General features: G+C 43.7%; 1 protein-coding gene across 1 annotated transcript; it reads right to left on the bottom strand.

The window, feature by feature from the left end:
• Positions 1–27,824: 27,824 nt before the first annotated feature.
• LOC141076847 (peptide methionine sulfoxide reductase MsrA-like) lies at positions 27,825–64,776 on the bottom strand. Its single transcript, XM_073564139.1, has 6 exons — positions 64,643–64,776; positions 64,418–64,486; positions 63,203–63,322; positions 35,103–35,207; positions 29,938–30,044; positions 27,825–28,050 (listed from the first exon to the last, which is right to left on the bottom strand). The coding sequence occupies exons 1-6, from the start codon at positions 64,713–64,715 to the stop codon at positions 27,898–27,900; spliced, it is 627 nt and encodes a 208-aa protein (XP_073420240.1). The 5' UTR covers positions 64,716–64,776; the 3' UTR covers positions 27,825–27,897.
• Between the last annotated feature and the right edge of the window lie 7,313 nt (positions 64,777–72,089).

Genomic DNA, 72,089 nt, shown 5'->3' with positions numbered 1-72,089 from the left:
AACTAGAAAGGATAGGAAAGGAAAGACACTGTCTGCAATCTGCCCAAAAAACCCTACAAAAATAATGTCCAACACTTCTGATAGCAAAATGAACCCTGAAGTCACTAGACTTCTCCCACTATATCAGCACTCTGAAATATTCTGAGACAGAGCAAAAAGAGGCCAATCTAATAAGGGACAAAAAGCAAATTGGCAAATACAGGTAAATAAGAGTGGAAATTCAGCACAGCCCCAGCCGGGGCTGGCTGACCACACAAAAAATAGACCAACAAAATCAAGTGTGAACATTAGCAGAAAGACTTAGCTTTAGATGACTGGAACAGAGCTGAAAACCAAGACCTGACAAGCCAGAAGGAATCACCAGAACCAGAATAGGGAGTCGGCTGTCTTAAATCCAGTCTGAGATTCCTGAGGTCCAATAGTCATCCTCATTATCAGGTGGCAGATTTCTACTGATTAAATCAGCTTCACTACCTCCTGTTACCACCAGAGGGAGCCTGACAGGAGAACTCACAACTGGTGGACCAGAAAATGAACTCACAACAGGTCTCCCTCTTACCAAACTCTCTCCTCTCCAATCTGTCTTGAATGCTGCAGCCAGGATCATATTCCTCACCAATCGTTACACCGATGCCTCTACCTTGTGTCAGTCATTACACTGGCTACCCATCCACTCCAGAATTCAGTATAAACTTATTACCCTCACCTACAAAGCCCTCCATGGCTTAGCACCACCCTACATCTCCTCCCTTGTTTCAGTATACCACCCTACCCATGCCCTCCGTTCTGCTGATGACCTGAGGTTAGCATCCTCAATAATCAGAACCTCCCACTCCCGTCTCCAAGACTTTACACGTGCTGCGCCAATTTTTTGGAATGCACTTCCCAGGTCGATACGATTAGTCCCCAATCCCCACAATTTTAAGCGTACCCTGAAAACGCATTTATTCAGACTGGCCTATCACCTCAAAACATTAACCTAATCTATCCCTGTGTGGCACAGCCAAAGGTTTTACCATAATCATGTTCCCACATGCTTTACACATCCATTAGCCCTCTGGGTCTGTACTGTTACACACTTAACATTATGGCTGGTCCATACAATCAGGGCAACTGTTACCACCCACCTTTCGTGTCTACCTCTTTCCTCATAGACTGTAAGCTTACGAGCAGGGCCCTCATTCCTCTTGGTATCTGTTATGATCTATGTGATTATTGTTATGCTGTAATAACTACTGTCTGTACAAATCCCCTCTGAAATGTAAAAAGCTGCGGAATTTGTCGGCACTATAGAAATAAAATGTATTATTATTATATTATTATAGTCAGTAATGAGCGGTCATAGAGGAGCGCTTAGGAAGCAACCCAGGGGCAGACTAGGATATCAGGTCTCCACCGCAGCTCCAGCCAAAAACCTCCGATGGAGGATAGGAGCAATGAGAATGTGGAAAACGGTCTTAGGAGTGCAGGATCCTGCGCTCCTAAGACCGTTTTCCACATTCTCATCGTTCAGACATCTATGTCTCACGTAGTGTTCTTTTCGTATTTCTCATGGGTAGAGCATGTGACCATCATAATCTATGCTGCCATTTACATGATCATATCTTTTCACTGACCGTGTGTCAGTGCAAAAATCAAAAAGTCTTTTTTTTTCACAGCAGCATAGATGAAAAGTGCCAACAAAAGTGCCAATCAGTCTGTGAAAAAAACGCGGACAGTACACGGATGGCTCCCAGGTGCTGTCCATGTTTTACATCGCAGAGGCTAGGAGAAGCTTTGTAATACGTTATTTATTCATATGTGAAAAACACTGATGACACATAGATCCAAAACACCTATGATACTGGTGCTGTTTTTTTGCTTACGTGAAAAATGAGGCCTAACATGGATAAGTGCTTGAATTTATTTCTCTGCTTTCCCATTAACTCAAGTGTTTTTTTTGTCTTATGATTTTACTTTCACATATCAGTTTTTTTACCATCAGTCACAATCCGTCGTTTTGTCAAAAAAACGGATCCAGCAACTGATGCCGCTGGATCCGTTTTTTTCTCATGGACTTGTATTTGTCATGGATTGCAACAGATGGGAGACAAACTGAGAAACAAAAATCCAGAAAATCACATTGTCTGTTTTTTTTTTCATTTTATTTGCATATTATGGTGGAAAATAAGTATTTGGTCAGAAACAAAATTTCATCTCAATACTTTGTGATATATCCTTTGTTGGCAATGACAGAGGTCAAACGTTTTCTGTAAGTCTTCACAAGGTTGCCACACACTGTTGTTGGTATGTTGGCCCATTCCTCCATGCAGATCTCCTCTAGAGCAGTGATGTTTTTGGCTTTTCGCTTGGCAACACAGACTTTCAACTCCCTCCAAAGGTTTTCTATAGGGTTGAGATCTGGAGACTGGCTAGGCCACTCCAGGACCTTGAAATGCTTCTTACGAAGCCACTCCTTCGTTGCCCTGGCGGTGTGCTTTGGATCATTGTCATGTTGAAAGACCCAGCCACGTTTCATCTTCAATGCCCTTGCTGATGGAAGGAGGTTTGCACTCAAAATCTCACGATACATGGCTCCATTCATTCTTTCATGTACCCGGATCAGTCGTCCTGGCCCCTTTGCAGAGAAACAGCCCCAAAGCATGATGTTTCCACCACCATGCTTTACAGTAGGTATGGTGTTTGATGGATGCAACTCAGTATTCTTTTTCCTCCAAACACGACAAGTTGTGTTTCTACCAAACAGTTCCAGTTTGGTTTCATCAGACCATAGGACATTCTCCCAAAACTCCTCTGGATCATCCAAATGCTCTCTAGCAAACTTCAGATGGGCCCGGACATGTACAGGCTTAAGCAGTGGGACACGTCTGGCACTGCAGGATCTGAGTCCATGGTGGCGTAGTGTGTTACTTATGGTAGGCCTTGTTACATTGGTCCCAGCTCTCTGCAGTTCATTCACTAGGTCCCCCCCGCGTGGTTCTGGGATTTTTGCTCACCGTTCTTGTGATCATTCTGACCCCACGGGGTGGGATTTTGCGTGGAGCACCAGATCGAGGGAGATTATCAGTGGTCTTGTATGTCTTCCATTTTCTAATTATTGCTCCCACAGTTGATTTCTTCACTCCAAGCTGGTTGGCTATTGCAGATTCAGTCTTCCCAGCCTGGTGCAGGGCTACAATTTTGTTTCTGGTGTCCTTTGACAGCTCTTTGGTCTTCACCATAGTGGAGTTTGGAGTCAGACTGTTTGAGGGTGTGCACAGGTGTCTTTTTATACTGATAACAAGTTTAAACAGGTGCTATTACTACAGGTAATGAGTGGAGGAAAGAGGAGACTCTTAACCCCTTACCTACAATTGACGTAATATTCCGTCCATGTGACCATGGACCTAATTACCATGGACGGAATATTACGTCATCGCGATCAGCGGCGCCCACGTGGTGAGCGCCGCTGATCGCGGCCGAGTGTCAGCTAATTAGCATAGCTGACACCCGGCACAATGTGTCAGGGGCGGTCACGGACCGCCCCCGACACGTTAACCCCTTGCACACCGCGATCAAACGCGATCGCGGTGTACCGGGGGTTAAAGGGAAGCATCGGCCGGGAGGGGGCTCCCTCCGTGCTTCCCTGAGCCCCCCACGGCAGCGCAATGTGCAGCGCTGCTGCGGGGGGCTCTTTCCCTACAGGCCCCCGGATCCAAGATGGCGACGGGGGCCTGCAGGGAGCTGACTTCCTCACTGCCTGCAAAGCGCAGGCATGAGGAAGTCTGCAGCAGTGCCTGTGACAGATCGCTGATCTGTCACAGTGATCTGTGATGTGACAGATCAGCGATCTGTCACAGGACAGTGATGTCCCACCTGGGACAAGGTAATAAAGTAAAAAAAAAAAAAAAAAGTGTTAAAAATAATTAAAAAAAAATCGCTAAATAAATTAGTAAAAAAAAAAAAATATATTCCCCAATAAATCCATTTTTTCAAAATAAAAAAAAACAAAAACAATAAAAGTACACATATTTGGTATCACCGCGTCCGTAATGACCTGCCCTATAAAACTGTCCCATTAGTTAACCCCTTTAGCGAACCCCTTAAAAAATAAAAATAAAAAACGAAGCAAAAAATAATGATTTATTATCATACCACCGAACAAAAAGTGCAATAACGCGCGATCAAAAAGATGCATATAAATATTCATGGTACCGTTGAAAACGTCATCTTGTCCCGCAAAAAACGAGCTGCCATACAGCATCATCCGCAAAAAAATAAAAAAGTTATAGCTCGCAGAATAAAGCGATACAAAAATAATTATTTTTTATATAAAATTGTTTTCATTGCAAAAAACCGACAAAACATAAAAAAACGACCTAAGTGAGGTATTGCTGTAACCGTACTGACCCGAAGAATAAAAACGCGTTATCAATTTTACCGCACGCGGAACGGTGTAAACGCACCCCCCAAAAGAAATTCATGAAACGCTGGTTTTTGTTCATTCTGCGTCCCAAAAATCGGAATAAAAAGCGATCAAAAAATGTCACGTGCCCGAAAATGGTACCAATAAAAACGTCAACTCGTCCCACAAAAAATAAGACCTCACATGACTCGGTGGGTCAAAATACGGAAAAATTATAGCTCACAATATGTGGTGATGCAAAAACTATTTTTACAATAAAAAGCGTCTTTTAGCGTGCGACAGCCGCCAAACATAAAAACCGCCATAAATCGTAAATCAAACCCCCGTTATCACCCCCTTAGTTAGGGAAAAATAATAAAACTAAAAGAAAATGTATTTATTTCCATTTTCCCGCTAGGGTTAGGGTAGGGTTAGGGTTAGGGCTAGGGTTAGGGTTAGGGCTAGGGTTAGGGCTAGGGTTAGGGTTAGGGCTAGGGTTAGGGCTAGGGCTCAGATTAGGGTTAGGGGTGTGCTGAGGTTAGGGTTGGAGTTATAATTGGGGGTTTCCACTGTTTGGGCACATCAGGTGCTCTCCAAAGGCAACATGGCGTCTGATCTCAATTCCAGCCAATTCTGCGTTGAAAAAGTCAAATGGTGCTCCTTCCCTTCCAAGCTCTGCCATGTGCCCAAACAGTGTTTTACCCCCACATGTAGGGTATCAGCCTACTCAGGACAAACTACAAAACAACTTTTGGGGTCCAATTTCTCCTGTTACCCTTAGGAAAATAAAAAATTGGGGGCAAAAATATAATTTTGCGGAAAAAAATGTTTTTTTTATTTTCACGCCCAGGCGTTATAAACTTCTGTGAAGCACTTGGGGGTTCAAAGTGCTCTCCACACATCTAGATAAGCTCCGTGGGGGGTCTAGTTTACAAAATGGGGTCACTTTTGGGGAGTTTCAATAGTTTAGGTACATCAGGGGCTCTCCAAACGCACATGACACCCGCATACCAATCCATCAAAGTCTGCATTCCAAAACGTCACTACTTCCCTTCCGAGCCCCGACGTGTGCCCATACAGTAGTTTTCTCCCACATATGAGGTATCAGCGTACTCAGGACAAATTGGACAACAACTTTTGGGGTCCAATTTCTCCTGTTACCCTTGGGAAAATAAAAAAAAATGGGGACTAAAAGATGATGTTTGTTGAAAAAATACGATATTTTTATTTTCACGCCCGGTCGTTATAAACTTCTGTGAAGCACTGGGGGGTTCAAAGTGCTCACCACACATCTAGATAAGTTCATTAGGGGGTCTAGTTTTCAAAATGGGGTCACTTGTGGGGGGTTTCCACTGTTTAGGTACATCAGGGGCTCTCCAAACGCACATGACACCCGCAGACCAATCCATCAAAGTCTGCATTCCAAAACGTCACTACTTCCCTTCTGAGCCCCGACGTGTGCCCATACAGTAGTTTTCTCCCACATATGAGGTATCAGCGTACTCAGGACAAATTGGACAACAACTTTTGGGGTCCAATTTCTCCTGTTACCCTTGGGAAAATAAAAAAAATGGGGACTAAAAGATGATGTTTGTTGAAAAAATACGATATCTTTATTTTCACGCCCGGTCGTTATAAACTTCTGTGAAGCACTGGGGGGTTCAAAGTGCTCACCACACATCTAGATAAGTTCATTAGGGGATCTATTTTCCAAAATGGGGTCACTTGTGGGGGGTTTCCACTGTTTAGGTACATCAGGGGCTCTCCAAATGCAACATGACACCCGCAGACCATTCCATCAAAGTCTGCATTCCAAAACGTCACTACTTCCCTTCCGAGCCCCGACGTGTGCCCATACAGTAGTTTTCTCCCACATATGAGGTATCCGCGTACTCAGGACAAATTGGACAACAACTTTTGGGGTCCAATTTCTCCTGTTACCCTTGGGAAAATAAAAAAATGGGGACTAAAAGATCATGTTTGTGGAAAAAATACGATTTTTTTACTTTCACGCCCGGACGTTATAAACTTCAGTGAAGCACTGGGGGGTTCAAAGTGCTCACCACACATCTAGATAAGTTCCTTGGGGGGTCTAGTTTCCAAAATGGTGTCATTTGTGGGGGGTTTCTACTGTTTTGGTACATCAGGGGCTTTCCTAACGCGACATGGTGTCCGATCTCAATTCCAGCCAAAAACGTCAAATGGCGCTGCTTCCCTTCCGAGCTCTGCCATACGCCCAAATAGTGGTTTACACCCACATGTGGGGTATCAGCGTACTCAGGATAAATTGCACAATATCTTTTAGTGTCCTGTTACTTTTGGAAAAATAAGAATTGAGGGTGAAAAGATCATTTTTGTGGAAAAAATATGATTTTTTAATTGTACTGCTGTACGTTATAAACTTCTGTGAAGCCCTTGGGGGTTCAAAGTTCTCACCACACATCTAGATAAGTTCCTTGGGGGGTCTAGATTCCAAAATGGTGTCATTTGTGGGGGGTTTCCACTGTTTTGGTACATCAGGGGTTTTCCAATCGCGACATGGTGTCCGATCTCAATTCTAGCCAAAAATGTCAAATGGCGCTGCTTCCCTTCCGAGCTCTGCTATGCGCCCAAATAGTCATTTACACCCACATATGGGGTATCAGCATACTCAGGACAAATTGCACAATAACTTTTAGGGTCCTGTTACCCTTGGAAAAATAAAAATTGGGGGTGAAAAGATCATTTTTGTGGAAAAAATATGATTTTTTAATTGTACCGCTGTACGTTATAAACTTCTGTGAAGCCCTTGTGGGTTCAAAGTTCTCACCACATATCTAGATAAGTTCCTTGGGGGGTCTAGTTTCCAAAATGGGGTCACTTGGGGGGGTTTCCACTGTTTAGGTACATCAGGGGCTCGCCAAACGTGACATGGCGTCCGATCTGAATTCCAGCCAATTTTGCATTGAAAAAGTCAAACGGCGCTCCTTCCATTCTGAGCTCTGCCATGCGCCGAAACAGTGGTTCCCCCCCACATATCAGGTATCAGCGTACTCAGGACAAATTGCACAATAACTTTTGCAGTCCAATTTCTCCTGTTACCCTTGGTAAAATAAAGAAAATTGAACCTGAAGTATTTTTTTTGTGAAAAAAAGTTAAATGTTCATTTTTTTTTAATATTCAAAAAATTCCTGTGACGCAACTAAAGGGTTAATAAACTTCTTGAATGTGGTTTTAAGCACCTTAAGGGGTGCAGTTTTTAGAATGGTGTCACTTTTGGGTATTTTCTATCATATAGACCCCTCAAAGTGGCTTCAAATGTGAAGTGGTCCCTAAAAATAAAATGGTGTTGCAAAAATGAGAAATCGCTGGTCAATTTTTAACCCTTATAACTTCCTAACAAAAAAAAATTTTGGTTCCAAAATTGTGCTGATGTAAAGTAAACATGTGGGAAATGTTATGTATTAAGTTTTTTGTGTGCCGTATCGCTGTGATTTAAGGGCATAAAAATTCAAAGTTGGAAAATTGCGAAATTTTCAAAATTTTCGCCAACTTTCCGTTTTTTTCACAAATAAATGCAAGTTATTTGAATGCAATTTTACCACTAACATGAAGTACAATATGTCATGAGAAAACAATGTCAGAATCACCGGGATCCATGAAAGCGTTCCAGAGTTATGACCTCATAAAGGTACAGTGGTCAGAATTGTAAAAATTGGCCCGGGAGTTAACGTGCAAACCACCCTTGGTAGTGAAGGGGTTAAAGAAGAAGTTACAGGTCTGTGAGAGCCAGAAATCTTGATTGCTTGTTTCTGACCAAATACTTATTTTCCACCATAATATGCAAATAAAATGAAAAAAAAACAGACAATGTGATTTTCTGGATTTTTTTTTTTCTCAGTTTGTCTCCCATAGTTGAGGTCTACCTATGATGTAAATTACAGACGCCTCTCATCTTTTTAAGTGGTGGAACTTGCACTATTGCTGACTGACTAAATACTTTTTTTCCCCACTGTATATAATAGAACTGAACAGATAAAACAAATGAAAATTACATAAATGGAATTAACCACTGACTAGTCATCTAAATTCTGTATGAAATACTCATACAGTATTTATCCTTTGATTTCCTGACCTAATGCTTCATCCTGATCTTACTATATTTTCGTTATGCATGGAGACAATTAGGCATGATTCTACTACAAGCAACAATATTTTTCTCCTTGATATGAACATGAGCTTCTTATGTGTCCAGTTTTAGCTCAATAGGAAAAAAAAAAAGGAGAGAAAGCACCACTGCAAAAAAGCGCACACTGCACCAATTATAATTAAGACTGAAATAAGTAATTTTTATTGATACAAAAGAGTTATACACAATAAAAACATGATAAAATCACAAAACTATTGCATCCATAGCACCCATAATACATATCAACACATAAATATCATACATATAAGCACATATAATGTGAGCATATGATCCAGCAACACTGTGGCACTATAGCAGTATCCCTCCCTATTCCTAGGCTCATGAGGACTATATAACCCTAGACAAAGCCCAGCCCATAGATGAATTGGAGCAACCACACACAAAAATCCATGTTATATAATTTTCATACCAGGACCCTAATAAGCCCAGATAGCAAGAAAGGGGGGGAAAGTTAAACCCTCCACATATCGGTGGTGGCAAAACACATAGCATCAATAACTGCCATAAAAACGATCAATAGCCGCAATGAAAATACAGATACACGGATGCCATACCCAGGACCATTACCCCACACGTATCGCCGTAACCTGTACGGCTTCGACAGGGGAAGCCATAAAGGTTACGGCGATACGCGTGGGTAATGGTCCTGGGTATTGCATCCGTGTATCTGTATTTTCATTGCGGCTATTGATCGTTTTTATGGCAGTTTTTGATGCTATGTGTTTTGCCACCACCGATATGTGGAGGGTTTAACTTTTCCCCCCTTTCTTGCTATCTGGGCTTATTTGGGTCCTGGTATGAAAATTATATAACATGGATTTTTGTGTGTGGTTGCTCCAATTCATCTATGGGCTGGGCTTTGTCTAGGGTTACATAGTCCTCATGAGCCTAGGAATAGGGAGGGATACTGCTATAGTGCCACAGTGTTGCTGGATCATATGCTCACATTATATGTGCTTATATGTATGATATTTATGTGTTGATATGTATTATGGGTACTATGGATGCAATAGTTTTGTGATTTTATCATGTTTTTATTGTGTATAACTCTTTTGCATCAATAACAATTACTTATTTCAGTCTTAATTATAATTGGTGCAGTGTGCACTTTTTTTTCAATGGTGCTTTCTCTCCTTTTTTTTTTTCCAATTGTTATTATTCCACTGCTGCGGCACCTGGCCATATCATTGATGTTGCTATTGTGCACAGCTGAGTGCGCCCATAATTACACCTTGCACAGTTTTAGCTCAATACTCATTTTAATGGATTTTAAATTAAGTACAGATTGTGACACTGGCTTTGTGGAGGAAGGGAGGTATGTGTCACTGCACATGCAGCAGTCAGTGATGTGAAACCGGAATGTTTTTGTGTTTCCAGCACACTAGGTGCTGCGAGGTTGGTACAGAGTTTAATGGTCCACAGTGGGAGGGTGCTCATCATACCCCTTTTCTCTGGAGGACCTGCAGGTGCATGAAGACCTGCAGTTATGTCATGATCACATGACTTGTACATGTGATTTAGACCTGGACCTGTAGTTCAGTCTGGGTGTGTACTGGGAGAGAAGTGGAACTCCCATGGGGCTCCAACAGGAGCTAAGGATACTGTGTGCGTTACCTGCAGTGAAGCCTGCAGGACAAGGACTCTTTGTTTGTTTTTCCAGAACCCTGCAAAGGTTTATGCTGTCTAAAATAAACCAGCAGGTGAATTTCTACTAGGACTGTTTCCTGAGTGTACTATTGTGAAGCAGTGGAGCGAGTCAACCCCTCACAAGATCTAAAGCTCAGTTCACACACATACAGTGCTCTCTGCCGAGTACTACTTTTGTAATTTAAAAAAAAACAGGATTCAGACAAAAACCCTGACAGAGTCCTAACAAAGCCATTAACTTCAATGAAGCCAACTATGTCACTGTATACACTGTGTATCCTTTGTCGTGAAATCAACCAGAAAACAAATGCTAAAATATCACCATCTCAGGTAAACAGGAATACTCCGAATATTTAAATCAACACCACAAGAAAGAGTACAAAAACCTGTATATAATACTAAAAATGCCAAATTTTATTAATATTACATCATAGAAAATGTTTAGGACAATACATAGTTCAGAAATTACACATAATTCAAAAAATTAAAATTAAGAAGGGCATGAACAGTAACAATGTGGTATAGATAGTTCATATAAGGACAGGGTATACAAATCCGAATTAGATTGTCTATAAAAATAACACAAACTTTTATCACACTACATATATGGCCACTAATAATAGGAGACTAAGGCTGGTTTCACATTAGCGCTTTTTAAGCGCACACACGGCCGGGGGTAGCTCCGCCCCCGAGCCGGCTCTCTGCCCGGCGTGCCCGCCCCTTGCTTGTAGCGCCGCCTCCTAGCGGACAGCGGTGCCTGCGATCGGCAAACCCTATCTTTAGCATAGGGTGCGCAGATCGTGCGCAGGCCGTTCGATTTTGGCGCGCACGGCGCACCGTCAAAAGTGCGCAGCGCAGGTCAAAGCGCAACTAGCGCACGGCCTGCGCACGATCTGCGCACCCTATGCTAAAGATAGGGTGCGCCGGTCGCAGGCGCCGCTGTCCGCTAGGAGGCGGCGCTACAAGCAAGGGGCGGGCACGCCGGGCAGAGAGCCGGCTCGGGGGCGGAGCTACCCCCGGCCGTGCGTGCGCTTAAAAAGCGCTAATGTGAAACCAGCCTAACCTATATAAATATGTGCATAATTAGTAATCACCTATAAAAAGAGTTATAAGCTCCAAATTATTCAAGTGCTATACTATAATCACAAACAGGACTTCTTACCCAATATGTCCAGATATACCACACGTAGAGCAGCCCCAACGCACGTTACGCATGGGCTTCCTCAGGGGGCTGTTATATACAGGTTTCTATCCTTTGTCCTGGCAGCGTTCTTTTTAAGACATGCACAAAAACGTGGTCTGCTAGAGAGCGTCCAAATTGACTTCATTGGCTTCACTGAAGTGAACAGCTGTGTTGAGGTTTCCATTTGGAATCCTGTTTTTCAGGCATTACGATGGAAACCTTGAAGCATGTGTTCAGCGAGAAGCAATGTATTTATCTGAACTCTGAACCTAGCAGAAAAGATCTATGTAACAATGCCAGGAGTTTGTGTGGGAAGAAGGGCCCCCGCCGAGTGTCCGGGCCGGAACCAAGGGGACCGTCACCTAGGTTGCGAGGGAAACTGTTCCCGGGGGCAGAGTTAAGGGACAGACCGTTGAGATCGACAGATGGGCTGGGGGAGGAGCCAGTATAAAAGGGGCGGGGAACGCGAGTCACGGTGAGTCAGCAGACCAGGACAGAAGCAGCAGGAGACCGTGGGAGCGACTGAGAGACAAAACGACATACCAGAGCCAGGAGAGACGTTCACCTAGGACATCAGAGGGATGGCGCCCAGACGACCATCCGAGAGCCGCTGCCCCGCTTCAACCCGCGGCCGCTGCCTCCTCACACCAGCCCACAGCTGCGGCCTGCCCGCGGTCGCCAGCGGCCGTTGCCGCCTTGCTCCAGCCCGCGGCTGCGGCCTACCCGCGGCCACTCGCGGCCTTTGCCACCTCGCTGCCGGACCCCACTGACCAGTTGAAGGTGCAGCCCGGTACAAACCCTACAGACTGCTGTATCCTCGACCCAGGAGAAAGGTCGAGCCATCCTGGAAAGAATGCGGGCCGAACTTTCCGGCCTTGCGCCAGCCCAACTTCCCCAGGTAGAGGCACTTCTCGGACAATATTACAGTGTCTTCGCCAGTCATGAGGATGACTTTGGGTGTACCATGGCCATCACGCATGGGATCCCCATGGCAGGAGCGGCCCCCATCCGGGAGCGATATCGGCAAATACCACCACAGCTATACTAGGAAGTGTAAACCCTATTAGCTCAAATGCTTCGGAAGGGGGTCATATGAGAAAGCCAGAGCCCCTGGGTGGCCCCCATTGCACTGGTTCGCAAAAAAGATGGTACTCTGCGATTTTGTGTGGATTACCGAAAGTTGAACGCCTGCACCATCAAGGACTCGTATCCACTGCCCCGCTTAGAAGAGTCTCTGTCGGCCATGGGGAACGCCACGTACTTCTCGACTCTAGACCTGGCCAGTGGGTACTGGCAGGTGCCGATGTCAGAGGAAGACAGAGCCAAGACGGCATTTATCCTTTCCATGGGACTGTTCTAGTTTAATCGGATGCCGTTCGGGCTGGCCAACGCCCCAGGAACCTTCCAGCGGTTGATGGAACGGTGTCTGGGAGACCTCAACTTTGAAGCCACGTTGATATACCAGGACAATATCATCATCTATTCCTCCACGTTCGAGGACCACCTGCGGCGGTTGGGGCAGGTGCTCGGCTGGCTGCAGAAGTACGGGTTGAAGGTAAAGCCCCAGAAATGCCACCTGTTCCGCAGCCAGATCGAATATCTGGGGCATACCGTCTCGGCGGAGGGTGTCGGACCATCCCTGGAAAAGGTTGCTGCCATCCAGGGGTGGCCTACCCCCAAGACGGTGAAAGACTTGCGGGCCTTCCTGGGGTTGGCCGGCTACTACCGTCGGTTCTTGAAGAATTTTGCACGCCGAACCCGAGCCCTGCAGGACCTGCTGAAGGGGACTCCAGCCGAGGCGAAAGGATGGAAGGTCCAGTGGCAACAACCGCAAGAGGATGCGTTTCAAGATCTCAAAGCTGCACTCTCGGCCACCCGCAGCCGGCCTGCTCTCACCCGTGGCCGCGGCAAGTCCAGTGCCGTCGGCGGCCACCACTGTCCTGCTCCGGTCTGCGGCAAGGGTGGGGCCGTTGCTCGCCGCGGATTCCCCGTCGCAGCTGTTAGCTGCACAGGTGGCCTGCCAATCGCCACCCCACATCGTTGCTGCTTGCCCCAGTCCGGGGGCTGCGGCCCATTCGTCCAAGGACTCCTCCAGGGCCTGTGGTGCCCCGGTGTCACCGGAGCGTCGGAACGCTCGAAGACTACGTCAACTCTTCAGCAGCTGGGCCCAGCGGCTGCTACGCCGAAGAACCACCATCCAGAACGCCGAGGGATGTCAGGATGGCTAAGTTGATTATATAGTTAAGGACCCGTAGTCGGCCATACCGCGGCCCTATAGTGACCGGCTTTTGCCGGACGTAGTCGTGTTCTAATCTGTTCGTGTTTGCTTGTATTGAGCCCCTGCGAGGGCAACTCTTGTTACCCCTTTGGTTGGTCAGGTTACGACCGAGGACAAGTTACCTCTAGGCCTATAAACGTTATTACTAAAAGCACTAAACCGTCTCGCGCCTCGTCACTGCGTCCTGCGTACCTGCTAGTACCACATTTGTATTGTGAAATCTGGTGGCAGATACAACATTGTACCACTTTACTGTTAACACAACGATTTCGATATCTCCAAGTTATGAAATTTGCATTACATGCACAGCAGGATCCCTTTTGTTTCTCTATCTTTCACTAAGGCCATCAGTCCAATATTTTGACAAGGTACAGAAAAGTAGCTATGCTTTTTTTAAATACATCTTTAATTGTGTAGTCATTGGTAGTATGTCAATTTTTCATCCTATCATATGACCTTAAAGGGGTTATCCATTTTTAATACTTTTTTTAAAATCTGTGGCCAGCACAGTTTAAAAAAAAAAAGCGGTCACAGCAGTGGCCGAGATATCAACAACCGTGCCCAGTGATTGGCTGCAGCAGCTACGCTACATCCCTGCTGGATTAAGAAGCAAGTAGACGAGCAGGTGACTTGGACAGTAGTATGGAAGAGCCGTGGGAAATTAATAAATATATAAATATTTTTTTCATCTCAAATCAAAACTGGGCTTATATTTAAAAAAAAGAGATGCTGAAACCCCTTTTTAAATCTCTAGTCATCTAACTTAGGCCTCTTTCACACATCAGGTTTTCGCCGTCAGGCGTGATCCGGCGCTTTTGACAGAAACCGGATCCGGCGAAATGCAACGCCGGATCTGGTTTCCCCCCCATTGACTTGCATTTGCGCCGGATCGCGCCGGATGGCCATGCGTTTCATCCGGTTTTCGCCGGATCCGGCAATGTGTCGCGATCCGGCGTCTGGAAAAAACGGCTACTGTAACGTTTTTTGTCTCCGGCGAAAAAGCCGGACCCACCGGATCCGGCGCGTCCGGCTTTTTCACACAATGAAAGCCTATGAGCGCCGCAATGTGCCTGATCCGGCGAAAGCCGGATCCGGTGGCCGGATCCGGTTTTTTTGGTCTGAGCATGCTCAGTAGCTCTGCCCACAAGACATATATAAAAGCAAGACAGTGGGACCCACAGCCACACCCAACATGCCACCCAAGAAAGCAACCAAGCGCAGCAGGAGAAGGCAGGAGACCACTGCAGCACCATCAGCACCACCACCACCCCAAATGGATCAGCAAATGGAACATGCTGAGGAGGGGAGTCCAGCAGCAGATGAGAGACGGTAATTATCAAATCCCCCATTCCTCCAAACTAGGGCCATGGAATATCAAGATATTCATTGGACCTTTGTTTCTCTTTATTCAACAGCCGCCCAAGAGATGCAGCAGCAGCAGCAGCAGAAATGGCATCACTGGCAGCAGCAACAGCAGCAGCAATACCCACAGCCATGGAGTCTGGCCATCAACAGGATAGCACATCTTCTTCTGGGAGCCCTCCCTCGCATCGTCAGCGTTTGACGGTAAGTTTTTATTTCCAAAATCCATCATCTCTGTAATATATGTCTATTCATTGCCTTTTATTTCAAAACAGGAATCACAAGATGAAGAGGAGCTCCCAGAAGAAGAAGGAAGGGGTGGACAGACACCTGGAGTGGGCTCACAATTGGTAAGTTTTTTGCATCAAACGCAGAAACACAACATCACACTACACACAACACATAGAAAACAATGTTCTGCAGACCACACACAGCAAACAAATGCCTACATCCAAAGACATAACATTTTTTGTTTTCCTCTCTAGTCTTCCCAATCTGGTGCTCGGCCAAGAGGTCCTCGCAGTGCCTCCCAGGGTCGTCGGCGACAGCAACGCGGCGGTCACCAGCGTGTAAGTATAAATATTTTTGCTTTGTTTTTTTGCACTTTTTATTTCATTTCTTTTGTGGAGGCTAATTATGTTATTTTTGTCTTTTTCTTTAACAGCCTTCACAGCGTGCTCCCGACTCTGACGGTGAGGATGGAGGACTCGATGTGGACCACCTCATCGATCTCGTCAGAGAAAGGGAGCCGCTCTTGAATATGGCTGACCGCCGCCACGCTGACCTTATCGTTACCCGACGACTCTGGGAGGAAATCTGTTCGCTCCTTGTGGGCCGCTGGGAGGACCTCGATGTTCGGGCCCAGATTAAAGAGCGTAAGTATATACAGTACCGGTTGCTTGATGTAAACCAGTGTTTCCCGAACTCCAGTCCTCGTGGTCCCCACGGATCATGTGTTCAGGATTTCTATTTACTATGGAAATCCTGAAAACATGACCCCTGGGGACCATGAGGACTGGAGTTTGTGAAACACTGATGTTGTATACTAACCACTCCTTTCTCGTTTCAGGGAACAGAATTGTGAATCGGTGGCGGCCTGTGAGGGATCGTTTCAAGAAGGAGTTCAATAAAGAGATGCGGGCCCCGAGTGGATCTGGAGGACGCAGGAGCAAGTACAAGTACGCACAAGCCCTGTCGTTCCTCCGGGAAACAATGGTCACTAGAAGGTAAATATTACACACCACATGTGAAAAAAAATGTTAGATGTAACTTTTTTTTTTCAGCCAGGGCCATACCATGTCAGTATTTTAATTGTTTTTTTTTCTCTTTATTCCACAGCACGGTGAGCAGCACTCGGGAGCCTGCACGATTGGACCCTTCTGAGGCGATCCCTGAGGAGACCGGCACCGAGGGACACTTCGACCGCCCCGGTACATCTGCACCTTCCCAGCCTTCCCACACATTCGACCCATCTGTCCCATCCACCAGCACAGGAGCATCGTGGCCGCCTACATTACATGAAGCTGCTGGTGAGGAGATCGCTTTCCCTTTACCCCACCCTTCTGCCCCTGCCACCTCTAGTACACCTGCGGGTACTGGGCGACAGCGGCAGAGGGGTCAGGAAAAGAGTTATGCGCAAGAGTTCTTGCATCTGAATGCATCTTTCCAGAACTGTCTAAAAGTCTTGTCAGAGCAAATCTCCGCAGGCTTTCAGCAGATCAACTCCAGCATTCTGGAGGTGAAGACACTTCTGCAAACCATGCATTCAGAAGCAAGATCTTTGCCAAACCACACCTTTTTCAGGTCTGTTGTGGAGCGCATGGCAACACTATCTCCTACCCAGCAGATGCATGTAATGCATTCGTGCCACGGTGCTCTACAGCAGGTTACCTCCCAACCTCCACCTCCCACCACTGTAGTTCCTCCACCTGCACCCCCTCCAGCCACTTTCCATCCTCCCCCTCCTATTACATCTGCACCCCCTCCAGCCACTTTCCATCCTCCCCCTCCTATTACATCTGCACCCCCTCCAGCCACTTTCCATCCTCCCCCTCCTATTACATACCAGCAACCTCACCAGTACCAGCAACCTCCCCAGTACCAGACATCTCCCCACTTCCAGCAACCTGCCCTGTACCAAACTCCTTCCCCGTACCAAACTCCTTCCCCATACAACTTTCCATCAACATCATCTGCTCCTACAGTCCCTGCCCAACCCTCCACTCCACCGCCCACCACCTCTTCTGCCTCCCACATGTCCACCCATTCTGTAGCTTTTTCCACACCTTCACCTCTAACTGTTCCTTCCCCACCACGATCCCAGTCCTCTCTCCACACACCCAGTGTCGAAGTGTCCCGCAGCCCCTCCAGCAGTATTTCCACCCCACAGTACACAGATTTTTAATAAAAATGCCCATTGGGTTTAAAACCTTTATTAAAAAAGTTTTTTGCACTTTAAAAACATTTTACAAAAAAAAAAATTTTTAAATAAAAGTTAAATTATCGTTTCACAATGGTTGTCTGTCATTTCTTTCTGCGGCGAACTATGTTTAAAAAAAAGGTTAAATACAGGGTATTTCAAAGGTAAAAAGGTATTCAAAACCAGGTATATAACTGTGGGTAAATTTTAGCTTTTTGCCACAGTTGTGTTCCTGGTTGTGTTTGAAGCAAAGTATTTCACCTAAAAAGTTGTGTTTATTGTTGGTGATTTCCTACCAATGTACACAACTTTTGTTAAAAGGTGAAATACTTTGCATAAAACACAACCAGGTACACACCTGTGGCCTAAAGCTAAAAATAGTAAGACCATGACAAGATAGCCAACTTTGGTTGGCAAAGGTATATACTGTTGGTCCAGAAGGTACACAAGTTTGGTTAGGGCACAAATCTTTCACACTCTGTCATCCTGCCAGTGTACTCTGCCTTGAGGTGACATAAAGTATAGTGCAAAATTGTCCCTCATTACTGAAACCGTCACAGAACTTCTAGTGGTAATATTTCCAATGACAACATCCATCTTCGCCAGTAACTTGCTCTTCTCTCCAACCTGCACTTTCTTCTCTACAACCTGTCAAAGAAGGGCTGTAGGAACATGCTATATATAGTTTTCCAGTAGCCAATCCCGTTCGGAAGGCCACAAGGGTCAATTTTAAAAACCGGATCCGGCGTAATCCGTCGAAAAACGGATAGAAAAACGGATGAACCGGATGAGACGGATCCGGTTTTGTCTGTCAAGAACAAGATGGATCCGGCAGAAAACCGGATCCGGCACATCAGGTTTTACAAAACATTTGCCGGATCCGGCATTCCGGCACGACGCCGGATCGCGCCTGACGCAGAAAACCTGATGTGTGAAAGTAGCCTTAGGCTGGTTTCACACATCCGTCATTCACTGTCCAAATATCAAGAGAGATGTCCAGATGAGCATGGGTCTACTCATCCACAATCAACATCCTTCTAGGCTTATATGAGAGTGCGGAGTTGGGATCAGGTGACCAGCAACTGTTCCAGACATCGGAGTCCGTACTTGGACTGTGAATGCCGAACAGCTGAAGTCGGCCTGAGGGGCTCATTCATTTATAGTGGGGGAATAAGTATTTGATCCCTTGCTGATTTTCTAAGTTTGCCCTTGGACAAATACTGTTCATGTCTTTATCAGTGGGAAAACGTACAAAATCAGCAAGGGATCAAATACTTATTTCCCCACTATAACTTGTAGATGAAAAATTGACTTTTTCTGGATGTAAAGCAGATGATTTTGCATACACGCTGTTGAATAAAGCAAGTTGTATTATTACAACATGTCTTCTTATTTAAGACATTGATGTGCAATTTCTGCATAAACTTTATGTTCTCTGCCTGCCGAACTCTTGGTTTGCATTGTATGGAGATCAGATTGATTGCAGGATAGAAGACTCCCACACACTGCTGCCTGGAGACACCTGCAGAGTAGTATACAGGTGTGTAACAGGAAACGTGTGGGTGTCTCCGCTCCTTCCTCACTCACATCTGTGCTTCCTGGAAGCAGGACGGCACTGACAATCTGCACTACTGATCAGCACTCCGTGTACCTGGCTCCTATCATCTTACGTCACCGTCTCATTACCCCGTTCCGTCACTTAACCAGTAGCAGGTGTGGATCTTTCCATTAGGGTTCGCTCACATTAACGCAATAAAAATCGCTCCAATGTTCATCCAGAAAAGTTGGACGAGTGGAATCCGTATGGTTTACCTTTTGTCATGCAAGTGCTATATATATATATATTTTTCACCTACTATTCATATGTCATGCGTATGCAATTTGTTTTTAACATCATCTTTTACATACTATAAGTCTCTCTATGTAAACATAAAGCTGGTCATCAAAAATAAAAAAGATATAGATAGATGATTGAAAGATATTAGACATATAATATATAAATAGATATTATATAAAGATATTAGAAAAGTAATAATAATCAGATTGATATGATATAGAAAGATAGATAAAATAGATATACTGCAGATATATAATTTCACAAGCCCTCTATATATTATCAACTTGCACCCTTTAATGCCTTTCATGTGGAGTTTTATGTTAAGCTTTTTAGGCTTGTGTAACCTAATAAATAAAAAAAATTAAAAAGCGATGTGGGGTCCCCCCTGTGTTATGAAACCAACATATGTAAAGCAGACAGTTGTGAATTGATTATCAGGCTGGGAAGGTCAAAAATGTGTCAAAAACTACAGTTGGCACCAACCCCTGGTGTTGTTGATTGAGAGGTGTCTATCAGACACCACCATTACTAACCCAATAATAAAAACGCACACACATAAATCATACTTTATTTGAATAAACACTACCCAACACTTTCCCTGGTTCACAAATTTATAAAAAAAATAAGTAGGTCCAATGTAGTCCAGGGAATTCTGATGCAGTCCACAAATGGATGCCATAAAAAGAGAGAAAGAAAAACAAGACACTGGCCCTCCTTCACCTCTTGAATTTACTTTTTAGGAAATGTGCACACTGTAAGGAGATGGACAATGTAATGTCTAAGCTGAGTATCTACAAATGAACACTGCCACTAGCTGATGACCGAAGATGATAAAAAAGAGAAAGCAGAGAGAATTACACTAGTAGGAACTGAAGAGCGAAGTACACGTCCGCTGAGCGAAAAGATTAGAGGAGACACCAGGTTAGGTGACAGCTGTGGTGCAGTTAATTATAAAAACTCTGGGAAGGCAAAGGGGAGGAGTCTATGCCTGGACCTTTAGCAGGAAGTGTGAGCAGCGTAGTTGGCATACCACCACTACAAGAGACCCGACCAAAGATTCGAGTGACCAGGCCTGAGAAAAGACCCGAGAGACCAGACCTAAGTGAAAACCTGGAGAAGAGAGACCTGATTTGGGAGATCTGAGTCAGGGCAAGAATAGGGAGAGGAGACGGGCTGCAGAAGAGGGACATTCGTGTGAGCTGCAAAGCCTAATGCAAACTTGTGGTCCAGAGGACGTAGTCAGGGCCATACTTGAAGAAACGAAGTGTGCCAAGTGACTCATTGATATGGGACCTGAGGCCTAACAGGGAGTAACATTGACTCCTATTGGGGCCTGTACGACGCATCATATTGCTTAGTTGGTGATGACGATGACCAGCCCGTTAGTGACGGTGACGAACCCTAGGTCAAAGTATTAGAACCGAGATGTTATTGACAACAATAGTTGCCCCTCTGCTGACTCTATTGCATTTGCAATCATGCATTCATTAAAATTTTGGGCTGCAGCCATCTTAGCTGTGATCTCGCTGGTGGTGGTCTTCATGACAATGGCGCAGCATGAGATCTCGGCTCGTCATCGATGAATGCAGCACAGTGGCCGTGGCTGAGCCCTCTGAGTGGGTTGAAGCGCAGCTGCACAAAACGGCCGTCTTTATCCTTCCTTCCCCTAGACACTCCCTGCCCTCCGCTCAGTCAGATCCTAGTCCAATGTACTGGAAATAAATGACTCTTGAATAGCATATCTGGTGAGTGCTACTTTTCTGCAATTTTCTTTGATGAATTATTTGGAACTCTAATATGAGCACCACCTACTGTATATATGTGACATATGGCATATTGCTCTGCAGCGAGGGTTTTAAAGGTATATACACTGCTAAGTTGGGACTGGTGCCTAGTAAGCTTCCCTGGTCATTTCTCATCATAAAATACTAAGATCCTAAGGCCGCACATATATGATGAGTTTTTTTACTATGATTTTCCAAAGACATGGAAACATTTTTACCATGTATTCGTAAAATTGCAGCAAAAAAGAAAGAAAGCATCAAAAATACATCATGTGAATATGGCCTCAAGGCAAGGTCAGATGCCACAGTTATTATTTAGTCAGTGCAGTCAAAAAATGTGCAGTAGACGGGCATGCAATAATTGTATACCCAAACATGCTTAGGCCTAATTCATATATCCGTGTTTCACGGACGAGTTCTATCCAGAATTTTCATGGACAGAACACGTACCCATTATAATCTATGCTGCTATTCACATTTTTTTTTGGCAGCATGGATGAAAAGTACCAACACAAGTCTATGGGTCCTTGTACCATTCATGTGTTGTCCGTGTTTGCATGGCAAAGGATAGGCTGTCAGTTCTTACAATCAGTGTTTCATTAGTGCTTTTCACTTCGCTAACTTCACACGACTTTCTAAAAAATTATCAGTTTCATTCAGAGAACTTGGGCAATTTTTTTCTCACTTGTCACCCTTATTCAATTCGTTTTCAATAATTTACAAGCCTATTTACAGATTCCTATGTTAATGAATTGTAATGTATCCATAAAAAAATCAGATTCTATACTGTAGCTTTATATGGTGTTTGATTTTGTTTCTTAAACAGCCATAGACTTGAATGGGTGAGTCTCATCCAATTTACTGAAGAAACTAGCGCATGTTGAGATTTTTTTCACATGCAGTGCCTAACATTTTTCATGTAAGTGAAAAAAAATCACTCATCTGCCCTTTCCAAACAATTTGTGCCAGAATGCTAGCATATGACTGTTGCAAATATCCCAAAATGTTTACACTACACGTAATTGCAGAGAAATTTTGCGACTTTTGGTATTTTTTTCACCAACTGTTATCTTTTGACAAGTGGGCATGGCTTAGCAAGAGTTGGATTGGACTAGAACGACAAATTCATTATCAATTTAATTTAGTGTATTTTTCCTCCAGAGGAGTCTGAATCAATACTAGTCTTGAATCAGTGCCATGGTTTTTTGTTTGTTTCTTTTTTAAAAAAGCTGTGTGTAAAATCCCTCGCACTTGGGTCGCCCTCGCACACCCAGGGCAGCGGGGTAATCGGTACCAGGCCGGTGTCAAGGCAGGAATGTGTCACAGCAGCGGTGACCCGGTCCGTGGCCCTGGGTGCCCAATATCAATGGCGGTGATGTTAATGGTGTTAGAGTTTATATGAATAGTTTGTGACGCCACCCGTGGTGTTTGTCAAGTAAGGTGGTAAGCCAACGCTGCATACAGATCCGCTGGGACTGATGGTGTGGTGCAGCAGAGATGATATAGCTCCCCACTGGTGGAGCTGTAGTCCCAGGGCAGTGTAGGTGCAATGGATGAGGAGAGGCGCAGAATGGTATGGATGATGTTACCCAGATGTAGCGGTGCTGGAATAACTGGAGGACACCAGAGTATGCGGTTCCAAGCTTTACTCACTGTTTGCAGTTCACACAACTGCCTGCCTCCGTACTGTGTTCTCCAGGTCAGGGCTCCAGCCAACTTCCAGGCAGGATAGGATTCTCCCTTCCACACTCCGCCAACATGTACCTTACTGAACGACTCCTCCAATGCGCCTTTAGGTGCGAAGCACTCCAGTACTTAGTTACCCTGGAATGCCTCTCTCTAGGTGTTCCTAGTCTTTACTTGTATGACAGACAGCTGTAGCCTGCTTCGGGGACTCCTCACTGCATCCCAGCTCTCTATTGAGTTGCTGTCCCAAGTCTATGATGGGAGCAAGGCGTTAGCGGCTCACTACTACTCCGGTGTCTGTTGCCGGACATAAAGATCCAATCAACCTCGGGGAACGGGCCCCGGCCTTTGCGCTCTCTGGACTTGAAGGGTTCTCTCTCTTTCTCAACCTGCTTCCCACCGTCCTTCTATTCTCCTTCATTCCGATCTGTTCCTTCTCTCTTATGGAAGGTTAGGTTATCAATCTTATCAGTCTCTTTCTCTGGTCTTTCTCGTGCCAGCAGCCCAGATCACTGGGACCTGCTGCAGCACGTCCCTCAGACACCCATCTTCTCTCTCCTCTAACCAACTAACCAACAACTTTCACTCTCCCCACTCTTTTGCATCATCTTACTCCACCCGCCTCCCAGCACATCTCATGTTACGAAGCAGGGTTCCACGAGGCGTGCTCTGCTAACCCCCAGCATAAAGCTGTTAGGTGGCCCCACTGAACTATCCTGTGTGTGGAATGCAGGTGTGGAGCGTAGTCCGGAGTTCCCACCTTACCTGGATGGTGGGGCACTACACCTTAGGAAAAGGTGCAGTACCTCTGTGGCGACTGAAGCCTCAGGGGCGCCACACACTCAGACTAAATTTTTTACCCTCCCCATAAAAAGAACAAACAAACCAAACAGGCCAATTTTCATCTGTGTGCTGGATCAGGTTTTCATCAGGGTTTGGTTAGAGAGACAGTTCTACTGTTCAGTCATGCTTTTGCAGTACTGCATAAGTGCTTTGATCATTGTCTTGCCAGTATTACCCACTTTTTTTGAGATTCACCTCATGGACAAAAGTCATTTCACTGTTGTAATTCAGAATTTGTTGATCCAACAATGATGGTAAGCTGTCTTGGCATAAATACAGAAAAACAGGCCCAAACTATCATACTATCACCGTGTTTCACAGAAGTATGATGTTTTTATGCTGTACTGCAGTGTTTTCCTTTCTCCAAAAAAAGGAATCAGGTTTAAACCAAAAAGCCCTATTTTGGTCTCAAAATATACCCAAAATAGACTTCTGGTTTTCCTGGTGCTCTTTAGCAAATGGCAAATGGACAGTAATCTTATTTTTGGAGGGCAGTGGCCTTCTCTGTTAGGAGTGGCAGAAGACACTAAATAAAAAATAAAGTGCCTTCGCCACCCGGGGTCCACCGTGCGGTGGATGGAAAAACCGCTGCTAGAGAGGCAGAGCACAAGGCGGTAATGCGCACAAGGGTTAGACGGCACCCAGTGCACAAAAGCAAGCTCTGTTTTACTCACAGAGCTGCAGGCAAATAAACTCAAATTAAACACTGAGTCTGTTCAGAGTCACAGACACACAGCGATACAGTCGCGGTATTCGCGGTCACAGGAGTAGCCTTAAACAGTGGGACTACTCTGTCTAGACCTACCATCAAACAAGGTGCGAAGCGTCGCAACCGCGGACGCAGAGAAAGCTGCAACTGCAGCGCGGCAAGAACTGTGCCGATGGCAAGGCGCTGCAATAACGCTGGCGCAATGCAGACGCTAAACTGCTGAGCAAGAAGGAGCATATGCGTGCTGGCGCTAGCGCTGCTACTGGCTGAACCCAAACACTCACACAATCGTATTATCAGAGGGAAGAGTTTTTTTAATAAGTCAGTCACCAGTCCAACATCCATCACCATACATACAGCAGCAAGTATGAAATACTAGCGCATGGCGGCCATGCGCGCTTTTTATACCAAACGGGACCTTCCGGAAGTCTCCAAGGCTCCAGGAGGAGCCAATAGGATTAGACACAGGACCTGAGCATGTGACTCCCGAACTCCAATGGGAGCTCGTCCCATGAGCATGCTCAGTGGAGGGAACAGAGGACTTAGCCTCTGGAGAGAGTTGCCGCAAGGCACTCTCCTCTGCAATCTCCTCTACCGCAGATGAAACGCAGGAGACTGCAGCATGTAAGGGTCTAGATTTCATCATAGGGAAGGAAGAAATCAGACTCCTAACATTCTCCTTGCAATCCATTCATGCACACTATTATTATTTAGTGTTCTTCTGCTGTTGGACTCATGAACATTAACACTGGCAAATGTAAGGCCTTTAATTGCTTAGAGGCTACCTTGGGTTCTTTTGGATCTTGCGTGCTACCGTCGACCATTCCTTAGGAGGGTTATAATGGTTTTTAATTTCCTCCACAGGTACAATATCTGTCTTACAGTGGTTTGGTGGCATTCAAACTCTTTAGAAATGGGTTTTTAACCTTTTACAGTCTGACGAGCATCAACAAATCTTCTTCTTAGGTCCTTAGAAATCTCCATTGTCAGTGCCATGAAACACGTTGAACCTGATTCTTCAAGAGCGGCATTTTTTGCACTGGTCTTGATGAGGGGATGAAAAGGAATTTGAGGCACCCGACTCATTTCATTAAGAGGAGCATGCCTCCTAATGAATCAGGGGAGGTGGGAATACCTGAATCCAGTAGGGGAGGTGGGAGTATCTGAATCCAGTAAGATTGTAGCATAAGGTATGCCACAGTTCCTCATAAATTTGATGAGTGGGGATTATGAAGCAACTTTATGCCCAGATCCACTTACTTTGTAGGAGCTGGGCAAGAAAGCCATGAAAATACCAAAAGTTGCAAAAATTCTTCTACAAACTCACGTTGCGAAAACAATTTGAAGCTTTTTACGCCATTTTTCTGATGAAAAAGCTTTGATGAATTGAGGCCTTAATACCTAAGTATGTGTTTTGAAGATCAGACTTTGATAGAAAAATATTCTTTAAATAAGGCCTCATTCACATGTCCAATTTTTGCTTATGATTGCTATCCATGGTTTTCACGGATAACACTAGTACCCATGATATTGTATGGAACATGTCCGATTTTTTTTCCTCTGACCGAGTGGTCCGCTGCAAATATCAGAGACATGTCTGATTTTGATCCAAGGGTTGGATCAAAATCGGCATTTCAAGACAATGGGTCCCAGAAAAAAAATCAGATCATACTCTGACGATATCGGTCCGATTTTCAGGGACTCTCAGAATGGAGAATGTGGAGAATTGTTTCTTGTATTTCTCCACATATTGGAATGGATGACACTCGTACCACACTCTGATCAAACTTTGATCAAGGTCTCATTAGAATAATTGGTTTGATTTTTTTTTTGTACATGAAAAAATCAAACTTGTGAATGAGGCCTAAAACAGGCTGCCCTGTTTGTCATCCCACTGATAGAAAACAACAGACTTTAATTTCACCTTCAAATTACCTGCTAATCTTAAAGATTCACATATTTTTGACACTCATAGAAATGGGATATTGGACCATTTTCTCTATATCTAGATTTGATGTAGTTTCAGGTCAAATGTATGCAGAAATATTGAAAATTCTGAAGCAAAAAAAATTTGAAAAGCTTCTCCTACCCATTATAATGTTAAACTCAAACACACATGTTGTACACAGATGGCATCTGCGTTCTGTCCGTGACTGTAATAGAACCATAGATTTGTATGGATGATTTTGATCTATAAATTGGATCAAAAAATGGACTTATGCTCGTGATTTTTTTTTTGCAAACACACAATACCACAAACTAGAATAGGTACGTTTTCTACCCTTGAAAAATACCATAGAATACATACAGTAAGTGGAAAATGGATGTCTTGGCTTTGCAATGTCTATTCACATCTAAAATCAAGTATATTCTGCCTTTGTATTACATCAGTGATTTAGTTATTGATTTCCGTTGCTTCCCACAAACTAGTACCGTCTCCCATCTTGTAAGAATGCCCCTCTGTGCATGATTGACATTATTTGCAAGAGCAACATCACTGTGTGTTCCATGTAAATCTCCTACATACACAATGATACTGGAGGTACGCTCTCCAACTTCACCAGTGCACAGCGCATGCCAGGGTTGCCAGCCATCCAGAAAGTCCTGGACAGTCCATAAAAATAGGGAATGTTCTGCCCTGTCACTAAAAAATGGAAGGCGTCTGTGATTTTTTTTTTTACGCTCGTATACAGATTATTTTGACTGTAATTATCTTCACTTTACAAAGAATGGAGCTGATGTCAGAATTATGGGCTCTAGATATGGATCACTTATCATAAGGATTTATTACAGTCATCCAATGTGTCTGTAAACTTTATTGCATGTCTGTGGTTTTTTTGATAAGCCATCCAGAAAAAATAAAAAGTCAAGTTGGCAACCATGGCGCATGCCCAGGGAGGCTGGATGTCAAGATTTACAAGGAGCCAACAGTGACGTCACTCTTGCAGGTCATGTCTATTTCAAATAGAGGGGCACATTTACAAGTTGGGGGGCAGCACTAGTGCGAGGGAATCAACGTCCCGCTGGACATATATGTAATAATAGTGCAGACTAAAGCTAGATTTTAGAAGAGATATTGCAAAGCCACAAGAAGTAGAGACATGAAAAGCCTGGAAATGACTGAAACACAGATGTTGATGTCCAGATGTCCAACAAATCCAATTCACACAATGCAGCAGAAAATTGAGGGGTTTTAACACAAGCTGTGATCTTGGCCCATCGTCTGCGCTCTCGTGGCAGTTGTACAAGGTTACTTTACCTCAGAATTAATTAGGTTTCTACGTTTTCAGCAACATATCGCTATATGTAAATGGACAGTTCAGTCTTTCTGAAAATATTGAACAAGCAAGGTGCAGGCACCATTAATCTGCTCTGATATTGACTCTTTGTATAGACATATATGGCTATCCTGTGTATTGGATTTAGCCACGTGATGTGGAATGGAGAGTGATGTTAAATCCATACATGTCACAGTTTATAGTGAATTAACGTGAAAATTGACCTATCGGCAAATGTGTATGAACTTTATTAACATCACACGCCTAAACTGTGCCGGGAAGAATGGCATCCAGGCGTTCACAGCACACAGGACACTCCAGTTCCTTTCAGCCCACAATAGCCATCTGGGATTTTCTGCAGATATTGCTGGTGGTAATCCTCGGCATAATAAAACTCTGGAACGGGGAGGATCTCAGTGGTGATGGTTCCCAAGTTACAATGTTTAAGCTCCTGTGGACAGAAGACAGGAATCATGGTATGTATATATCTGCACCTTGCTTTCTGTTCCATCACAATTGTAGCTGCGTGGTCTTTACTGATGTTATGCAGCACAACAGTCAGCAACATGGGGCTGAAACTATACCTACATTTTATGGGCAAGATTTTTTCCATCTATTTGCTGGGCAATTTTACCTGAAAATATGCTCGTTAATGACCACACAGCTTTGTGGGGAAAATCAACCTCAGGGCAGTTTCACATGTCCAGATAATTCCGGTACCGGAGCTATCCGTGTCCGTGTGCATACGGAGGTCATCCGTGTGCTATCCGTATGTCCTTGTGTACCATCCGTGTGCTGTCCATATGCTGTCCGTGTCTTTGAAAAATTATTTTTAATGTTAACCCTTTGACTTTTAAAAATGCACACGGATCGCACACGGACAGCATCCGTGTGCGGTACGTGTTTACACGGACCCATTGACTTGTATGGGTCCGTGTGATCCGTGTTGTTGCACAAAAATGGACATGTCAGCGTGTTTTGCACACAGACACACGGTCCGTGAAAACACGCTGACATGTGCATAGACACATTCATGAGAATGTGCCTACGTGTGTCAGTGTCTCCGGTACATGAGAAAACTGTCACTACACGTACTGGAGACACTGACATGTGAAACTGCCCTCATACATGGTTTTGGCTGGCTTTGGGCTCGTTTAGATTACCTGATCCCCTGGTCAGTCATTTAGTGGCCTATTCGAACAGACATTATGCATCTCTTTTGCGCACTCAGCAATTAGTAATAGGCTGTTCTGTGTACATGATCTGTCATTGTTCTCAGTAGCACATGTACTGTTTACACAGGACAATGTGCTGCCGAGAACAATCAATTTTTTTTTTATAACTAAGCTTTAATATAATTTAATCTGACAAGTGTTTTGCTTGTTAGTCAGGTAATTGGCAGCATGTTTTCAGTGCACGATTATCTATATAGTAACAATCCGAGGAACGCTTGAATTGTACCCTTACATGTGTAAGTAAAGTTATCATCCTTTATCTGAAGGCACCTATTTATTACTATGTGTTAGTAAATCTCATTGAAGAGTCTGTATATGTATTGCAGTCATAAAGTACAATAATTTGGGCTGTAGGGTGGCACTGTGGGCAGCATGTGCCAGGTCTTATCCCATGTGTCTGATGATATGCTCGCAGTTTTTATCAGAACTTTTGGGGCTGTGTATGGTGTTTCCTGAAGTCTGGGAGCATTTCTGTAGCACACACCAGAAGGCGTGTTGTACATATGCCAGAACACGTTGTGAGTTATGTTTAGAAGCTCTTGGTGTACTATGGTTGTGTTGTAATAGCATGAAGTGAACTATGTGCAGCTGTAATTTATCATGGAGCCAACATATTCCATAGAGATGTACAGAGTATACACTATGTTTGCCTCTGAATCCATTGGGCTTACAATTTAGTGTCAAATTTGCAAAAGATAATAAGGATAGTAAACTCGAGCATGCTCTTATGAATCAATGACAATTTTCAAGGGTTTTCACAATTAGAGAGTGTGCTGACATCAGGAAAATAAAACCGGTTAGGTGATATGGTTGAGCACTTCAGGTGATATTAACAACACCATTGTTTGTGGTTTTGTTGCTTTTTTGTGGCAGCCTGTAAACCATTATTTGACGTATCGTATTTGCTAAGTAGGTATCTCTGCACATTGCCAAGTGTGTGTAGGGCAATATTGTAGCTAAATGCAGACTAGTTTGATTTCTTTACCCTATTCATGAGTGCCCTCTGCTGGTTGCAGGCCAGTATGACAATGAAGCAATCCATTGGCATTCTAATTTATGGAATGTTACTTGGGAGTTGGAATTTAATTCTGTTGAATATTTACCTTTTGGTAGTTTTCTATTGACTGAAGAGCTGCTTCCCTCTGTTGATCGCCGTAGGTGAATATCACAGAGCGGTACTGAGTACCTATGTCCTTTCCTTGCTTCATTCCTGCATTGACAGATGGAGTGATACTTTTATGGGGAGGGATTATATTGTCATAGTTATACTTACTTCTTATCACAGTCTAGTAAGAAATCTCTAACCTGCTCTAAAATTAGGATCACAGCATGCTCTGCCAGATAGTAGTGCCAAAACACTTCAGGACAGGGGTCTGTGTACACTGCGTGCAGAATTATTAGGCAAGCTGTATTTGAGAGGATTCTTTTTATTATTGCACAACTATGTTCTCAATCAACCCAAAAGACTCATAGATATCAAAGCTTAATATTTTTGGAAGTTGGAGTGGGTTTTTTTTTACATTTGGCTATCTTAGGAGGATATCTGTGTGTGCAGGTAACTATTACTGTCCAGAATTATTAGGCAACTTAATAAAAACCAAATATATACCCATCTCACTTGTTTATTTTCACCAGGTAACAACACAAAATTTAGAAATAAACATTTCTGACATTCAAAAACAAAAAATAAATAATCAGTGACTAATATAGCCACCTTTCTTTACGATGACACTCAAAAGCCTTCCATCCATAGATTCTGTCAGTTGCTTGATCTGTTTACGACCAACATTGCGTGCAGCAGACACCACGACCTCCCAGACACTGTTCGGAGAGGTGTACTGTTTTCCCTCCCAGTAGATCTCACATTTTATGAAGGACTTCAGATCAGGTGAACAAGGGGGCCATGTCATTATTTCTTCTTTTAGACCTTTATTGGCCAGCCACGCTGTGGAGTATTTGGATGCATGTGATGGACATTGTCCTGCATGAAAATCATGTTTTTCTTGAACGATACCGACTTCTTCCTGTACCACTGCTTGAAGAAGGTGTCTTCCAGAAACTGGCAGTAGGTCTGGGAGTGGAGCTTCACTCCATCCTCAACCCGAAAAGGTCCCACAAGTTCATCTTTGATGATACCAGCCCATACCAGTACCCCACCTCCACCTTGCTGGCGTCTGAGTCGGAGTGGAGCTCTCTCCCCTTTACTGATCAAGCCTCGGGCCCATCCATCTGGCCCATCAAGAGTCACTCTCATTTCATCAGTCCATAAAACCTTAGAAAAATCAGTCTTAAGATATTTCTTGGCCCAGTCTTGATGTTTTACCTTATGTTTCTTGTTCAAAGGTGGTCTTTTTCAGCCTTCCTTACCTTGGCCATGTCTCTGAGTATGGCACACCTTGTGCTTTTTGATACTCCAGTAACGTTGCAGCTCTGAAATATGGCAAAAATGATGGCAAATGGCATCTTGGCAGCATCACGCTTGATTTTCCTCAATTCATGGTCTGTTATTTTGCACATTTTATTATCAACATGCTTCTTGCGACCCTGTTGACTATATGCCATGAAACGCTTGATTGTTCGGTGATCGCGCTTCAAAAGTTTGGCAAGTTCAAGACTGCTGCATTCCTCTGCAAGACATGTTACAATTTTTGACTTTTCAGAGTCCGTCAAATCTCTCTTCTGACCCATTTTGCCAAAGGAAAGGAAGTTGCCTAATAATTAAGCACACCTTATATACAATTGTGGCCAAAAGTATTGACACCCCTGCAATTCTGTCAGATAATACTCAGTTTCTTCCTGAAAATGATTGCAAACACAAATTCTTTGTTATTATTATCTTCATTTAATTTGTCTTAAATGAAAAAACACAAAAAGAATTGTCCTAAAGCCAAATTGGATATAATTCCACACCAAACATAAAAAAGGTGGACAAAAGTATTGGCACTGTTGGAAAAATCATGTGATGCTTCTCTAATTTGTGTAATTAACAGCACCTGTAACTTACCTGTGGCACCTAACAGGTGTTGGCAATAACTAAATCACACTTCCAGCCAGTTGACATGGATTAAAGTGGACTCAACCTCTGTCCTGTGTCCTTGTGTGTACCACATTGAGCATGGAGAAAAGAAAGAAGACCAAAGAACTGTCTGAGGACTTGAGAGACCAAATTGTGAGGAAGCATGAGCAATCTCAAGGCTACAAGTCCATCTCCAAAGACCTGAATGTTCCTGTGTCTACCGTGCGCAGTGTCACCAAGAAGTTTAAATCCCATGGCACTGTGGCTAACCTCCCTAGATGTGGACGGAAAAGAAAAATTGACAAGAGATTTCAACGCAAGATTGTGCGGATGTTGGATAAAGAACCTCGACTAACATCCAAACAAGTTCAAGCTGCCCTGCAGTCCGAGGGTACAACAGTGTTAACCCGTACTATCCGGCGGCGTCTGAATGAAAAGGGACTGTATGGTAGGAGACCAAGGAAGACCCCACTTCTTACCCTGAGACATAAAAAAGCCAGGCTGGAGTTTGCCAAAACTTACCTGAAAAAGCCTAAAACGTTTTGGAAGAATGTTCTCTGGTCAGATGAGACAAAAGTAGAGCTTTTTGGGCAAAGGCATCAAAATAGAGTTTACAGGAGAAAAAAAAGAGGCATTCAAAGAAAAAACACGGTCCCTACAGTCAAACATGATGGAGGTTCCCTGATGTTTTGGGGTTGCTTTGCTGCCTCTGGCACTGGACTGCTTGACCGTGTGCATGGCATTATGAAGTCTGAAGACTACCAACAAATTTTGCAGCATAATGTAGGGTCCAGTGTGAGAAAGCTGGGTCTCCCTCAGAGGTCATGGGTCTTCCAGCAGGACAATCACCCAAAACACACTTCAAAAAGCACTAGAAAATGGTTTGAGAGAAAGCACTGGAGGTGCTAAGGTGGCCAGCAATGAGTCCAGACCTGAATCCCATAGAACACATGTGGAGAGATCTAAAAATGGCAGTTTGGAGAAGGCACCCTTCTAATATCAGGGACCTGGAGCAGTTTGCCAAAGAAGAATGGTCTAAAATTCCAGCAGAGCATTGTAAGAAACTCATTGATGGTTACCGGAAGCGGTTGGTGGCAGTTATTTTGGCTAAAGGTTATGCAACCAAGTATTAGGCTGAGGGTGCCAATACTTTTGTCTGGCCCATTTTTGGAGTTTTGTGTGAAATGGTCAATGTTTTGCTTTTTGCTTCATTCTCGTTTGTGTTTTTCATTTAAGACAAATTAAATGAAGATAATAATACCAAAGAATTTGTGATTGCAATCATTTTCAGGAAGAAACTGAGTATTTTCTGACTAAATTGCAGGGGTGTCAATACTTTTGGCCACAACTGTAGGGTGTTGATGTCATTAGACCACACCCATCCTCATTACAGAGATGCAAATCACCTGATTTACATAATTGGCAGTTGGCTTTCAAGCCTATACAGCTTGGAGTAGGAGAACATGTATAAAAAGGATGATGTGATCAAAATACAAATTTGCCTAATAATTCTGCACACAGTGTACATCAGTTGTTTAACTACGTGTCCCTTTTATATTTCACCTATGACATATTCAGGTAAAATTAGGCTTCACATGGTTAGAATAGATGGTACAGGATCATTAATGTGAATTGGATTGGGTTAACCCCTTTACGACCAGAGGTATTTTCGCTCCCCTTATTCCCACAGCCAGAACTTTTTTATTTTGCAGTCAATATGGTCATATAAGGGCTTGTTTTTTTGCGGGACGAGTTCTACTTGTGAATGGCACCATTGGTTTTAATATTGTGCACTTGAAAACAAGAAAAAAATTCCAAGTGTGGTGAAGTTCCACAGTTGTTTTTTTTTTTTTTTTCCATGTTCACTAAATGCGAAAACTGACCTGCCATTATGATTCTCCAGGTCATTACGAGTTTATAGCCACCAAACATGTGTAGGTTCTTTTTCATTTAAATTGTGAAAAAAAATCCAGAGTTTGGTTAAAAAAAAAGTGCCATTTTCCAAGACCTGTAGCGTCTCTATTTTTCGTGATCTGGGGCTGGGTGAGAGCTTATTTTTTGGTGCAGATACGATCTTTTCATCCTCCATTATTGCATTTTATTGCAATGTAGCGGCGACCAAAAAAAAAACCGTAATTCTGATGTTTTTAATTTTTTTCCTCATTATGGCGTTTAGCAAGCGGGTTAATTATTTTTTATATTGATAGATCGGGTGATACTGATTCTGAACCCGGCAATACCAAATATGTGTATATTTGATTTTTTTATTTTATTTTGAATGGGGTGAATGGGGGGTGATTTGTACTTTTTTTTAAAATATTTTTTCAATATTTTGAAAAAAAATTTTTTTTTTTACTTTTTGCATGCTGCAATAGTCTCCATGGGAGACTAGAAGCTGCAGTACTTTGATCTCCTCTGCTACACACAGGCGGTGATCAGATGTCCTGTGTGTAGCAGAAATGCCCACTTGCCAACCATCCGGCAATGACAACCAATGCCAAGCTCTGGTTGTCATGCCAACACATCGGTGACCAGCTATCATGTGATGGAGTCACCGATGGGCGGGATTTACGGCGCGCTGCCAGTAAGCACAAGTTAAGTGCCGCGGTTGGATCACAATTCTACCTGCACCTGTTGCGGGCACATGTCAGTTGTATATGTCAGCTGACATGCTCCTGGAAAGGTGCGGGCTCAGTACCAGAGTCAGACATCAGCGCACTGTTACACCCGATGTCGGAAAGGGGTTAAATAGTAAGTTCACCATTGAGCACTCATATTCAGACATAGCTTATATAAAAATATGTGAATATATTGTATTACTTATTTGATAGTTAACTTGTATTGTATATCAGAGCTATATTCATATTTCTGCTGGTGTTTACTGGAAACCATCAACACGATTTTAGGATGAGCACAGTTTAGGAGGAGAAGGTTAGAGACAGTTACATTTACCTAAGTCAGCAGAATTGTGGACACAACACTGAATTTTAACACAGGCTGTAACTCATACTATAAGTAAAGGCATATGCTGTATGTACAATGATACTCAATTTCTGATGTAGGTTAATTCTTTGTTTATTAGAAGTTGTGTTCTAAGGTGATCATAAACTTTGACGGAATTATATTTGAGATGACAGCTGTTCCCCAGCTTTAGGGCTCCCACATATTCCAAGTATATAAAATATGGAATATCTATTTAGTATAAAATATTCATCTATGTTTTAGAAAACCACCTATCAATAAGTATTATACCGTCTGTTGGGTTGTGATTCTCCCAGAACAATTTCAGCAATGATTTATAACTGATCACTTTCGGGTCATATACAACTCGGACGACTTCAATGTGTGCAGTAAGACCTATAAAAGAAAATACAAATAAAATAAAAAATACAGTTAGCAGTGAAATGTTCATTTTGTTGGAAATATTAGGCTAGTATTACATTTGCATCGGAAACTGCATTGCAAATATTATAAATATTGCAAATATTTTACTGAAAGAAAGGCAGCTTGCTGAGCTTTTCTTCCAGTAAAAAATGGGTTCCCTAATGGAAACTTATCGGACCTCATAATGGTGGTTGGAGTTCATTTGGCGCCATTGTTATCTGTCATAGGATGGATGTGCTTTTTGCAGGAGTTCCGAAAGTTAGTGTGCTAGTGTGAACGTAGCCTTAGTGTCTTTGGGAGGTTTGTTATATGTGGGTGCAACCAGATGGGACCTGCACCTGTCTCTGGAAGGAAGATTACCACCAACCCATGTCTCGCAAACACTTTTAGAAGAGTTCCAAAAACTGTTGAGCAGGACATGAAGATACATTTACAGTTTTATGACCCCATAGCCATGTAGCCATAAAACAAGTCATAAAACTTAGGGAACATTTAGAAACTGTGGACATTATTTGTGACATGCCACTGTTACATTTCATGAAAATGTGATTTTATTTGTTGTGTACACCTGCATGATGTAGAAAGCCTTAGCTGAGGTCCAGTCACTGTCACCCCCAAGGGTATGAATAAATTAAATCTTTGAGAGAGAAGAAGCCAAGCAATGGTAAAAGTGACCTATTACTGTAATTGGAATCTCATTTAAATATTGTGCCCTTAAAGACAATCTTTCACATTGAACTGGACACACAATGTAATAATGACTGCAGAGCAGAAGAAAAAGTTTTGTTGTTTTTTTTTTGTTTTTTTTATTTTGCCTCTTCATTGCGGAGCTATTAGCAGTCAAAGTATTTGACATCTAGTTACTGTAGTTAACTTTTTTAAGTCCAAGTGGGTATTATGGTATAGCTTTCGCTCTGTGATGCTGACCAATCATAAACAGGCAGCAACAGAAAGAAAAACATGCCACCATAGCTTACATTATATATCTTAAGAGTGTGACGTGTATAATGTGAGACAGCCTTGCTGTCCTGGTCTCACCTCCTGCATGATTAGAAAACACAGATGACTAAAACCTATTAGATAAGGTCCTGTGGGAGAGGGGCATCACAGCTGAGTCACAACTGAGTCACATTACACACCCTTCTATCAGCTCTCCACCCCTCCTAGTACAGTCACTTCTGCTGTACTGCCCCTCCCCCACACTGCTTGTCCGGATATGTGTCAGTATCACACTTATGTCTGTTGTGCTGAACTTGTACATTCTATGCAGTGGGATCAGAGCAGGTTGTCATTACATCTCACACAGGAGACAGCCAGAACAGGCAGGTTACTCCTGTGTGAGATATAATGACATATTGACCAGAGCTCATTGCAGAGCGATTACAAGTAACCTGAGCACAACAGATTACATCTTGCACACTGAGAAACCTGCTGTAAGCTGATGTGGGGGGTGTTCTTCTTTAACTTGAGTGTTGCTGTCTACATAAGATTGATCTGCATCATACTGGGAGATTAAGCACATGCCCACAGTGAAAACTGATAAGTTTTTAAAATCCAAGTGGGTGTTAACTCCTTAGGTGTCAAATATTTTGCCAATATCTCTGCAATGAAGAGGCAAAGAAAGATGTTTTATTCTGCTCTGAGGCCACTTTTACATCATATTCTCAGTTCAACATAAACAATTTGCTGAAAGGCCATCTTTAATACACCTACATCAGCCTATCAGAAGACACATAGCTGTCATTACCAGTTGCCCTCTCCATCCAATGAATACACTCGCTACCATGTAGCTTCATAACATTACATTATTTCTTCCCCACATTTTTAATTTGTGTTAATGGGCTGCAATTAGTAACTCTGATCTATCAATGCACAAAACATTTTCACCATAAAGTATTTGGTGCTTAGCATAACAAAAAAGTATAAGATCATTTTCTATCAGGGCTTTAGAGATCACAGAGAATCTGTAGAGCCAAGTCTGGTAGTGCAGGCACATTTAAGTTTTTGTGAAAAAAAAAGAAAAGCAGACCCTTTTTAATAATCATAGGCTGAGTTCAGAGGTGTATCTAAGTTTTACAGGACCCATGGCAAGAATTCAGTTTGCTCCAACCATCCCAAGCGCATATGTGATTTGCACACTTAGGCCTCATACTCACTGGCGATAAGATCGGACGATTGCAATCCGATTTTAAATCGGATTGCACTCTGACCAATGTTAGTGAATGGGTGACATCTCACTTGCGATTTTTTTTCTCATCCAAAATTGGACTGAGAAAAAAATCGCAGCATGCTGCGATTTGCAGCGATTTTCGCAAATACAAGTCAATGGGTGCGATTAAAAAAACGGACCATCCGTTTTAAACGGATACATTTCCATTCTGTGGCATAGAACACTGTAAATGGTCCTGTAAATGACTGTCGAAAAATAGTTGCTGCGAAAAAAAACGGATTGCAAACGGATGTAAAACGGATGCAAAATGGATGCAAAACGGATGGAAAGATTAGAAATCACATGACACTCGCATAGCACTCCACCCTTTTTTACAGTCCAGAAATCGGACCTTTTTTTAATCGCAAATAAGGATGAGGCCTAACAGTTACTTGCCGACTAGCTCCTCTCTTTATTTCTCTCAATGTTCAAGTGTGGAAATCGCATAGAAGTGAAGTGGCTGGAACCAGCAAGCAGAGATGAATCTCGACAGTGAGTATATTACACACTCTTAAGATTGACATGCTACAAGGCTTCATTTTACTCTATGTGACTCCAGGCTTCTGAATTCTCCCATCGCATTCATTGCACACTGTTAGAATTCTACCTTGATGGTGGACAAGAGTGGATGGTCATATCAGCACAAACATGCAATTTATATATACTTCTCGCCACATTTCAACTAGACTTGACCGTCCTAGCTCAATTCATTTTCATAGTATGAGGCCAGGCATGTCCAGTCGGTACGTGATCGCATGTATGCAAATTGCTGACATCAGAGAATCCTGAGAGCATGCAGTGCGCTCTGTGAGAATTCAGAAGCCTGCAGTCACACAAAATGACTGCAGACTCATCACAAACTTGGACAACCTCTTTAATTCTCCTAACATAAATAAAAATATGAGAATTAGTCAGTAGCACAACAATTTTTTTTATATCCAGGTAACTGATACATGACGTTGTCTCTGATTAGAGTCGTTCTCTATTGTTTCTTCTTCATGTCCAGACTCTGCAGACCTCCACCTTCTCCAGTTTTGTGCAGCACATCCACACACAATACCCTTAAAAATTGTAGTGTCATTATAATGCTCCTGAATAAAAATATCTGCCATATGCTGAGCCCCAAAATAAATTATTGCACCTCACTATAGTCTCTGCACAAAATATGACCTCCACACTGTCCCTCTTATAGTACATGCTATCCGCACTGCCCACTCACACTGTGTTCCCCCTATAGGGCCCAGTCTCTATACTGTGCCCCCTCATCACACTCCCCCTAATTGGCTTAGTGTCCCCTCCTGGCTGTGCCCTTACACTATCCGCCCATGCTACCCACCCACAGTTCTCAGTCTCTATTTTGTGTCCACTCACACTTTTCTCCCCCATATTGTCCCCTCACACTATTCCCTTCAATAGTCTCCGCATACATTTCCTCTCCCTCCTCATACTGTTTCCTCTCACAATCCCCCCTGATAACCATACTGTCTCTTCATATATTTACCCCCTCACTCTCCATACTACCTCCTCATACATCCACTTGAATTCCTATATTATGTCTGAACACATCCCATCACCCTTGCTCCCCACACATTTTCCCCCTCACTACTCCTGTGTATGCACCCATACACCATCTCACCATGCTATGCTTGAACCCATCCCTTCACTTGCTCCCCATACTGTGTCTGCATACATTCCCTCCTTGCTCCCCATATTGCATTCGCACCATCCTCTCCATTCTGTGCCCCCACCAATCCCCCTACTTGACATATTGAATCTGCACCCATCTCCCACACTCGCCATACTGTGTCTGCTCCCATCCTCCATACATGTCCGCAATCTCCTCCCTTGCTCCTCATACTGTGCCTTCAAATTTTTCTTACTCCCCATATTGTTCCTGCACCTGTCCCTTCCTTGGTCCCCAAACTTGTGTTCTCAAATCTTCCCAATTACGCTAAATCTCCCCCACCCTAAATCTTCGGTGTCTTCCACTCCACTGGAGCATTTACTATCAATGTACGCTTCTGCAGCGCTGGCAAGTGATGTCAGTAGTGTGATCACATGACCTCGTCACGCTGCTGACATCACCCTGATCCGGTGGTCAGAGCTTCAATTGTACTGGCGTCTGAAAGAATTGTTCGCTAGGAGCCAGCTCAGAGAATGGCGGACTCCAAGTCCAGGGGGCATCAAAATGCAGCCACAGAGGAAAGCCCTCGGACTGCTGCATTATGCGGCCTGACAGCACCATCCTGTCTGCTGCGTCTGGGGTAGATGCCCCATCTGCCCTCCACCCTAGATATGCCTCTGGCTGAGTTAACATCTTTCTTTTTGTTAATATTTAACTCCTGCAAACATTTTATTGTCCAAAATTGGGATATTTAAGCTCTGACCAGGCAATGTTCCCAACATTGTTGTGGCAAAAGTGGGCTGCTGGCAAGTACATATGTGTCACAGGACTGTAAACTTATGTGCTATGAGCTGTACAAAGCTTTCTGCTTCTCGGGGCCAGACATCCATCCCTCTCTAGTTGGGTGGCCATGCCTACTTGTCGTGCTTCTTCGCTCCTGGTACACTGAGTACAGAGTCACAACACACAATCTACCTCAAGTTCAGTAAAGAGTCAAGCCATTCACCCACCTTCCTACCCACCAGATTGAGATCAGAGCTGAATTTCCTCTCTTCTTCAGCAGATTGAGTGAAGAGCCAACATCACTGTATATAGTAACTACATATAGGCATAGTTACATCATTAGAGCTACTCGGGGCAAACTAAGCATGCTGCCCCCACATCTTACACTTCTCTCTTATTTCTGCTAATCCTGGGAGGGAAGCATGACATCATTTGGGATGAGGCAGTGTAATAGAGTGGGTTGCTAGCAGCATTGTGCCCCAACTTAGTAATTATCCTCCCTGATTGCACCCTTAAAACAAATGCCCTAAGGGTCCCATTAAAAAAGTAATGCCCTCTTAATGTCCCTTTCAAATATATTAATGCCACATTAGTTCCCCGTTAAAATGTAATGATGCCCCCCTGAGTGCCCTTCCAAAGTAATAAAGGCACCTTTGTGCCACTACCTGCAAAAATATAACATTTAGTCAACTAATCCAATCCATTAAATCCTATTCTCCCCTGCACACAGAGCAAGCTGGCACAGGTGGTGCAATGTAGTGATGCCATTGCTCTGCCTGCGCCGATCGGGAGAGTGGTTAGAAAAGGAGCCATCTAATGGTGTTAGCCAGTAATTTTGGGTGACACAACGTTTGCGCTGCACCAGATTGTTAGCACTAGCAACATCACTTCTTTTTTTTTTTTTTAAGTCTGATGTACTTTCTTTTTTTGTCTTTTGAAATATTGCACCCCAGAAGACACTTCCTTGGTGTTTTGTGCGCAGAACTCTTCTTGTCCTATTCAAGTGGGAGGCATGCATACTGTGGGATAAGTTGTAGACTTCCATAGGATGAGTATATCAGGAGTCCTCATAAATATTGTGAACAGAGCCGTATACCAATACACAGCCAACCTCAATAACCTAGAAGTGGTACAGCTCACATAATACGGCACCCATAGAAGTGTCTAGTCATATACAATACCTTTCATTTCCTATTTAAATTTCATGCTCAATCATATGTTGTATTACCAAAGTATTCTGCCATAGAAATAATTCTTTAAAAAGAGAACATCCCATCAGCAGGAAGACACCTGAAGTGCCTAAGGATTGTGTGTCATCATGTACACTCTTTGCACACAGTTCACAGTAGATTGCCTACAGGGCCAAAGTTGACAAATGGGACCTGCTAGAATAAATATGCAGATGCAATGATTATCATTAGAAGAGAGAGAGGTTTTACTTCAGAAACACAACAGTGGACTTAAATGTGTGTTTTGGATAATCATCATGTTGGAAAAGTGCCCGTGCACATTTACCAAGGGCACAGAGTGATGATAGCATCTTCTCTTTCAATATAGGGCAGTAAATCTGTTAATTCATGATACCATAAATTAAATGTAACTCCCTGACACCAGTAGCAATCATGCTGCCCCACATAAGGACACTACCACCACCATGTTTCACTGTAGGCATCATGCATTTAAGGCCACTGTTACATTTCTGAAGAAAAACAAGGTGAAAGTGATTCAGTGGCCAAGTGTCTCCTCATCTGAACCAAAACACTTATGGGGAATTCTGAAGAGACAAGCTGGGCATCACTCTCCAGCCAGAATCCAGGCTCTAAAAGAGGTTGTTCTTGAAGAATGGAAAAAGATGGATGTTGCAATAGGTCGCCAACTTGTTCATGACTTATGGATATGTGGCGCCCCTGAGGTTCAATCGCCACAGAGGTACTGCACCTTCTCCTAAGGTGTAGTGCCCCACCACCTAGGTAAGTTGGGAACTCCTTTCCACACTCCAACACCCGCACCCACACACAGGATAGTTCAGCAATGGACCAGATTGCAGCTCCATGCTTAGAGGGTAGCAGAGCACATTTCGTGGGTCCTTGCTTCGTAACACGAGATGTGCTGGGATTTGGGTGGCGTTAAATATAAAAGAGTGGGAAAGTTTAGAATTACAGATAAGTCTGAGGAGAGTCTGAGAGGAGTCGGGAGTGGAGTCTAGAGGGTCAGTCAGTCAGGAGAGACTGAGTAGGGATCCCTAGAAGGAATAATGGAGGAAGGAGTGCTGCAGCTGCCTCAGTGACCTGAGCTAGCTGGCACGGGAAAGGAACAGAAGGAGAAAAACGTAGAACTGCAACCTAAGCTTCCATCAGAGAGAGAAGGAACAGCACAGAATGAAGGAGTAGGAGAACAGAGAGGAGTTGTGGGTTGGAAGAGGAACCCTGCCTATAGGTTCTCAGCGCAAGGCCGGGGCCCGGTCCCCGAGGTTGTATGGACACTTACGGTTCTGCAGCAGACACCGGTGGAGTGGTTGGCTGTAAATGCACTACTCCCATCCAAGACTTGGGGCACAACAGCATCTGTATAGGGAGCCGGGACTCAGGATAAAGGGAGTCCTCGAAGTAGGCTACAGCTGACTGCCGTACAAGGAAGAGTTGTTAGGAACATCTGACAGGAGGAACTTCAGAGTACCACGGTACTGGAGCTCTTCTCACTTCACAAAGGCGCATTAGAGGAGTCGTTTAGGAAAGGTACATGTTGGCGGAGTGTTGGAGAGGAGAATCCTGACTTGTCCGGGAGGTTGATTGAGTCTCTGTCCCGGAGGACACGGCATGGAGGCAGGCACCAGTGTGTACCACGAACTGTGAGTAAAGTTTTGGAACTACAAGCCTTGGTGTCTTCCAGTCATTGTGCGCCAACACCGTCAGCACCGCTACATCTGGGTATCCTCCTTTACACTACCTGCGCCTATACACTGCCCTGGGGTTACAGCTTCACCTGTGGGGAGCTACACCATCTATGCTGCAACACACCATCAGCCCCAGAGGATCTGCACACAGCGTTAGCTTAACATCTGGCTTGCCAAACACCACAGGTGGCGTCACGAACTATTTCATCACATACACCATTGATTTGGGCACCCAGGGCCACGGACCTGGTCACTGCGGCCGTGACACATCCCACTTACACAGGCCCGGTACCGAGCACCCCACAGCCCTGGGACGGGGTGACCCAGATATGGGACGGACCCCTACTCCATCTTAAAACCACCATAACTACAGTAAACCTAGGCACTAGAATAAATACACAACACATTATTTTGGTTGTCAAAATGGCCACAGCTTTATTTAAATCACAGGATTAAAACAATCACAGTAGGAGTCAGGTGAAGTGCTAGTACATTGGGATTCACAAGTACTGTGATATCCCCCAGCTGTCTGACATACAGAACCAGGACAGACAGCCATAAAGGGGCGGCACGCACTGGCTTGCCATTCAAGCAGAGCCAGTAAATTTTCAGGGCACCAATAACCCTATTATCCTCACTCCTGTGCTTAACCACTGTGCCCGCCCCTGATTGACATTACCATTACAACGTCCTTGAGGCTGCCACCAAAGCCGAGCCTGTTCACCACCGTGAGGTTTTACATCCTCTATTAGTTAAAATGAGTCCACCTTAACTTGTCTGCAACTTCCACCTGACTCCTAAACCGCCACCAGAGAGGCCATTTGACACCTTAAATGGACTCAACCCCCATCAACCATGCCTACTAAAGCCATCAACCATTTATACATGCTATGGAAAGACTGTGCACACAAGTAATAAAAAATAAAATTCCAGAGCTCCGACAGATTAATTTTATCAATGTCATGCTACCAAGTTATGATCGATAATATGGTAACTACAGCAAAATAACAGTTGCTAAACATCCTGCAATGAGGATCCCATAATGGGGAATGTGGAAAGTAAACCATAATTAAGGTCATAGCCACAATCTGAATACCTGTATAATGACATCTGTCATGCCTCGAAAACTATTATACTGCATGTATTGTAGCCAGCTCTAATAATTCATAGATTTTAGTTCTAAAAACCGCCATTATTTACAGTAGCTGTGCAGTAAAATTTCTTAAACCAACTTACTATCACTACCCGAAAAGTGATGAACATATCAATAGAAAGATATTATAAATAGGGTGTAATTAAAAACTATACACAATATAACATCAACATTATAACCGACCATAAAATAATGTTCAGAATATCTGGAAGTAGTAATTTCAATAAACCTAAAGCAGAAAAAGTCTACAAAGGCATTATTAATAACCCTGCCACGCCATTGTTACTTGTTTTTCATGCACTTGATAACATTTACTGTTGACCTCTCCAACTGGGTCAAAGGCATTGGGAATAGGCATATTGCCCTTCGTGTTAATGCACTTGATTACTTTACCCTTAGCCGCTCCCACTGGCTCAAGGGCACCGGGAGTACGCATACTGCCCTTTGTGTTAATGCACGAGATTATACCCTTAGCCGCTCCCACCAGCTCAAGGGCATCGGGAATAGGCATATTGCCCTTCATGTTAATGCACTTGATTACTTTACCCTTAGTCACTCGCACTGACTCAAGGGCACACAGATTAGGTACATTACTCTTCAGTTTCACTAGATAACTGCATTGTCCAGACTACAACCTTGAAAGAAACATGGTTTGGTCAATATAAACGGTCAAAAACCGTGCCTCAGCATTCTCAAGTCACATGAAAAAAAGAGAGGGTCCTTGAAGCTATAGATTGTATTGAAAAGCATGCCTACCTTGTTCTCTTCTCTCCTCCAGCCACTGTTTCTGGCTCAGAGGAGCCAATTTATTCTGTAGGCATGCAAAATATGATTGCCATAACCCCAGGGACTTTACCCTAACAGGGTCCTAAAAATGCTTCAGGAGACCAGGGGGCCATACCGTGATGGTCACCCCTCCATACCAGGGGGCCATACCCAAGATGGTTACCCCCTCCACACCAGGGGGCCATACACGAGATGATTACCCCTCAAAACCAGGGTGCCATACGTGAAATGGTTACCCTTTCAAACCCAGGGGGGGGGGGTCATACTGTGATGAACACCCCCCCAAACCAGAGGTCCATACTTGATATGGTTACCCCTACTGACCAATTTATAAATAAGTTCAAGGACCCACTAAAAGGAAAACAAATAACTGTTTTTTTTTATTTTTAATTCATGTTCTTATTAAAGTAAACATAAAATAAACATCAAAGCATAAATAACATTAACACGCTGGGAGGAGTCCTTGAAGCTCCCAAATCTGGTGATTACCAAACATAAAATGTACCGACAATTACTCCCAGCCATTACCCCACTAGCTCGGGAGCACCATAGCCACAAGGGTTCCAATGTTCACTTGAATTTCCTGGAGATCCGACAAACGCTTGCCGAAACTCCCCTCCACATTTCACCAGGTCCAGAACCATATTAACTTCCAAAAAGAGGAATCCATGTCCCAATGGATCCCCCAGACCAATTTCTAACCAACTTCAAGGACCCCCCCAACCACCAGGCTCCAGGTAATCCACTCAGGCCTGTGCTATCTGTCATCTTAAGTAATATAAAATAAGCACTTGGTGGGTATACACCGATCCCTTTTTTTTTTAATTATTATTCACGCCTTTATTAAAACAAACGTACAATAAAACATCAAAGCATAAATAATACTAACACGCTGGTAGGAGTCCTTGAAGCTCCCAGAATATGGTGATTACCAAACATAAAGTGAACATAAAATGTACCAACAATTACTCCCAGCCGTTACCCCACTAGCTCGGGAGCACCATAACCACAAGGGTTCCAATGTTCACTTCAATTTCCTGGGGATCCGACAAACCCTTGCCGAAACTCCCCTCCACCTTTCACCAGATCCAGAACCATATTAAATTCCAAAAGGAGGAAACAATATCCCATTGGATCCCCCAGACCATATTTAACCAACTTCAAGGACCCCTCCAACCGCACAAGATGTGGGATAAGTGAGTGTGAAAACCATGCAGGTTTACAACCAAGGTATACAACAGGTCCATAAATAGACAGAGATGGGCAATGCTGTGTTATATGCTGTAACAATAAGTGAGAAGCCGCCTGCTCCTCTACAGCAGTTACAGACAGACTCTAATCACCAGCTGCGCATAAATGGTAAGAAATATGTAGGTCTAATATAAGCTGCCTGCAGCCATAGGTGTGTGAGCAGAAAACTGCAAGTTCTGTATCCCAGTCAGTCACTCTACTACATACAATTACAATAGATGAGAGACAGGGCTGAAAACTGGGCCCATGATGTGTTTTCCAGAGCAATGCGCAGCATCACACTAGGAGTGCCCACTCACTGCCCGCCATGTGCTGAGTTATTAGTGCCCACTCAAATTTGCCGAGTTATTCCCTGATTATTTATTTTACACATGATAAAACATAATCCATTCAGGCCTGTGCTATCCACCATCTTAGGTAATATAAAATAAGCTCTTGGTGGGTATACTCTGATCATGCAACATACGAGAGGGACAATATACAGAAACAGGATGGATATATCCGGCAGGACAGCATGTAACATAAGAGGACTAAAGGCAGCAATAGCTACAGAAATTAAGCACTAAGCTGGAAGTCATGTCGAGATTATATGTGCAGCCATGAAAATAACCTGGAGACACAGGATGTCTATACACAGCATGATCCGCATATAGCAGAGGAGTGATATCATGTATACAGACCTGTGGTACAGGTTAAGTATACAGCACAGGAATAGAGCCTTTACACATATACCACATATAGTGAGTAACCTGGTTACACTGGATCTGTACACCCAGCATCAAAGTATGTAACAGAGATGAGGTCACATACAGATCATCAGACTCCATAACTGGGAAGGGGGGATAATCAGCACACAGCAGGGTCAGCATACAGTGCACTAACATGAAGTGCAGCCTCTCATCATCATACATATACCATCCCCTGACTGTTCCTCTCACCAGTGTCTCTAATACATGTGACTGCCCAGATCCACCATAGTAATGGCAGACACTGGATGTGTCCCTGCTCTGTCCTATCTATAATAATAAATGCCCTAAGCAGCTTCCGGTTGTAACAACTTCCGTCCAGTTGTAACCGGTGATGTCACTGCACACCTCTTTCCATGTTAACCCTCAACACACACTCCTCAACACACACTCCTCTCACCTTTCACCATCTCCACTCACGTCCACTCACTCTTTCACTCCACATACGACCCTTTCTCTCACTCCGTCTCTCATACTCACGCCGTCATCGCCGCTGATCCACGATCCCCGACATCTTCCGCCGGCGCCATCCTGGATCCAGACGTCCTCCACGCCGGCGTCATGTTCTTGCGGTGACGCCATTTTGGATCGGCGAAATCCCGCGATAGTCAAGATGGCGTCACCGCAAGAACATGTCGCCGGCGTGGAGGACGTCGGGATCCAAAATGGCGTTGGCGAAATCTCGCGAGATTTCGTCGACGCCATTTTGGATCCCGACGGCATCCACGCCGGCGACATGTTCCTGCGTCGACGCTATTTTGGATCGGCGAAATCCCGCGATACTCAGGATGGCATCGCCGCAAGAACATGTCGCCGGCGAGGACGACGTCGGGATCCAAAATGGCGTCGGCGAAAACTCGCGAGATTTCACCGACGCCATTTTGGATCCCGACGTCGTCCACGCCGGCGACATGTTCTTCCGGCGACGCCATATTGACTATCGCGGGATTTCACGATACTCAAGATGGCGTCGCCGCAAGAACATGTCGCCGGCGTGGACGTCTGGATCCAGGATGGCGCCGGCGGAAGAAGATGTCGGGGATCGTGGAGCAGCGGCGATGACGGCGTGAGTATGAGAGACGGAGTGAGAGAAGGGGTCGTATGTGGAGTGAAAGAGTGAGTGGAGATGGTGAAAGGTGAGAGGAGTGTGTGTGTGTGTGTTGAGGGTTAACATGGCAAGAGGTGTGATGCTATCGCATCCTCCCGATGCGATAGCATCGGGCCATAATCTAGTCATACATAAACCCAGAACTCATGAAGACTCTGTATAATACAGCAGTAATGTGGTATGTCTGCATGGAGGACACACAAAAGCTGCCTCTGCAATAAGTGAGGGAACATGGCAGCTACATGAATTTCTGAGGTAACCTTGATCCCAGATATGATGTAGGAGCTGATACTACCCTAGTACACACTACACAATGTCTGAGGTGAATGCAGAGTAGTATATCAAACATGTCTGCAGGGAGGTCACACGGAAGCTCACAGTCTGTGAGGAAAATGTAGCATGCACATGAGGGACATGGCAGCTACATGGATTGCTGAGGTAATATTGATCCCATACATAATGTAGGAGCTGATACTACACTGGTACATGATGTCTGAGGTGAATGTGCTCCTATCATCTGTAATGTGAGGTGATAACCCCAGTATTATACTCCCTGAAACTGCAGACATGCTTCCTCCTGTTCATCCTGTGCAAGAAAGAGGGAGAGACACAGATTTCCTGCTCTATATAAGCCCCAGGCATACTGTGCTTCTTCCTCTGAAAGCAACAGCACTCTTGCTTAAATTCTACACCACTATGCCAAAAAAGCTGCAGGAGTAAAGGTCCACCCATCCCCAAGTCATGTCCTCCTCCGCCTATGGCTCCAGTGGTTTCTTTCCATGCCTTGAAGACTTGAGGCTGCCCTTAAAAATCATAGCAGTCATACAAAATACTAGATGTAGTAGTGTGTGATGTGGGGTGTATTCATTTTTGCATCAACTAATTTAAGAAAAACTGAAGATTTTGTAATGAAACTTATATTATTAACCTCACTTTCATGTTATGGGTTAAAAAATGTTCAACATTTTGGAAACTGTGCTTGTGTTCAGTGTGATCTTGATTAAAATCGTACTTTTCAAAGGGGTGATTGTGTACTCATTTCTGCTAATACATATATTTATCTGGACTACATGAAGGTATGTAACACACATACACATTGTATCATGGATTTGTACTTCAGCTGCAATGACCAATGCACTTGGTCCCACTGTCTACTGACCTGAGCTTGCTTGCCTCCTAGGCTTATATGAGGCAGTGAGCTCAGGTTAGAAGACCAGGTAGCCAGGCTAGGTGTTGCATTTCATTTTTTAGGGATATGTGAAATCGGTCTAACCTAAGGTATATGACTAAATGAAGTCATATAAGAAAGATTTAAAATCTGTGTGTGAAACATTCACTGTGGCCTCCTTACAATGGGCAAGCTATATTGACTATATCAGTGGTTGCACTATTAATTGCAGAGAAAGCTGATGAATGTAATATGACGTGCAGGTTTTTACGTTTATTAACCCTAAACCATTCAACTCTTTTTGTATAAGATTAGAAGTATATTAGGAAATTCCCATTATACTGACGAACCATTGATGAATCTCAGCAGATCAGGTATGTCCTAGGGTGCCCTCTGCTGGCAGAAGCTAGCCAATTGTCATTAGTAGAAGAGTTTTACTATTTTTCCTTTGTTTTCAATTCATTAGAATATTTTGTATTTCATGTAATACAACAGAAAATTGATATAGTATAAGTAAACACATCATAAATGCAAAAATATCTCTTAAACCATTACTGTAGGTTGACACTGACTGTATAATCCACCATGACTACGATTTTGTGTTTCTTTCTAAAGGCTCTCAGTGGGAAAAACAAAATAATAATTTTGTAGTTTTGATACCTTTTAATGGCTAACAAAAATAAAATTTGTTACAAAGCAAGCTTTGGAGACCAGGTCTGATGAAGAGACTTAAGAAGTCCTGAAAGCTTGTCTTGTCATATCACTTATTTTTTGTTAAACATTAAAAGGTATCAAAACTACAAGATAATTATTTTGCTTCTCCCACTGAGAGAAATCTTTTTTCCACTGGCTAACACTATCAAATCTTTTTTTCTTTCACTCTCAGGTCTCGCTCACAATAGCGTTTAACGCGACCGAGTATTATGCGATAAAACATGGCATAGCACTGGGACCAGTGTTCTTCTATGGGGCTCCCTCTCCTTTCCGATGAGCACCCTTGCAATGTGATCACAGGCTGCCAATGACACTTATGGCAATCGTAGGTCAAATGAAGACCTCCTGGTCTGCCAGCTCCAGTGGCCTTTTAGGGTATGTGCACAAGTTGTGGATGGAATCCACAGGTGTAAAAACGCAGGACAAATCCGCACAAAATCCGCAGTAAGTCGGCAGTAAATCGGCAGGTAAAACGCAGGCATTTTGACCTGCGGATTCTGCAGATTCCGCGCGGAAAAATCCGCACACGAATCCACAACGTGTGCACATACCCTTAGAACCTGCCAGAAGCATGGTATAAGAGGCTTCTGCCAGTGTCACACTGATCAGTATAATGCACTGCAGAGCTGGTGCATTGTAATGCATTATACCAGCGATCAGAGCAATAAAAGTTAACCCCCTCACGACCAATGACGCCACATAGGCGTCATGAAAACTGGTACCAATCTGACCAGTGACGCCTATGTGGCGTCATGACTGTAAAGCCCCCCTGCGGGTCGGGTGACCTAGGTCACTGAAAGGTCACCCGACCCGCAGATACAGGGGGCTTTGTACTTCACCACGGGGGGCGTGGCTTTGAGGGGTGCAGTTTTTAGAATGGTGTCACTTTTGGGTTTTTTCTGCCATATAGACCCCTCCAAGTGACTTCAAATGTGAGATGGTCCCTAAAAAAAATGGTTTTGTAAATTTTGCTGTAAAAATGAGAAATCGCTGGTCAACTTTTATCCCTTATAACTTCCTAACAAAAAAATATTTTGTTTCCAAAATTGTGCTGATATAAAGTAGACATGTGGGAAATGTTATTTAGTAACTATTTTGTGTCACATAACTCTGGTTTAACAGAGTAAAAATTCAAAATTTGAAAATTGCGAAATTTTCTAAATTTTTGCCAAATTTCTGATTTTTTCACAAATAAACGCAAAACTTATCATCCTAAATTTACCACTAACACGAAGCCCAATATGTCACGAAAAAACATTCTCAGAATCGCTAGGATCCGTTGAAGCATTCCTGAATTATTACCTCATAAAGGGACACTGGTCAGAATTGCAAAAAAATGGCCTGGTCATTAAGGTCAAAATAGGCTTGGTCATGAAGGGTTTAAAGTCCCATAGAGGTAGTAAGTAAAAAACTGAAAAAAAAAGTCTAGAAAAACTGTAAAAATATTTTGAAAAAGTCATAAAATAAAGAACCAAAAACATATTATAGCAATAAAACCATCTAATATAGATATATATATTAGTACACATACTTGGTAAAAAAAAATGTGATCAAAAAGTTGCAAAAAACATCTGTGGAGAGATAAAAAGCTATAGCTCTCAGAACACAGTGATACAAAAACAATTCTTTTCCCTAAAAAGTTGTGTAAGGGGTTGACCCACTTGGCTGCTTCCTCAGGTAGACACAGGAACCGTTCTGGTAGAGAATCATCTGCTGGTTTATTGTGGATAGCATAAACTTTGGCAGGGTTCAGCAAAATAAACAGAGCCTTGCTGGAATGACGGTAAAACAAACAAAAACACAGTCCTTATGAGTCCATACCCTGCAGGGTTCACCTGCAGTAATCCCGCACAGTCCTTTAGATCATCCGGGAGCTATGTGAGAGTTCATGCTCTCCCAATACACAACACCCCACTGACCCGCATGGCCAAGCATTTACCACCCATGTGATGGTCACATGACCTTGACCTCACACAGGTCCTGGCAGGACCTGCATGTGGAGATACCATGGACCTCCGCCCACCCGCTTTATGAAGGTCCACTAAAACCAGCCCATAACACAAGTTTCTATTAACCCTCTCAGGACTTTAGTGTGCTGGAGGAAAAAACATTCTGGTTTTATATCACTGACTGCAGCAGGCGCAGTGACACGTATCTCCCTTCACATACTATGCCGATGACTCTGTCACAGTTGCTTTTATTGTGCAAAAGCTTTAAATCATAAAAAATGCGACATAAATGTGGTATTGCTTGTAATCATATTGGCCCAAAGAATAAAGTAGTCTTATCGCTTTTACAACACTGAGAATGGCATTAAAAGCAGCAAAAAATTCCTGAATTGATTTTTTTTTCATGCTGCCTCACAAAAATAGAAATAGAAAGCAATCAAAAAATGTCATGTGCCCTAAAATGGTACCATAAAAATGCGACATAAATGTGGTAAATGTGGTTTGGGCCTTGTAATCTTACTGGCCCAAAGAATAAAGCAGTCTCATCGCTTTTAGAACACGGAGAATGGCATTAAAAACAAAAAAAATTCCTGAATTGATGTTTTTTGCTCATGCTGCCGCACAAAAATAGAAATAGAAATCAATCAAAAAATGTCATATGCCCCAAAATTGTACCAATAAAAACGTCAACTCGTCCCACAAAACATATATAACGATATAAAACTGGTATCGCTGTAATTGCACTGATCCAAAGAATAAAGTTGTCTAATCACTTATACCGAACAAGGAACGGCATAAAAAATAAATAAAACCAATTGTTCTCCTGCTGTTGATTTGATCATTCTGGGTCCCAAAGATCACACACATTTATCCTGCGCTTTGTGCTGAGCACTTACACTGGGGTTTTTATGTGTAAATCTCTGAAATACATGCATTGGACAGAACCCTCAGCGGAAGATTCCCTATAATGAGGCAGATGGAGGCACTGTGAATGCCGTCTAGCTGCCTATGATCCGGCATAAAAGCATGGTCTGGCACAGTTTTGTGCACCTCTGGAAAAAAAAGGCAATACTGAACAGAGGCCAAACAGAGTCAAGAGTAAGTCTGCTGCCTCATTATAGTGAATGGATCCCTCAGGTTTCATCTGAATAACATTATTCAGAGATTTAGATGGAGAACCCAATGTAGATAGTTAGAAAATACATTTATGACTTGTGCCGTATATGTACTGCGTTCTCACTAACTGCCGTTACATATACTTCTTCTTGATTGCGCAGGCTTCAGCCGAGCGCTGCTGCGATTGAGTGAGGGTGTCTGCTCTATATGGGAGCAGACACCCTGCAGCAACACCCACGATTGGTGCTAGCACTGACTTGACGTTTAACCCCTCTTATGCTGATGACAATAGTGACAGTGACATCGAGGAGCATCATAGAGGGAGTGAACTACCTGTTTGCTCCAATCAGCACAATGCGATGCGATCACGTTGTGCCAATGATCTCCATGGTGACCCCCGGGCAGGAAGTTGATGGCCATGGGGTCGTTCAGGGTCATTCAGAGAAGGTGGCCTGTGAGCGCCTGCTCAGAGCAGCTGACACGTCTTTTCCCTGCCTGTCAGACACTTCTCTGACGCCCTGCAGGGCAGAAGAATTGTGGAGTATCAGATCAGTGTAAAGATGATGTCCCATAGTGGGACAATGTAAAAAAGTAAAAAGAAAAGTTATTAAAAATTGTAAAATAAATTTTACAAACCCAAATAAAAAACAAAAAAATGAAGAAAAATATTATTCCAATAAGTACATTTACTTATGGAAAAAAAGTACACATATTTGGTATATCCGCCACGTCCGGAACGACCCAACCTAAAAAACTGCCCCACTAGTTAACCCCTTTAGTGAACACCGTAAAAAAAGGCAAAAAACAATGCTTTATCATCATACAACTGAACAAAAAGTGCAATAACACGTGATCAAATAGACGGATATAAATAAAAATGGGACAGCTGAAAACGTCATCTTGTCACGCAAAAAAACAGGCCGCCATACAGCTCCATCACCGGAAAAACAAAAAAGTTATGGTTCTCAGAATGCACAGATGCAAAAATATTTTTTTTTCTATGAAATAGTTTTTATTCTGTAAAAGCGCTAAAACAAACAAAAATGATATACATGGGGTATCGTTGTAATCATATTGAGCAGAAGAATAGGACCAAAAATGGTACTAGTAAAAAGTCAACTCCCACAAAAAAGATGTCACATTACTCTGTCGGCCCAAATATGGAAACACTAGATTATGGCCCGATGCTATCGCATCGGGAGGATGCGATAGCATCACACCTCTTGCCATGTTAACCCTCAACACACACACACACTCCTCTCACCTTTCACCATCTCCACTCACTCTTTCACTCCACATACGACCCCTTCTCTCACTCTGTCTCTCATACTCACGCCGTCATCGTAGCTGCTCCACGATCCCCAACATCTTCTTCCGCCGGCGCCATCCTGGATCCAGACGTCCACGCCGGCGACATGTTCTTGCGGCGACGCCATCTTGAGTATCGTGAAATCCCGCAATAGTCAAGATGGCGTCGCCGGAAGAACATGTCGCCGGCGTGGACGACGTCGGGATCCAAAATGGCGTCGGTGAAATCTCGCGAGTTTTCGCCGACGCCATTTTGGATCCCGACGTCGTCCTCGCCGGCGACATGTTCTTGCGGCGATGCCATCCTGAGTATCGCGGGATTTCGCCGATCCAAAATAGCGTCGACGCAGGAACATGTCACCGGCGTGGATGCCGTCGGGATCCAAAATGGCGTCGACGAAATCTCGCGAGATTTCGCCAACGCCATTTTGGATCCCGACGTCCTCCACGCCGGCGACATGTTCTTGCGGCGACGCCATCTTGACTATCGCGGGATTTCGCCGATCCAAAATGGCGTCACCGCAAGAACATGTCGCCGGCGTGGAGGACGTCTGGATCCAGGATGGCGCCGGCGGAAGATGTCGGGGATCGTGGATCAGCGGCGATGACGGCGTGAGTATGAGAGATGGAGTGAGAGAAAGGGTCGTATGTGGAGTGAAAGAGTGAGTGTGGACGTGAGTGGAGATGGTGAAAGGTGAGAGGAGTGTGTGTTGAGGAGTGTGTGTTGAGGGTTAACATGGAAAGAGGTGTGCGGTGACGTCACCGGTTACAACTGGACGGAAGTTGTTACAACCGGAAGCTGCTTAGGGCATTTATTATTATAGATTATAGCTGTTTAAATATGGCAATGCAAAAACTAGTTTTTGCAATAAAAAGAGTCTTTTAGTGTGTGACAGGAGCCAAACATAAAAGCCTGATATAAATCTGGTATCACTCTAATTGCACCAATCGGAAGAATAAAGTCATCTAATCATTTATATCGCATGGGTAATGGTGTAAAAAAATAAATAAAACCAATTCTTCACCTGCTGTGATTTGTTCATTCTGCATCCAAAACATCACAGTAAGGCTGGGCTCACATTTATCCTGCGCTCTGTACCGAGTGTTTGTGGGTCGCCCTCGCACACCCATGGCTGTGGGGTACTCGGTACCGGGCCGGTGTCAGGAGGATATGTCACAGCAGCAGTGACCCGGTCCGTGGCCCCGGGCGCCCAATATCAATGGCGGTGATGTTAATGGTGTTAAAGTCTATATGAATAGTTTGTGACACCACCCGTGGTGTTTGGCAAGGCAAGTAAGATGTTGAGCCAACGCTGCATGCAGATCCGCTGGGACTGATGGTGTGGTGCAGCAAAGATGGTGTAGCTCCCCACAGGTGGAGCTGTAATCCCAGGGCAGTGTAGGTGCAATGGATGAGGAGAGGCGCAGAATGGTATGGAGGCTGGTACCCAGGTGTAGTGGTGCGGGAATAACTGGAGGACACCAGAGTATGTGGTTCCAAAGCTTTACTCACTGTTTGCAGTTCACACAACTGCCTGCCTCCATACTGTGTTCTCCAGGCCAGGGCTCCAGTCAACCTCCAGGCAGGATAGGATTCTCCCCTCCACACTCCGCCAACATGTACCTTACTGAGCGACTCCTCCAATGAGCCTTTAGGTGCGAAGCACTCCAGTACTTAGTTACCCTGGAATGCCTCTCTCTAGGTGTTCCTAGTCTTTACTTGTATGACAGACAGCTGTAGCCTGCTTCGGGGACTCCTCACTGCGTCCCGGCTCTTCAGTTGCTGTTGTGTCCCAAGTCTATGATGGGAGCAAGGCGTTAGCGGCTCACTACTACTCCGGTGTCTGTTGCCGGACATAAAGATCCAATCAACCTCGGGGACCGGGCCCCGGCCTTTGCGCTCTCTGGACTGGAAGGGTTCTCTCTCTTTCTCAACCTGCTTCCCACTGTCCTTCTCTTGTCCTTCATTCCGATCTGTTCTATCTCTCTTATGGTATCTGTAGTCTCCAGTCTACGTCTCTTTCTCCTTCTCTTCCTTCCCTAGGGAGCTCGTTCCACTAAGACCAGTCCTCAGCCTCTCCTGACTGACTGACTGCCTTCCTCCGCCTTGAGCTCCTCTCAGGCTGACCTGCTGTCAGCCTGCTCTCTCTCTCTCTGGGACTCACCCCAGACTGACCTGAAATCCTACACCTTCCCTCTCTTTTCTATCTAACTACATCCGCCTCCCCAGCACCTCTCGTGTTACGAAGCCAGGGACCACAAAAGGCACCCTATGACCTTTCCAGCATAAAGCATGGATGGGTCCCTGCTGAACTATCCTGTGTGTGGGGTGCAGGTGTTGGAATGCGGAAAGGAGTTCCCAGCCTACCTGGATGGTGGGGCACTACACCTTAGGAGAAGGTGCAGTACCTCTGTGGCGACTGAAGCCTCAGGGGCGCCACATTTGCACTGGGGTTTCTGTGTAAATCTCTGAAATATATGATTCAGACATAACCCCCAGCCGATGATCCCATATATTGAGGCAGATAGAGGCACTGTGGATGCCGTCTGACCTATGATCCAGTGGTATTTGTCTTTATAGGATTGCATAAAAGTGCCAACGGGCAAAGTTTTGTATACTTCTGAAAAGAACACTGCGGAAAAGGGGCCAGATGGATCCCAGAATAACTCTGCTGCCTCACTGTAATGAATGTATCCATCAGGGGTTTCATCTGTCACATCACTCAGAGATTTAGATAGAAACCCCAAAGTACTCGGTTTAGAGCACCGGATAAATATGATCGTAAATGTTCTGTAAAATGTTTCCAATAAAAGCTTCAATTCAACCCACAAAAAACAAGCCCTCACTCAGGTCTGTCATCTGTTTAAGGAAATATTGAGGGCTTCTACGTAACTGGTAGTACAAAGGCTCTGGAATAGCAAAATAACTCATCGCCCCCAAAAAGAAATTCAGCAAATTCTGCACTCCCAAATCCAAATGCCCCTCTCCCTTCTGAGCACCAGTGTGCCTAAACCACATTTATCGTCCATATGTTTGGCATTTCTGTAGTGATGAGAGCCCACCTAATTTATGGGTGCATGTCTCCAACAACATACTGTGCACTACAGTGTACTGGTCACTACAATGGCAGTTTGTAATTTTCACTCAGCAACATCCATAACTGCTTGCTTCTGAAAAACACACAGAGTCAAAATAATCAATGCATCTGTAGATAATTTCCAAGAGGGGTCACTTGAGGGGGGATTTTTCTTTTCTAGCACTTAGGGGCTCTGTATATGGTGTCCGTAAACTACTGGAGCGCAGATTTTCCTAGAGCTCCAGGAGGCAAATATCACCTCTTCCCTCGCCAGCTAAGCAGTACTGTACAGCCACATATTGGGTATTTCTACATTCTACAGAAATTGTGGGACACATGTTGTTGCCATTTTACCCATTTCTCAGTATGAAAATGTAAAATCTGGGGCAAACACACAATCTTGGTGGTAAAAATGTAATTATTTTTTTCACTGCCCAATGTTCTAAAATTGTGTGACAAACCTGTTGTGTCAATATGATCACTGCACCCATAAATAAATTCCTTGAGAGGTTTAGTTTGTAAAATGGGGTCACTTATGGGGGGTTCTACTGATCTGGCGCCTCAAGGACTCTATTAATGTGACATGGAACCCTCAAATCAGTACAAGTAAATCTGAACTTCAATATGACACTGCTTTCCTTCTGAGCTTTGCAATGTGCCTTAACAGTAGTTTTCATCCACATATCGGGTACAGCTGTACTCAGGTGAAATTGAACAACAAATTTTTGTGTCCATTTTCTCATGTTACCCTTGTGAAAATGCAAAATTTGGGGCCCCAAAAAAATTTGTGGGGAAAAATTTGATTTTTTTAAAAAGTTTTCACAGCTCAATGTCAGAAACTTCTATGAAGCACCCAGGGGTTCAAGGTGTTCACCACATATCTAGATAAGTTCCCGGAGGGGTCTAGTTTCCAAATTTCTGTCATTTGCGAGGGGTTACCACTGTTTACCCATATCAGGGGCTCTCCAAACGCGACATGGCATCCGCTAATTATTCCACCAAATTTTTGTATTCAAAAAGTCAAATTGCGCAGATTCTCTTCCGAGCCCTGCCATGTTCTCAAACAGTGATTTTCCCCCACATATCGGGCATCTATGTGCTCAGGAGAAATTGCACATCAAATTTAGGTTCCATTTCTCATGTTACCCTTGCAAAAATAAAAAAAAATTATATCTAAAGGAAAAATTTAGTGGAAAAAGTTAAGTTTATTTGTTTCCTTCCACAATCCATTAATTCCTGTGAAGTGGGTCGCCCTCCCAGGGCTGTGGGGTACTCGGTACCTAGCCGGTATCAGTGGGATGTGTCACAGCAGCGGTGACCCGGACCGTGGCCCTGGGCGCCCAAGTAATAGGAAGATGTGAATGGTGGAATGTAGTTAAATTAATAGTTTGTGACGCCACCTTTGGTGTTCGGCAAGGGAGGTGTTAAGCCGATGCTGCAGACAGATCCTCCGGGACAGATGGTGTGGTGCAGCAATGATGTTATAGCCCTCCACAGGCAGGGCTGTTGTCCCAGGGCAGTGTAGATGTGGAGACACTTAGATGGTGTAGTGTTTGGCGCAGGGGATGCAGCAGTGCCAGGCGGACGGGCGCAGGAAGGAATGGAGGACACCAGGGCATGTAGTTCCAAGCTTTACTCACAGTCTGTAGTGCCCACTTCTGTGTCTTGTCCTCTGGGTCAGGGACTCAGTCAACCCTCAGGCTAGATGGAAGGCTCCATTCCACTCTCCGCCAACTTATGTACCTTTTCTGAACGTCTCCTCTATAGCGCCTTTAAGTGTGAAGATCTCCTAGTACTGAGTTACACTGGAGTTCCTCCTGACTGATGTTCCCAAGAACTCTACTTGCACAGCAGACAGCTGTAGCCTGCTTTGGGGATTCTCTACTCCTGAGTCCCGGCTCTCTATCCGTGTTGCTGTTGTGCCCTCAAGTCTTAGCTGGGAGTAGTGCATTTACAGCCCACTACTCCACCGGTGTCTGCTGCAGGACCTTCAGTATCCATACAACCTCGGGGACCGGGCCCCGGCCTTGCGCTTAGAACTTCTAGGCAGGGTTTTTCCTCTAACCCACGTCCTCTGTGCTCCCTTTTACTCCTACATTCCGTACTTGTCTTTCTCTCCTATGGAAGCTCAGGCTTCAGTTCAATGTCTTTCTCCTTCTTTCCTTTCCCATGCCAGCTGGCTCAGGTCACTGAGGCAGCTGCAGCACTCCTTCCTCCATCCCTCTTCCAGGGATCCCCACTCCTCTCCGAGTGGCTTCCTCTCTCAGCCTCACTCACTGACTGACTGACCGACTGACTGACCTGTAATTCTAAACCATCCCGCTCTTTTATGTGTTCTAAACTCCACCCACCTCCCAGCACGTTTAGTGTCCCAAGCAGGGAACCACCAAAGGTGCTCTGATTCTCTCTAAGCAAGGAGCCGCAATGTGGCTTTGCTGAACTACTCTATTGTGTGGGATGAGAGTGTTGGAACATGGTCAGGAGCCTCCAACCTACCTGGATGGTGGAGCACCACACCTTAGGAGAAGGTGCAGTACCTCTGTGGTGACTGAGCCTCAGGGGTGCCACAGAAGCACCTGAATGGTTAATAAACTTCTTGAATGTGGTTTTGAGCACCTTGAGGCTACGTGCACACGCTGCGGAATGGAGTGCGGATTTGGCAGCGCGGATTTTGTAAAATCCGCAGGTAAATCCGCAGGTCAAAAGACCTGTGGTTTATCTGCAGAGTATCCTGCGGTTTGGCCCTGCGGTTTCACCATCTCCACAATGGAGGAGAAAGGAAAATCGCGCGGAAAAATCTGCACTGTCTGCACTGCGGTTTTTTATTCCCATAGGGAATAAAGGTACTGTACACCGCAGCAAAAACTGCTGCGGATCCACAGCAGCCAAATCCACTGTGGAACCTCAGCAGAATCCGCAGCGTGTGCACACACCTTGAGGGGTGCAGTTTTTAGAATGGTGTCACTTTTGGGTACTTTCTGTCATATAGACCTCTAAAGTCACTACAGATGTGCGGTGGTGCCAAAATTTTGTTGTAAACATGAGAAATCACTGGTCAATTTTAACACATATAACTTCCAAAAAAAAAATATATGTTTCAAAAATTGAGCTGTTGTAAAGTAGACCTGTGGGAAATGTTACTTACAAATAATTTTGTGTGATATGACTCTCTGATTTAAGGGCATAAATATTAAAAGTTTGAAAATTGCCAAATTTTCGCCAAAGTTCCGATTTTTTTTCAGAAATAAAAGTAAGTCATATCAAATCAATTTTACCACGATTATGAGGCAAAAGGTGTCACAAGAAAACAGTCTCAGAATTAGTGGAACCCATTAAATGGCCTGGTCAGTGAGGTGAAGACAGGCTTTGGGGTTACAGGGTTATGGATTAAATAAACGCAAAGTATTTTTCCACACAGAAAATTATCCCGGTGCCACTACTTTTTGGAGACTATATATCTCTATGACATGTCAAAAGTATTCTAAAAGTGCAGTTACTCTTTAACTTGAAATGTTTGCTCTTCTATCAGTAAAGAAATATATGTGTATTTTGAACAGATGCCACTATTGTTTTAATGCATTTAATAGCTAAAAGCAAAAACTGGCTAACGTTCATGTAGAAGGTGTGTACAGATTTATGTGTATAAAGAATGCTAAAGTAGGTGACAGGTACAGTAGCATTCTAAAATGAATTCAAAGCCTCATTCACATGTCCATTTTTAAACACATATGTGGTACCGCCACCAGTGTTGTCCATTTTTGCCATCAGTTTGTCATCAGCGTGTCCATTGTTACCATCAGTATCGTCCGCGTTCCATTTTTACCATCAGTGTTTCGTCCGCGTGTCCGTTTTCACTATCAGTGTGTCATCTGTGTGTCCATTTTAACCATCAGTGTGTCATCCACGAGTCCGTTGTTACCATGAGTGTGTCCATTTTTACCATCAGTGTGTCGTCTGTGTGTACGTTGTTACCATTGGTGTGTCATCAGCGTGTCCATTTTTACCTTCACTGTGTCATCCGTGTGTCTGTTTTCACTATCAGTGGGTCATCAGTGTGTCCGTTGTTACCATCAGTATGTCATCCGGGTGTCTGTTGTTACCATCAGTATGTCATCCATGTGTCTGTTGTTACCATGAATGTGTCATCTGTGTGTCCGTTGTTACCATCAGTATGTCATCCGTGTGTCCGTTATTACCATCAGTGTGTCATCCGTGCTTCTGTATTCACCAGTGTGTCATCCATGTATCTGTTGTTACCATTAGTGTCATCCGTGTGTCCGTTGTTACCATCAGTGTGTCATCAGTGTGTCATGCGTGTGTCCGAATTCACCATCAGTGTGTCATCTGTATGTCCATTATTACCATCAGTTTGTCATCTGTGTCCATTTTCACCAGTGTGTCATCTGTGTGTCCATTGTTACCATCAGTGTGTCATCAGTGTGTCATCCGTGTGTCCCTTGTTACCATCAGAATGTCATCCGTGTGTCCGTTATTACCATCAGTGTGTCATCCGTGTGTCCATTGTGACCATCAATATGTCATCCATGTGTCCATTGTTACCATCAGTGTGTCTGTTGTTACCATCAGTGTGTCATCAGTGTGTCATGCGTGTGTCCGAATTCACCATCAGTGTGTCATCTGTATGTCCATTATTACCATCAGTTTGTCATTCGTGTGTCCGTTATTACCATCAGTGTGTCATCCGTGCTTCTGTATTCACCAGTGTGTCATCCGTGTATCTGTTGTTACCATTAGTGTCATCCGTGTGTCTGTTGTTACCATCAGTGTGTCATGCGTGTGTCCGAATTCACCATCAGTGTGTCATCTGTATGTCCATTATTACCATCAGTTTGTCATCTGTGTCCATTTTCACCGGTGTGTCATCTGTGTGTCCATTGTTACCATCAGTGTGTCATCAGTGTGTCATCCGTGTGTCCCTTGTTACCATCAGAATGTCATCCGTGTGTCCGTTATTACCATCAGTGTGTCATCCGTGTGTCCATTGTGACCATCAATATGTCATCCATGTGTCCATTGTTACCATCAGTGTGTCTGTTGTTACCATCAGTGTGTCATCAGTGTGTCATGCGTGTGTCCGAATTCACCATCAGTGTGTCATTTGTATGTCCATTATTACCATCAGTTTGTCATCTGTGTCCATTTTCACCAGTGTGTCATCCGTGTGTCCATTGTTACCATCAGTGTGTCATCAGTGTGTCATCCGTGTGTCCCTTGTTACCATCAGTGTGTCATCCATGTGTCCGTTATTACCATCAGTGTGTCATCTGTGTGTCTGTTATTACCATCAGTGTGTCATCCGTGTATCTGTTACCATCAGTATGTCATCCTTGTGTCTGTTGTTATCATCAGTGTGTCATTCGAGTATCCATTGTTGCCATCAGTGTGCATAAACCTGTGCATTTTTACCATTAGTATGCCATCTGTTTGTCTGTTTTTACCATCAGTGAGTCATCAGTGTGTCCATTTTTACCAGTGTGTCATCTGCGTGTCCATTTGTACCATCAGTGTGTCCATTTGTACCATCAGTGTGTCATCAGTGTGTCCGTTTTCACCATCAGTGTGTCATCCATGTGTCCGTTGATACCATCACTGTGTCATCAGCGTTGTCCATTTTTACCATCAGTGTTTCATTCGTGTGTCCGTTTTCACCATTAGTGTGTCATCTGTGTGTCCGTTTTCACCATTAGTGTGTCATCCGTTTGTCCGTTTTCACCATCACTGTCATCTGTGTGTCCGTTTTCACCATCACTGTCATCAGTGGTATTCACAGATGCATAAAGAAAGAAAGAAACAAAGCTTCTCTTATAATTTGCAATGTTAAACATGAATGGGATACTGACACCATCCCTGTGCTGTTTTTCACAGACCCATAAACTTGTATTGGCCCTTGTCATCTGCGCTGCCAGAAAGAATCTGACATGTCCATTTTGCACAGAAACACGGTTTGTGAAAAACACGGACATTTGAGCAGCACCATAGATTAAAATGGGTATGTGCTGTATCTGTGAAAAAACCCAGATAGATCACGGATGTCTGAATGAGGTCTAAGAGAAAGAACTTACCAGTGCACACTTCTTCATATGTGGGATTCTTTGTAAAACCTCCTGCATAACCCACTTGTGTAGAGAAGACCCCCTTCTGTCTCCAGAACAGTCGTTCAACACCCCAGAAACAGCCCATGCCTGTAAAGTGTCAAAAGGAGACAGTCAGGACAGGACTTCCATGTAGCACTACTCTTTAACCCCTTTCTTACATTAGACATAATAATCCGTCCATGTGACCTGGATCTATCTGACCAGGGACTGATTATTACATCTACACAATCGCCCGATAACATGACTGGTGTGTGGCCCTCCAAATGGGACATGATGTCCACTAATGATTCCAGGAAATTTTACATTCAAAAAGTCAAATGGCGCTCCTTCCCTTCTGAGCCCTGGCGTGCGTCCAAACAGTAGTTTTCTCCCACATATTGAGAATTGGCGTACTCAGGAGGAATTCCACATCAAATTGTATGGTGCAATTTCTCTTGTTACCTTTATGAAAATGCAATATTTTGTGCTGAAAACATATTTGTGGGGATTTTTTTTTTTTTTACGGCTCAACTTTATAAACTTCTGTGAAGCACCTGAGGGTACAATGTGCTCACCACACATCTAGATCAGTTCCCTATGGGGTATAGTTTCAAAGATAGTGTCACTTATGGGGGATTTTCACTGTTTAGGCACATCAAAGGCTCTCCAAAGGTGGCATGGCGTCCGCCAATTGTTCCAGCAAATTTTGCATTCAAAAAGTCAAATGGCACTCTTTTCCTTCAGAGTGCTGGTCCGGAAGGCAAGTATGTGGGGGGTTTTATCCGGCATTTAACAATGGGGCTTTCCAGCAGTGGACAACCACTTTAATATAATATTATTAGAAATAGCAATCTATATTTATAGAACATATTCTGCAACATATAAGAATTCATAGGGGACATGTACAAAAAAATAACGCTTTACATGGTAACAAACTAATTATTGCGAGGAAGAGGAGTGAGGGCCCTGTTCTCAAAAGCTTAAAATATATGAGGAAATAAAGGTGACCCAAAAGGTAAGTGTGCTTGTTTCATAAGGCCCAGCCATCTTTCATACTAAATAAGGTAGAGCAGATAAATTTGCTTGAGCCAGTCATAAGCTAGTGTCTGTACATATAAGGTGTACTGTTAAAGGGGTTTTACACTACAATGATATTGATGACATGTCAGGAGAGGTCATGAATATCAGATCGGAAGGACTTACCAAACATTGCCAACTCAAATCCTGCCGGGTATGGCTCTAGTGTTGAGTTTCCATTTACAGCATGCTTGGCTGCGAAGGAGAATAGATAGTAAAATGCATGCAAAGACTGGAGAAATACTAAGCAGAGTTGTGACTCTCTGCAATCCTATCTTAATTATCTTGCATGCTCTCTCTTAGAAGACTGTTCTCTTCATTCATATAGTGTTCATGAACGGACATTCTTACCTGCCACCTTGAGAGCTTCAGCCCTCCCTGGTAGGGCTTCTTCTGCAGTAGGAAGAACAGTCTTGCTCGGCATTGCTGTGGCATATGACTATAGGAGGCACAGTCAACCCCGGGTATTTATAGGGTATAATTACACGAAGGGGGCAGAGGTCAGCAGAATTTTTCTAATAAGTAACTTATGAGATCTGCAAGTTAAAGAGATACCAATAGCAATATTGCTAAAAACTTGTCCTGCCCTAATGTACTACTTGTAGCCATGTGCAAAACGTGTGTATGGAGCAGAAACAGGTACATATGCATGTTAGAGGCACTGTATGATTTGTATCCCATCACAGCTCTGTATGCAACTTGTTATTACGACAATAACTGTTGTGACACTGTGGGATATACTGGATGAACTTAGCCAAATCAGATCAGGCAACATTGCTATGCACTAAGCCAATGTGCAGCCCACCAGTAGATGGAATCGGTCAATACCCATACATGTCTTCTGTGTAAAAATATGTAAATTCTTTCATATCCAAACATTAACTAAACTTTCTTTTCACTGTATATTATGAGAGCTTATAAAAACTGTCAACATATTAATGAGAGATGTATGCCCCCTAGAGCCAATTCAACCATCAAGACAGGCTGCTTATTACAGTAAGTAGCCAATAGTTTTGCATTCAGTAATTATTATACAAATTCAAGCACAAAATCGTTATAAATTATCTATTAACTAAAGACTCCGATAAATAGACTAAATGTTATGAGCCTATAAGTCAGGTCTCAAAGGTAGAAGTTTGCAAAGTTGCTGGACTGCTTCCTAATGTCCTGAGATACTGTTTAAACAGTTATTGGTCATCAAATATTGATGTTTAAAGGAACCCTGCATGCTGGGCCACTCAAACGCTCATTTACCACCCGTGTGTCACAGGCTGCAGATACAAACTCAACAGCATCATGGGTATATATTGCAGGCTTTTAAGTTCAGGGTTTGAGAACCATTGTGAACCCAGGATCAAAGTCAGCCAAATCTGCCAATTTTGGCAAGACTGGTTCTAATGTGTTGCTTGAATGAGAATGTTTTTTTATTGAAGCTCCATAACATTTACCTTCATATATACTGTATATATATATATATATATATATATATATATATATATATATATATATATATATATATATATATATATATAAACTCACAAAGAGTGATTAGATCTCAATAAAGCTGGGAACATTTTAATACTTTAGTGTATGTGCCCCCATATAGTGTTTCATTTGGAAAGGTCACAAATAGTAAACTCCTATCATATATGAACCAAAAAATTGGAGTGCTACATACCGTAGTTAAATATCAAAAGTTTTATTAGCATGATTAGAAAATATTACATATTACACATTATTAAAAGTTTCAATGAGGACAGAGAACCTAAAAGACAGCAAAAAGACTGGGGTAAACAGACAGTACATTAAAATTAACTATGACTCTTCCCTAAACCCTATATGTGGATCGCTTACCACCATCCTTTATTAGACAGTGGTTGTCTGTTTACCCCAGTCTTTTGGCTTTCTTCTAGGTTCTCTGTCCTTGTTGAAACTTTTATTAATGTGTAATATGTAATATTTTCTAGTCATGCTAATACATCTTTTGCTATTTAACTATATTGTATAGCACTCCAGTTTTTTGGTTTATACCTTTGTATATCGTTTGCATGAAGATGAAATATTGATATGTCCACATTTGTATGTTGTTTACAGTGTATTCTGTTCTGACGATGCAGCAAAATATATGTTCTGCAAGGCGCTCAGCGGTTAATTGAAATGACGAATTTAGAACATTTTGCTAACTTGTTTGATTTTTTTTGCAAAAAAAATGTGCAATCCCACACTTGTTTTTTGTTTGGCCTTTTTACTAAGTTCACTAAATGCTAAAACTGACCTGCCATTATGATTCTCCAGGTCATTAAGAGCTCATAGCCACCAAACATGTCTAGGTTCTTTTTTATCTAAGTGGTGAAAAAATATTCCAAACTTTGTTAAAAAAAAAATTGCGCCATTTTCCGATATCCGTAGTGTCTCCATTTTTCATGATCTCGGGTTCGGTGAGGGCTTATTTTTTGAGCGCCGGCCTGATGTTTTTAATGATACCATCTTGGTGCAAATATGATCTTTTGTTCGCCCGTTATTGCATTTTTGCATTTTAATGCAATGTCGTGGCAACCAAAAAAAAGTAATTCTGGCGCTTTGACTTTTTTCTCGCTACGCAGTTTAGCGATCAGGTTTATCTTTTTTTTATTGATAGATTCTGAACATGTATGTTTGATTTTTTGTTTATTGTTTTATTTTGAATGGCGCGAAAGGGAGGTGATTTGAACTTTTGTATTTTTTAAATATTTTTTAAAACATTTTGTTTTTCACTTTTTGCATGCTTCAGTAGAAGCTGCTACAACCCGACTGGCTCTGCTACATAGGGGCAATGATCACATCGCCTCTATGTAGTAGAATTACTACATAGAGACAGGAAGCGCGAGTTAAATGCCGCTCTCAACGTTTGACAGTGGCATTTAATGGGTTAATAGTCGCAGGTGGATTGCGATTCCACCAGTGGCTATTCCAGGCACATGTCAGCTGTTCAAAACAGCTGACATGCCCTTGGGAAAGATGTGGGCTAACCACCGGAGCCCACATCAAAGGGAGGGAGTCCGACGTGGGCGTACTATTACACCTGACGTCGGAATAGCTTAATCAACTGAAAATGAAAAAAATTAGAAAAATGCTGAAAGCATTTGTTTCCTCCTTTTAACAGCTGCAAGCAGGTAGACTTACAGTAGTTATGGCCAACAGTGTTGCTACCCTTGAATTTGTTCCAGAAAATTAAGTATTTCTCCCAGAAAATGATTGAAATTACACGTTTTGTTATATACATGTTTTTTTCTTTTGTGTGTATTGGAACACAAAAAAACAGAGGAAAAAAGACAAACTTGACATAATTTCACACAAAACAAAAATTATCTGGACAAAATTGGTAGCACTCTCAACTTAATATTTGGTTGCACGCCCTTTGGAATAAATAACTGCAATCAATCGCTTCCTATTACCAATGAGCAAGCTTCTTACACCTCTCAGTTGAAATTTCAGACCACTCTTCTTTTGCAAACTGCTCCAGGTCTCTCATATTTGAAGGGTGCCTTCTCCCAACAGCGATTTAAGATTTCTCCAAAGGTATTCAATGGGATTTAGATCTGGACTCATTGCTGGCCACTTCTGAACTCTCTAGCGTTTCCATCCATTTCTGGGTGCTTCTTTAAGTATGTTTGGAGAGATTTTCCTGCTGAAAGACCCATGAACTAGGAAGCACCTGGGTCGCCCTCCCACGGCCGTGGGGTACCTGGCACCAGGCCGGCGTCGGCGGAATGTGTCACAGCAGTGGTGACCCGGTCCGTGGCCCTGGGCGCCCAATGTAAAAAAGGGGAGATTGGAAATGATGGAATAGTTCGTGACGCCACCTGTGGTGTTCGGCAAGTGAGATGTTAAGCCGACGCTGCATGCAGATCCTCTGGGACTGGTGGTGTGGTGCAGCCAAGATGGTGTAGCTCCCCACAGGTGGAGCTGTAGTCCCAGGCCAGTGTAGATGTAGGGGTAAGAGGAGAGGCACGAGCGGTGTAGAAGCTGGTACCCAGATGTAGCGGTGCTGGGTGCATTGGCGCAAGAATGAATGGAGGACACCAGGGCTTGTAGTCCCAAAGCTTTACTCACAGTCTGTAGTACACACAGGTGCCTGCCTCTGTGCCGTGTCCTCCGGGTCAGGGACTCAATCAACCTCCAGGCCAGATGGAATGCTCCCTTCCAACACTCCGCCAACATGTGCCTTTCTGAACGACTCCTCTTATAGCGCCTTTAAGTGTGAAATACTCCTAGTACTGAGTTACACTGGAGTGCCTCCTGACAGATGTTCCCAAGAACTCTACTTGTACGGCAGACAGCTGTTGCCTGCTTCGGGGACTCCTTACTCCTGAGTTCTGACTCACTATCAATGTTGCTGTTGTGCCCCCAAGTCTTAGATGGGAGTAGTGCATTTACAGCCCACAACTCCACCGGTGTCTGCTGCAGGACCTTTACTATCCATACAACCTCGGGGACCGGGCCCAGGCCTTGCGCTTAGAATTTCTAGGCAGGGTTCTTCCTCTAACTCACATCCTCTGTTCCCTTTTACTCCTTCGTTACGTACTAGTCTTTCCTTCTTATGGAAGATCAGGTTTCGGTTCAATGTCTTTCTCCTTCTTTCCTTTCCCGTGCCAGCATACCCAGGTCACTGAGATCTGCTGCAGCACCTCTTTCCTCCATCCCTCTCCCAGGGATCTTCTCTCCTCACTCCTCTCTGAGTGACTCACTGACTGACTGAACCCTAATCCTAAACCTTCCCGCTCTTTTATGTATTCTAACTCCACCCGCCTCCCAGCACGTTTCGTGTTCCAAGCAGGGAGCCACCAAAGGTGCTCTGCTTCCATTTTTCTTTTTCACCCCCCCGCGCCATCCCCGTGCACGCATCCAGCAGCCGCAGAACTTTGATAAGTGACGCAGTTCACTTATCAGAGCTCGTGCCTGCTGTTTTACACTTTTCTTTTCAGACATTTTTTTCTCCCTGATTCTTTTCTTCTTTTAGCTTTTTCTTTTCAGACAATTTTGCAAAAAGCATTATCCCCCCACTCATACACAGTTAAAAATAAAGTACTTAACACAAGCACCATACTCATAAAAAAAATATCCCGCCTGTCACCTTCGTCCCAACAGCGCTATTCAGTGGAGGAGGCATATGATTTCCTTGCCTCCGACACTGATAGCAAGGGCGAGGATCCCATATTTCTTTATTTCTCAGATTCTTCATCGTCATCCTCATCTTCTTTCTCCTCATCTTCCTCCTCGAGTCCTACGGAACCGCCACGCAGACATCCCAGGACAGAAGATGAGGCAGCGCCCACCATTTCAGAACATGAAGATGAACCAGCGCACCCCGTAAGGACCTTGCCGCCTGAAAATTATGAGCACTGATTCCGAATTTTGTGGCAGAATCAGGAATCAAATTTGACAGCACCAGCCTCACAGAAATAGACCTTTTCAGTCTTTTTCTCTGAGGATTTTGTTAACTTCATAGTGGACCAAACTAATTTATAGGCTTGTCAATTTTTGGCACAAAACCCCGGTTCATCATATTCTAACTGGACTTCTGTAGACGCAGTTGAAAAATGATGCAGTTTTGGGGCCTGCTCCTTCACATGGGGATCCTGAAGTAGCCAGAACTTTGGCAATATTGGAGTGTTGATATTTTATGCAACACTCCAGTGATCCAAGTGGTCATGGCCCAGATGCCTTTTGAGGCCATCCACAATTTCCTGCATTATACCGATAATGCACAGTGTCCCCCAAGAGATAACCCCAAGTTTTACCGTCTGTTCAAAGTTCGGCCGGTCATCAAACACTTCAACAAAAAATTTGCTGAAGTGTATGTGCCCCAAAGGGACATCTGCGTGGATGAGTCCTTAGTTCATTTTAAGGGAAGGCTCGGATTCTATCAGTACCTGCCCAGCAAGAGGGCCAGGTATGGAATTAAACTCTACAAACTGTGTGAGAGTACCTCAGGGTACACCCACAGGTTTAGAGTTTACAAAGGAAAGGACACTAGGATTGCACCCCCTGAATGTCCTCCTGTCCTGGGAGTGAGTGGGAAAATTGTGTAGGATTTCGTGCACCCACTGCTGGATAAAGGTTATCACTAGAGTTGAGCGAAACGGATCGAAAAATTTCAAAAGTCGCCAACTTTTGGCAAAGTCGGGTTTCATGAAACGAAACCCGACCCTAGGATGAGGTCGGCCACGAGGTCGGCGACTTACGCGCCAAAGTCGCGTTTCAAAAGTTTGTTTTGCGCTCTTTTTCAGCCAATCAGGATCCACGGACACTGTGGGCAACGTGATGACATAGGCAGGGGTCACCACCATCTTTCAGAAGGGCATGCAAGTGATTGGCTTGCTTTGGTGGGCGTCACAGGGGTTATAAAAGGGCATGCACGCCGACCACCATCTTACTTCTGCCGATCTTAGCATAGGGAGAGGTTGCTGCTGCTGATTCTGTAGGCAGGGAAGAAGAAAAAAAAACTGCTTCTGCTGCTAGCGATTTTGCCTGTACAACACACCAGTCACTGTGTGTGCAGTGCAAGGGGAGGCTATATTGTGGTGGATCAGCGGTGTTGGTTGTTAGGCTGCCTTCTAAGGCTTCCTGACAGCTGCATTGCTGTTTACCCACTGCTCTGCAAACTGCTTTTTTAAAAGCAATCCCAATTTTTTTTTTTGTCCTGCTGAGGTACTGAGCGTGCATTTTTTCACACCATACAGCGGTGTACGCTCCTCACACAGTACCGTGTAACGGATGTTATCACAGCCACAGTGAAGCTATCTGTGTGTCACTCTGTGAGAATAAGTCGAGGACATGTTCCGTTCTTACAGACCTGCACCTACTAGTTTTAAACAGTTAAATATATTTGCTGTTTGATCACATTCAAAACTATAGAGAGACAGCGTGTGTCAGTCTGTATACTTAAAAAACACGGAGCTTGACAATTTTACGTACACCGGACAGCCGTGTACGTGCACGCTCCTCTCAGTACCGTGTAACGGCTGTTATCACGGCCACAGTGAAGCTATCTGTGTGTCACTCTGTGAAAATAAGTCCAGGACATGTTCCGTTCTTACAGACCTGCACCTACTAGTTTTGTCTAGCTTTCAAACAGTTAAATATATTTGCTGTTTGATCACATTCAAAACTATAGAGAGACAGCGTGTGTCAGTCCGTATACTTAAAAAACACGGAGCTTGACAATTTTACGTACACCGGACAGCCGTGTACGTGCACGCTCCTCTCAGTACCGTGTAACGGCTGTTATCACGGCCACAGTGAAGCTATCTGTGTGTCACTGTGGAAGGATAAGTGGAGGACTTGTTCCGTTCTTACAGACCTACACTCTAGGGAGATTCCTATTCTGTCCAATTCTACATACACCTTGTAGTTTGTGATACACTAGCCAATTTCTGCCTGTGACATAGCGCTCTGATATTCAGTGGGCCTCACACAATCCAAAAGTGTCCAGTGTCCACTAGTGTGTGCAGAAATTCAAAATCTCCCTTATCCTGTAGTCACTTTTTTCACACCTGTGCCATCGAGCCTGTGATATAGCGCTCTGATATTCAGTGGGCCTCACACAATCCAAAAGTGTCCAGTGTCCACTAGTGTGTGCAGAAATTCAAAATCTCTGGGATCCTGTAGTCACTTTTTTCACACCTGTGCCATCGAGCCTGTGACATAGCGCTCTGATATTCAGTGGGCCTCACACAATCCAGAAGTGTCCAGTGTCCACTAGTGTGTGCAGAAATTCAAAATCTCCCTTATCCTGTAGTCACTTTTTTCACACCTG

This window comes from Dendrobates tinctorius, unplaced genomic scaffold (assembly GCF_039654945.1).
Source record: "Dendrobates tinctorius isolate UK_male_01 unplaced genomic scaffold, ASM3965494v1 ptg000015l, whole genome shotgun sequence".
Classification (NCBI taxonomy): domain Eukaryota; kingdom Metazoa; phylum Chordata; class Amphibia; order Anura; family Dendrobatidae; genus Dendrobates; species Dendrobates tinctorius.
The sequence above is the reverse complement of the archived record's forward strand: the minus strand, read 5'-3'. Positions and strand labels throughout refer to the sequence as shown.

Excerpts from the sequence above, each read along its gene's own strand:
- LOC141076847 (XM_073564139.1), bottom strand. The coding sequence starts at position 64,715 with ATGCCGAGCAAGACTGTTCTTCCTACTGCAGAAGAAGCCCTACCAGGG. Across the intron at positions 63,323-64,417 it reads ATTTGAGTTGGCAATGTTTG|GCATGGGCTGTTTCTGGGGT; the intron begins GTAAGTCCTTCC and ends GACACTTTACAG. Across the intron at positions 30,045-35,102 it reads GAATCACAACCCAACAGACG|GAATGAAGCAAGGAAAGGAC; the intron begins GTATAATACTTA and ends CTGTCAATGCAG.